Here is a 71,789-nt window from a genome sequence, read left to right on the forward strand (position 1 = left end):
TATAAAGAGGAAAATAATAATCTTTACAGTAAAGAAATCTGGTGAACACCACCACTCTAACCAATTAAAGTTAATGTCACATAGTCTACATCTAATCAGAGTATCAAACAAAAACTTATGAACCTTATGACCTTATAGAAAAACTTATGACCTTATAGAAAATGTCAAGATCATGAAAGCCTGAGATTAAAGAAGATTAAAGAGACATGCCAATTGAAGGCAACTTGTGATCCAGGATTTTCTTCTTCTTAAAGATACCCCCAAATATTATTGGCCAATTAGAAACATCTGAATAGGTTCTGTAGATTATCTGGTAGTACTGAATCAATATTAATTCCCTGATTTTTATAAGGGAACAATGGAAGAAAATAGCTTTATCTTCAGGAAATACACGACTATTTGGGGGATAAAAGAGCACATGTCTGCAACTTATTCCCAAATATTTCAGGAAAAGACAGTTAGATGAGATTTATTAAATATAAAGATAGATTATATATATATATGTATATATATATATATAGATGATAGATAAATATAAAGATAGATGATAGAATGATAACAAAATAAATGTTAGGGAATCTGGTTAAAAGGTATATGGGAATTCTTTGTACTGTTTTGGCAACTGTTCTATAACTCACACATTATTTAAAAATTAAAAAAAAAAATTGGGCACCTGGGTGGCTCAGTTGGTTGAGTGACTGCCTATGGCTCAGGTCATGGACCTGGAGTCTTGGGATCCATCCGGCATCAGGCTCCCTGCTTGGTGGGGAGTCTGTTTCTCCCTCTGACCCTCCCCCTTCTTATGCTCTCTCTCTCTCTCTCAAATAAATAAAATCTTAAAAATAAACAAATAAATAAATAAATAAAATTGATAATGGTGAAGAGAGCAGTACAGAGCAGATTGAGTAAAGGAGGAAGATATGATGGCTCTGGCTTAGGGGACCAGAAGGAGAAAGAGATGAAACTCCAGAGAACTGCATGGACATTTTAGACAAATCAGGCACCATCTCCTGGCAACAGACAAAGGCAGGAGACATCGGTTCTTTTTTAAATCAGGAACTGTGGCCAACCTGGAAAATAAATCCTGTTCTTTTTGCCAAAGAAAATAAAATATGGATATTCCCTGTTAGGATAAATACCAGTGTCTGGTTACATAAGGATATCTCATCAAGGCTTTGTTATTCATGAAGGATGAAAAACTCCTGGTAGTAATGTTTGGATTTTAGCACGTATCAGCTGAGCTGTTGTTCCTCTTTCTGGAACAAGGCAGATGGAGTCTGAAATATACAACCAGTGGAATGGAAGGCTGTAATTCTTTGTGTTTGTATCATTTAGTGCAGTCACCCAGATATGTTCCCAGTACACTGCCCTTTGTACAGACTTAAGACTGTAACCACAGATGTGCGCTAAAGCCATTCAGCAAAATCATACTCATTTGCTTGAACAAAACAGGGGATATTCAAACTGTACTTTTAAAAAAAAAGTGTATAGTCCTATTGCTGTAACTAAATGCAATTATCTCTTTTAACCCTTGCCATCTTCACACCGAATATTTCAGAAAGGACAAAACTGAGACATAAAGAAGGCTAAGCATTGGCCCCAAGTTCACAAAACTACCCAGTAGCAGAGCCTAGAGTTGAAGCCAGGTCTTTCTGGCCTCAGACTTTCTATTCTTTCTAGTACTGCACCCTTTCTTACTTTTTTTTTTTTTTTAATGATTTACTTATGTAATTGAGGTGAGGGAAGGGGCAGAGGGAAAGGGAGAAAGAAACATAAGCAGACTCTGCCTTGAGCATGGGGCCGAGTAGGGCTCAGTCCCATGACACCGAGATCAGGACCTGAGTGGAAACCAAGAGTCAGATGCTTAACTGACTGTGCCACCCAGGTGGCAATTCCACTTTTTTACTTTTAACAGGAAGAAGCACCTGCTTCAGACGACGCTGACCTCACACTCCACTCGCTATAAAGAGGGGCCCAACTTCCCTAAGTCTAACCATTCTTCCCCTTTCAGGGAATTATTCATAACTGGGATTGCAACCAACTTAGGCTACTAAAATATAGAGAGGAGTTTTCTGGGGAAGTTCTTCTTTAGTCGTATAGGGGTGCCTATAGAAGCAAGGCCTTTTCTCCCGCCTGGGGTCTAACAAGAAATCATGGCACAGTCCTGCTGTCCCAGCCAACAAGCTAAGACTGCAATTGTGACCTGCCTGGGGATGGAGTGATGCTGTGGATGAAATTTGGAATAAGATATGGTTCAGGAACATGAGTTCTTCGACCCACATACGTTCTGGGTCCTCTCTTACTTTTCCAAAGAGTCTCCTCCTATAGTTATTCCTGGTTTTCTTTCACTTCACTATCAACCTCTCCCTTTTCCAAACATGTGTTGGATTCTTTCATATTAAAACAAAATAAATCTTTGATTCTGGAAATCTCCGCCTTTCTTCCAGCTATAGGCCCCTTTCCTCTTCCCCCTTTTCTAAAACCTCGGGTATACTTGCTCACCTCCCAGTCACACTTTAACCCCTTCTGGTCCTGCTCCTGTTAGGACTACTCTTTATGGTAAAAGCACCTGTTATGACAACTGTAGGATTTCAATGGGGTGGGCATGTCCTTCTTCTTTGGCTTCCATGACTCCATACTCCCCTGATCTTTCCCCTGTCTCGCTGGCTACTGCTTCTCTCTCTCCTACACTGATGCTCCTCTTGTACTGAATTTCTAAATGTTGCTTTGTTTCAAGGCTTGGTCCTAGATCCTCTATGCTTCTCTATTCTAGCTCTTTCTATGTTTGTTCAACACTCAATCAATTTCATTGAGAGTCTACCAGATGCCAGACTCTGCTCTAGGCGCTGGAAATAAAGCAATGAGTTAAAGCTCCTGCTTTATAAATCATACTTCTGGTGGAAAAGAAAGAAAGAAACAAACACCAAAAAATAAGGGTATAGGGGCGCCTGGGTGGCTCAGTGGGTTAAGCCTCTGCCTTCGGCTCAGGTCATGATCCTGGGGTCCTGGGATCGAGCCCCGCATCGGGATCTCTGCTCAGCAGGGAGCCTGCTTCCCTTCCTCTCTCTCTGCCTGCCTCTCTGCCTGCTTGTGATCTCTCTCTCTGTCAAATAAATAAATAAAAATCTTTAAAAAAAAAATAAGGGTATAATATAATATCGGGTAGTGATAAGTGCTATGAAGAATAAAAAAGCAATAGCAACATTGATGAAGAATGATGTTGCTATTTGTTGAAATAAGGAAGACTGGGGGTGAAGAGATTTGAGAGGGGAAAATCAAGAATTCTGTCTGGAGGGGCGTGTGAATGCCTCAGTGGGTTAATCCTCTGCCTTTGGCTCCGGTCAGGATCCCAGGGTCCTGGAATTGAGCCCTGCATCAGGCTCTCTGCTCAGCGGGGTGCCTGCTTCCCTTCCTCTCTCTGCCTGCCTCTCTTGTGATCTCTGCCTGTCAAATAAATAAAATCTTTAAAAAAAAAAAAAAAAGAATTCTGTCTGGATGTATTAAGGGGTCATTTGGACCCAGGAAGTAGTTATTTGAATAGATTAAATTTCTCTTATGTATGAATCCTTCCTCAAATCTTAGGAGACCTTCGCTGGCCACTCTATCTCTGAAAGCATTCCACCTGCCTCTTCTCTTTTGCCCTCCTTAGTTAACGGTCTTCGTGATAGTCCCCACAATCTGTAAAAACCAAACTTGGCTATTGTTTGGCTACTCCCACTAAAACTATGTCCTGTGAGAACAGGAATCTTGTCTGTCTTTTTCATAGCTGTGTCCCTGGGCTTGGTATTGTGCCTGTCAGAGAGAAAGGGCTCAACAAATCATTTTTACAGGAGGGAACAAAGGGGATGTCTGTCCTCTGGAAAAGTCAGCACAAGTTGGTTCTTATCTGAGCTTAGCCAATCTCTAGCTATTTGACTTCAGGCAAGTTACCTCTGTGGTATTTTCTCAATACCAGAAGTAATTTGATTAGATGATTTCTAAGGGATAGTTTTTCCACTTTGAAATGTATGATTTTTATTGACTTACTCTGACCAAATTTGTATCTCGAACCTCATTTCAGTGGCAGTGCTTATGGGCTTTCTGATGTAGACTGTTCAAACTCTTGCTTATGGGGATATTTACCACGGGAAATCTGAAGGCTTCTGTATTCACACTCCTAGCTCCCCTAAATCCTGTCTCAGCTATTCATTCATCCGTTCTGCTAGCCTCCACTCCAGGACCAGGGAGAAACAATTGGAAAGAAAGAAGAAGTGAAGGAGTTTATTTTCTGGAACATTATGGAACACCTACCTATTCCCCAGTACAGTTCAAGCCTTTGAAGGTAAAGTATGATACCTTTGAAGGTATCATATTTCATGTGTATTTAAGAGTTATTTGGATATCAAAGCATATTTCTACAAAACCCTATGAAGTAGGTATTAACACCCCCATTTCACTGATGTAGGAAATGAGGTTCAGGGACACGAACTGATCTGCCCTAGTTCAGACAAGGGGCAGAAAAAAGATTAGAAGCTAGGTCTCGCCCCACCTCCTCATTCTGCTTTCCCCCATACCACAGATGCCTATGGTCAAGGGCAAACCCTCTTGGATACAATCAGTTTCCAGTGGACTCAGGTCTATTTGTTGAGTCAACAAATGAAAATAAATTGGATTAAGAAACCCTCTCTTAAAATCCAGGGTTCAAAAAGTTGACAGTTTACTTTTCAATTCATTGCAGAGAAAATCCTATTGCAGAGGCATTGATTACTGTGTAACTTAAATACATAGCTAGGTGGAAATAATGCCACAAAAATATCAGTATGTTTACAGAGGCAAAAAGATGTGTCTTCTGAAACAGCAAGATTTCCCAGGGCTCCTTCTGGAGAAGGAAGAGGGGGATGCCAGGATTATCAATTCCCTACATGACCATCTTTGGAAAGATCCTCCTCGCCCTTTTACTTTTCTTTAGCATTTTTTAAAAACTTCACTTTCAGAAGAATCCTTTTTGCTTAATGGGAAAGAAATTCTTTTCCCACCAAGATATGCTTCTTGCAGAATGTCCGACTCTGATATCTGGGCATCAGTGAGGATATGAACCTATGCCACACCAAAATATGTAAAGCTGTATATGTGAATCTTAGCATTGGGCAGCGTTCTGAAATAATAACTTAAAAAATAACAAACCTTTAGCGTTATCATAAAGCAGGGAGGATAATCAAGGCAGATTGGGTGTAGTTACTTTTTCTCCCTTCCAGCCTCTTTCCCTTTGAACGTAAAAATGGTCTGGAAAAAAGGATTGGATGTCGTGAATAGAGAACTTCATTTTTTCCATCACTACCAACAATGGCAAAAACAGACATCTAAAAACTAAACTGTCAATAAAACAAGATCATAAATAGAAAAATGAATAAATAGCATTTATTTTGTCCGAAGGGGCTGTCCGGGTCCGAGGTCCCAGCGCGCGGAGAGCGCCCCAAGGGGAGGGCCCGAGGCCCGGGCGCCCTCAGGGGAGCAGCAGGGAGCCCAGCAGCAGCTCGCCCTGGCCCAGCCAGCGGCCCCGCTCGCGGCCACGGCCCCGCTTCTCCGCCTGGACGCGCACGGCCAGGCGGCGCACCTGCTCCTCCGACAGCCCGTCCAGGCACACGTCCTGGTCGAAGGCGGCCTTGCGGCTCGGCCGCACCACGGCGCTGCGCTGCGGGCGCGTCTTGCCTGGAGAGCGCAGGACGAAGCTGACGCGGCAGCCCACGGCGCGGGGCTCGGCGGTCCCTGCGGGCAGGCCCTCGGCGCCGAGCAGCCGCACGCGGAGCCGCCCGCTGGCCCGGCTGTACTCGGCGGCCAGGCGCAGGGCGCCCCTGTCATGGCCCAGGGCCACAATGCCCTCGGCCTCCAGGCGCTCGGGCCGCGGGTCCGGGCCAGGCGGTGGCGGCGGCGGCGGGGACGCGGAGGGGGCCCGGGCCGGGGGCCGGGAGCCGGCGCCGCGCTCGTCGTCGTCGTCGTCCCCGCTGGACACGGAGCGGGCGCGCGCCAGGCCACGGCCCCTCCGGGCCCGCAGCGCGCGGCTCAGCAGTCCTTCGGGGGCGCGCAGGAGGCGGTGGGCGCGGGGCGGCGGCGCGGGCACGTCCGGGGTCTGCCGGGGGCCGGCGGGGAGCGCGGGGTCGGGAACCGGGGCTGCGCCCGGGAGCAGGAGCGGGGCGGCGCCGGCGCCCCCGAGGAAGAGTGACTCCTTGCGGCGGGTGTGCGGGCTCTCGAGCAGCGCGCAGAAGCCGTAGGCAGTGCGTGCGCGCGGCAGGTGCGGCAGCGAGAGCGCGGCCTGCGAGCGCGGGTCCCAGTCCGTATGTCCCGCGGCACCGTAGGCTCCTCCGGGCCACAGGTCTGGCTCAGCAGCGCAGCGCCGGGGCAGAGCCGCGGCCGGAGGCGGAGACTCCGGTGCGCAGGGCGCGGGCAGCCGGGGCGGGATGCAGAACTCGGGGATGCGGGCCGGAGTGAGCACGTTGGAGAAAGCAGGCTCCGGAGCGGAGGCGCGCAGTTTCCCAAGGAGCCGCATCCTCAGAGGCTGAGGCTGGGAGTGGTGGCAAGAAGTGCTCCTGCGGAGGAGAGAAGTTGGTGAGCGTGGACGCCTGGAGCCCCTCGGGAAGTGGCTGGACCGCTCCCCGGGGCCCTCCGAGTGTACCAACGGCCTACGATCCCTGGCTAATCCAAGCCCAGCTCTCCCGCACCACAGGCCTGCCCGCCTTCCACTCATCGGTACTAAATAAACGAACAAATCGATATCAGACCTTTCCTTCCTTCTCCAGTCACTCAGGGTCAAGAGTTGCAAGTTCAGGGTTAGCTGCCTCCCGGTCCTGGCTGGGGCGCCAGCTTCAGCACTCTGGCTGGGACAGTGGCGCCCCTGCCTTATACTGGCAGCCCGAGTCCCGCCCAGCCGGCCGGGAGCCCAACCCCTGGAGGCCCTGGACAGCCCGCCTTCCAAGCCAGCCCCGCTCGCCCTGCTCGCCGCTGCCCGGGCCCGGCAGCGGATGCTTGGGCGTGACCGTGTGGTCAGTCCTGGGACCTGCATCCTCTCGGCGTGCACAGAGCCCCTTACACAGGCCTGGAAAAAGATTGCAGGTGAAAAGAGCATGCCCGTTTGCCGTGCCCAGGGAGAACTTGGCGGCGGAACATGCTGGCGGCCTCTTGGAGAAAGTGTAACAGGATGAGGAACCAGGAAGTTTTTTGCTAGGAGCTAAAGCCTGTCAGCCTGCGCGTGACGGACACGCCCGAGGTTCTTCTATTTTACTCCCTCCACGCACCCGCCACGTGTAGATGGAGTTTCCACGTACCCGTGTACTTACTACAGGGTTCCCTCTGCTGGATGGTGACCTCCTTAATAGCCTGCTCAGTCAATGCCGTAAATACTGATGAACTGGGTGGATTTTGCAAAGATATCTGAATGTCGGCAGCCTGTCATCTGTTGTCACAAGAGATGGGGCCTCTGGCTCACACTCTAGAAAAATAACACTTGATATTCCCAAAGCCATCCCTTTTCTGCTTCAGTAGGGAGTGACCAGTTAGAAAGCCCTTTACGGAAAATCTACGTTGCCTCTTTCCACGCCCCACCCCGTCCCCCAACACCTTCATTTTCTAATATGAGAAAACTGGAAGCCCAGAGGGACTTGAGGAAATTCCATAAAGGTTAAATAAAGCCAGTTAATGGCAGAACCTGGAACTAGCCACTTCCTGTTTACTTGGCTTTGCATGTGATGCTTCCTGCTATCTGAAATGCCCTTCCTCTGCTTTTTCTCTCTGTAGGAACTCGTTTATTTTCCATCATTCAGCCAGACAAGCATCCCCTTCAGGAACCTTTACCCAACTCCCTCTCTACAGTTCATCAGTCCCTCCTTATTCCTTCCACATTATCTTTTATGTACCAGCATTGCTGCATTTAGCATGCTGCTTTGGAATTTTGGTTTACAGGTTGTCTCCCCCAATAGACTAGGAGTTTCTTGAGGGCAAAGGCTGGAACGACTCTTTCAGGGTGTTTGGGGACCTCTTTTGAATGTAGGTATAATAAAATAAGAGTGCTAGGATTCAGAATCTGGGTTTGCCTCCCTCCTAGTTGCCCTATACAAGGGACAAATCTGCCTGTCTTATTAATCTTCTATCCAATTCCAGCACCTGGAATACAATGCCAGGCAAATAATAAGTGCTCAGTAAATATTTGAGTGAATTACATTGTGTGGAATTGAGCCTGATCTACAATCCAGGTCTTATGACTGTCAGGTGCTTTTAACCACCTACCCCTCTAAGGACATTATTCAATTTCTCATAGTAAACCGGTGAGGTGGACATTGCTCCTGTTTACCAGATGAGAAACTGAGGCTTAGGTTAAGAGATTTGTCTAGGGTCCTTCAAACTATGAATAATATGCTGTTTCCCAAGTCCCAACTTTTTACTAATTTCTTCCTTCCTTCCCTTTTTTAGTTCAATATAATTGGCTAAGTCTGTTGTGTGTCAGACTTTGTGTGTGTGTGGCTTGTATTACACTTTACACCCAGAACGTTAATACTTAGCTACTCAGTCTACTGTTAAGCATTTTCTACTATCCTTGCTTTGAAATAAGTAACCATTATTTCCAAATCCTTAGAAGTAAGGAGAGTGAATGTTTCCCCATGTTAGTAATAATATTTTCTTAACTGATCACTGTTCTCCTTTGGTATATGCTTTTTTGATGGGACAAGCATGAATCTTGCAACCAGGGAACAGTAACCATCCTGCCAAAGCCAAACTTGCAGGCAGAGGTGTCCCGGGGGTCTCTGAGTGCATCAGTCCCTCTGATTCTTCAGACCCTCTGCAGATTTGCAGGCAAATGGTCTTCTCAAAAGCAGAAAACACCAGCATTCGGTCCTGCCAATGTGCTGGCTCACTTCAAATTAGACCTCAATGAAAATGGCTCTCCCGAGGGCCTTTGTGGCAGGAACACACAAACATTTTGTCAGTGGGTAAATGCCACCAAAAGCAGGACGTGGGATTTGAGTCGTTATGCTGACAGCGCTTTCATGTTCATAGGACAACATAAGCAGGGCTGGAAACCCAGTCCTTATCTAGAGGGTTTTCTAAAACCATTAGTTTTCCATGAATCAATATTCTACAGAAAAGACAGTGAGATACAGGTAAATTAAATTACTTACCCCAGAATACACTCCAGTCATTCATTCATTTAAGCCCATAGCTGCAGGCTGTGTCCACAATTAGAGGCCTGATTTTCTTCCTGATTCTGAAATCACACTGGGAAAAAGTGAAAAACAATGCCTTTTTGTTGTGTTTCAGTGGAAACTCTGATCACTCCGATTGTTTCATTGTTTTGTGCCTTATGACCACATAAGGTCCACCACTGTCTTGCATTTAAAGCTTTGACATTGTTATTTCAAATAATCTATCCCAAGAATAATATTAACATTTACTGAACGCTCACTATATACAGGGTTTTATTTAATCCCTAAACAACCCACTAAAGTAGGTAAGGATGAAGAAACTGTGGCTCAGGGACGCCTGGGTGGCTCAGTTGGTTAAGCAGCTGCCTTCGGCTCAGGTCATGATCCCAGCGTCCTGGGATCAAGTCCCACATCGGGCTCCTTGCTCAGCGGGGCGCCTGCTTCTCCCTCTGCCTCTGCCTGCCTCTCTGTCTCCCCCTCTCTGTCTCTGATAAATAAATAAAATCTTTAAAAAAAAAAAAAAGAAACTGTGGCTCAAAGAAGAGAAACAACTTGTCTAGAGGCTTATAGCCATGCAAAGCAAGGTTGGGAGTCAAATCCAGATCCTTCTGGCTCATTATGCTGTATGCTTATAACCATTTCCCTAGAGTGTCTCCTTCAGAGCTATTTTTTCTGAACCCATGTCCTCTCTGGGTGGTTAGATAAAAGAAAAAGAGACCTTTGTTCCAAAGCCTTGGGTTGAAACTACACACCTATTGTTTATACCAGCACCTAATAGCTTACCACAGGCAATTGTCATAAGCAGGAAATCACTGGTTTTGCACAATAGTGCTGTTTTGTAAACAGAATCCTTATCCTCCCCGGAAGTGTGATCACTCTCTTTATTTATATCATACCTTTTTCCAAAACAGGGTTTAAGGGGATTTATGTAACAAAGACCCAGGGAACTTACGAATTAGAGCCTGACGATAAAAATGGAAAAGAAATGCAATGGATTGAGTAAGGAACCATGAATTAGGTCCCAAACTAACATGTACCAACACCCATAACCCTAAAATGGGATGGACAAAATATGAAGGCAGTGAAAGAGGCTGCAATGGGAAGACTTAGGGTTGTGAAAATCCCACAGGACCCTCACAGTCCACCAGCCTTGGAAAACCAGAAGAACCTTGGAAAACCAGAAGAACATGGGAATGGCCATGTCTCCTTTACAGAAAAAAAATACAGTCATGGAAAATCATCATCAAAAAGACTGTAGCAACACGGAAGCGGGTTTCCGTTGGAACAGTCCATGAAGTTAACAATATGTAAGGCTATATATCCCTTAACATCACAATTGGATAAAGATGCGGTCTCCTAAAGGCCAGAACTAGATGGGAATATACAACATAGACACTATTTCTTTTTTTGTGGGCATTGGAGTTTTTATCAATTTATGCCCTGGTTCATTGAAAGTTAGAGCAAGCTTACAAATACAGGTGCGACACGATGATAAAATAAAAGAAAAAGAAGAGGATGAAGTAACTGACCCAGAAAGAAAGAAGGGTAAGGACGATATGATAAAATCGGAAATGAAGTTATAATGGAAGCGATGTAGTGAAGTTTTTCTATTCTTTGTAGCTGCCACAGTACTAGAACATGAGCCAAAAATCTGGCATCACCAGAGCTGACTTTGAACTCTAGTGCTGCAATTCACTTTTTCATTGTCCTCAAACAAGTCATTGCACCTCCAATATGACTTGTTTTTATCTATTAGATGGGAAAGATGAACATTGTTTTCTAAAGACAGAGTGGGAACTTGCTTGTGAACATACTTTGTAAATCATAAAGTGCCTCAATCCTCTACTTGCTGTTTCCTGCAAGCTTCCCTGTTTCCTGTTCCTTTTATATCAAACCACCCCCCCCCCCTTCAAGATTCCTATCCACTTTTCTGGAACTCTGTTCAAACATTACGACCTCCTGAAAGCCCTCTAGGACTGACAAGTTTTGGTCATGGGCCTCTTTTCTCTGATTTTCCTTCAGAGCGAAGGGAAGGCATAGCAGTGAATTTTGGAGTCTCTGAAACCTGGGTTCACGATCCCACTCTGACATTTTCCATACGAGTGACCTTAGCCAAGTTAGTAAAATCCTCTGAGTCCAATCTTATTTATTAATATTATCTTACCTCCATCTTGTGAGGATTAGAGATAGGACATAGAAAGCACAAAGGACATAAAAGGGCTCCGGGAATTTTGGTTATTATTACTGAAATAATGTCCTTGGATTAAGTTTCCCATGTAAAACTTTCAAAATTGCTTAGTTTGCTAAAACATATTAAGTCCATGTTTACATTTGAATACTTTTAAAGCTGGTTAATGAAAAATACATGGAACAACTTAAAACTAATTCTTGGTCCACCAAGAAACAACTGCTGAATATTTAATATTATCCCGACTGAATGTTTATCAAGCTAACAAATAAAAATCAAGGTTATCAATTTCCTTTTTTTCTTTTTCCAGAGGAGGAGTGTCTAGATTCTTCCATTTGTTTGCTTCTCCCTCCAGATAACTGTCTAGACTAATTTATGGTTATCTTTTAAGAATCTTCAGCTCACTGGGCTTTCTCCTTTCCTGTCAGAGATTAGTCTCCTTTATGTACACATTAGGTACTCAATGTATGCAGTACTTCTAGTCAGTTTTACAAATATCGCCCTTGTTTATTCTTCATAACAATCATGTCAGTCTAATGCTCATTTTATAGAGGAGGACATTGAGACTCAGTGTTTCCTTCAAGATACAAACCTGGTCTTGACTCCATAGCTTATGTTCTTCTCCCAAAACAATGTTTACCATTGCTTGTGACCCAGGGGATTTAAAAAATACACTGGAAAGCAAAAGCAGCTTGGACACAAATTGTCATGAGGAAGTGAGAAGTAACTCAGACATTTAAGCACATTTGCATGTTTTCTCCTTCTGGCTACTTTCCTCTGCTTTTGCCCACGTTGAAATGCTGCTGTTCCCAAAGTTTCTTCTGCAGTCTCCCTCTGGTTGATCCCCAGGGATTCAGTTTAATCTCTTTGTGCATGCTTCTCCGGGCTGTCACGGTCCCCCACCTGCAAGCAGCCTGCCCTCCCACTCCTCCCTGGAGCTAAGAAGCAAACCTGATCATGTCACTCCCGGACTTCGAGCCTTCTGTGTTGCCTCACTGCCTCTAGGATAAAGCCCAAAGTGCTCTGCTTGGAGTATGAGTCTTCATGATCTGGCCGCTCCCAGCCACAATCTCCAGCTATTCCCACCACGCCTAGGACTGCAGTCCCTGTACTCGCTGTTCCCTGAAAGCGCATATTCACTCACCTCAGGTCTTTCTTTGTTCATGCTGTTCCCAGCGGCCATCTGCCTTTAACAGTCCTCTTCATTCCTTCGTCTTCTCCTAAAAGCCTTCCCTGACCTCCCAGGGTTGGGCCATGCAGTCCGCTATGAGAGTACTTCTATGGTATTCAAGACGTTTGCTTGCCTGTCTGTTTCTCCCGCAGGTCTCTTTGACCGAGACTTTCACCCCCATTCCGCAGGCCCAGCACAGGTCTGTCACACGGGTGTCAGATGGCTGCTGAAATCAGGCACAGTCTCGCGCTGCTACTTAACTGGGTGTTCCTCCAAGTGCGTTTGTATCTCATCTTTTCAAACAGAGGCTGAAGTTCATTTGAGGTTAAGAATCCCTTTTTATATATATCTTCCTCCCCTTTTTGAGAATTTACCTTAATTGTTTGTATTTTTGCCTAAAAAGGAACCAGGTAAGAAACTAGCATTAACTTTTCATTTCTACTCTAAGGAAGTTAGTACATTAATTCCTATGATGCTTGTCTTAAAAGAACTCTTATTGCTTAATTCAAGTTATCTACACCGTTGTTAGTGTTATTTGAATCTCCTTAGGTCAAATAAATAGTCTTTTAAAAATTCAACCATGTAGGTGCATTTACATTATGAAAGTGATTTATTATTGTACTCATGTTAAATCAAGTAGTTGATACGACTTACTAAATTGATGAACATGGCAGTTAACAGGTAACCACTTATACTTTTCTCATGAGCTATCAGAAAACGAACTTCCTGTCTTGATCCCCAACCGTTTCATTCTAGTTGATCACTGATTTCTTTTCTCTACAAGTAATAACCAAATTTTTAAGTATTCCATTCTCTTCTCATCACTAACAGGGTTGACTAAGAGCAACATCCCTGTTGAACACTTACTTTTCTTTTACTGTCCACAAGATCTAGACCCTGTTCACACGCTCAATTTTTCCTTTTTAAGCATTTTTTTAAAAAATTATATAACCTTTAATGAATGCAAAAATGGCCCTAAACACAATATAGTACACACTTGTTTATCCACCAACCAGCTTAAGAAATAAGTTTTCAAAACAGTTGAAACCCCCTATAATTCTTCTCGATCACCTTTTTGTCTCTTTGTTGTCCCAGAGTTAAATATTATCCTGAATTTGAGGCTTATTGTCTTTCTCTAAATATTGGTTTTATGCCCTAGTACATATCCCTACAAATTATTCTGTTTATTTTTTGGTTTTGAACTTTATAAAAATGGTTAAGACTACAAACATTCTTCTGCAGTTTTTCTTTATTCAACATTCTGTTTTTAAGACTCATTTACATATCTGTGTACAGGTCTAGTTCATTCGTTTTCACTGTTAGAGAGAATTCCACTGTAAAAATGTACTTCATTTCTTTTGCCGATGAACATTGCGATTGTCTCCAGTTTTCTAGTGCCGGTATGGTCATTTGTATACATGTCTTCTCAGCCACCTGTACACAGATTTTTTAGAGTACATTTCCGGAAATAGAAGAGCTGGTAATAGGGTATTTGCATCTTCAGTTTTAATGCAAACTCGCTTTTCTCATCAGCAGTGGATAACATTTCTTGCTGTTCCATATCTTCCTTCAACTACATTTGTATTATCAGCTTTTAAAAGACTGTTAATATGTTAATATGGTTTAAAAGACTGTGTTGTGGGCTAAACTGTGTCCTTCCTAACTAAGTTCATATGTGAAGTCCTTACCCTCAGTGCCTCCAAGTGGGACCACATTTGGAGTTAGGACTCAGGCATGCACGGAGGAGGACTGTGCAAAGGCATGGGGAGAAAACCATCATCTGAAAACCCAGAAGAAAGGCCCTCAGAAAAAATCAATGCTACCCACACCTGGATTTTGGACATTTTTTTTTTTTTAAGATTTATTTATTTATTTGACACAGAGAGAGAGAGAGATCACAAGTAGGCAGAGGGGCAGGCAAGGGGCAGGGGTGGGGTGGGGGGGAAGCAGGCGCCCTGTCGAGCAGAAAGCCCAATGTGGGGCTTCATCCCAGAACACTAAGATCATGACATGAGCCCAAGGCAGAGGCTTAACCCACTGAGCCATCCAGGCACTCCGGATTTTGGACTTCTAATCTCTAGTCTCTAGATCTCTAGTCTCCAATCTTCTTTATCTCCATGCAGAGAGATAAAGCTGTCACTACATTGTACACCTGAAACTAATATTACAGTGTATGTTAACTGAAATTTAAATAAAAACTTAAAAATAAGAATTCTCTGTTGTTTGAGCCAGCTAGTCCATGGTGTTTTGTTATTGCAGCCCTAGCAAACCAAGGCAATGAAGTTAAAAATCATAGTTTTAATTTGTATTTCTCTCATTTACAATTGAGGTTGAGCAATTTTCCATATGTTAATTAGCCATTCAGATTTCTTCTATAAAATTCTTTAAAATATTTTATTTATTTGGGAGAGAAAGTGAGCACAAGCCGAGTGGGGGCAGTACAGAAGGAAAGGGAGAAGCAGACTCCACGTTAATTAAGGAGCCCTAGGTGGGGCTCGATCCCAGGACCCCAAGATCATGACCGGAGCTGAAGGCAGATGCTTAACTGACTGAGCCACCCAGGTACCCCTATAAAATTCTTTTTAAGAAGTCTTTCACTTTGTATGTTTTTATAGTGCTATTTCCTTCTCTTATACATATATACACACATTGGACACTTCTTTTTTGGTCATATTTAAGTGCTGTAAATGTCATCACCCTGTGACTTGCTCTTCATACTTTTATGATGTCCTTTGAGAAATAGGAGTTTTAAAAGTTTAATGTAATCAGATATATCAATTTTTTCTTTCATGATTTTGCTTAAGAAAGAATTCCCTGCCCCTAGGTCATAAAGATATTTTTTCCATTTTCTTCTGATGTTTTAAAAGTTTTGCTTATTCATATTTAGACTGTTAAGCCAGCAATTGGCAGAATTTCCAGCCAATGCTCCCTAAATGTGAGTAGGGCTTTTTTAGGAGGTGATATGCTCCCCATCTTTGGGGGTATTCAAATAGTCTGGACAATCATGAGATAGAGATCTTATAAGGATTCCTGGATCATGTCAACTTATAAACCATTGAATGTCTGGTCATTGATCTGAGTACGACAGGCATTTTTGTCTGAATATTTCAAATATCATCTCAAAGGACTTATTTATCCTATCTTGGCTACACTTCACCTCCTCCTGACTTTTATTTTAAAGCCACAACTTATCTACCAAGTTCTTTAAGATTATGGACAATTCCCCAAATGCTGTGAATGGACACACTTTGGTAACTGTAAGGAATTAGATGTAAACAGCCTACAGTTTCCTCCCTTGTAACAGGATCGCTCTATTTTCCTGGTGGACACCCAGGACTGAATGTGGCTCATTTTGATTTTCCTTTCGTATTAGTGACAGACTGTCTGGGTCCATCTCCATCATGATCTGGCTGTGTGAGCCTGGGCAAGTTTCTTAATTTATGTAAACCTCAGTTTTGTCACCTATAAAAGCAAGTTAATAGTTCTAATTATATCCTAGGGTTATGCTGATTAGTAATCCATGTAAAGCCATTAGGATATAGTGTCTGGCATGTACTCAGTAAATCTTATCTATTTTATGGTAGTGATATTAATGGTAATGGCAACAGTGGTATTTTGTTACTATACTCTTTGTTCCTATATCAGGTTAAATTTTTCAGGCACAAATGGGATCTTAGAAAGAAACTAAAGGAGGAAAAACAACTCATTTTGGTAGGTAACAACTCTGGCCCAAGCTCTCTGCAAAGAATTTTTTATCTGACCTTTCACCAATCTTGCAAGTTTCCAATGTCCTAGCATTTAAACATAAATCCTGACTGAGAACGTTTAAATAACTTCTCCTAAAGTTACTTGGTCACCAACCACAGACCTAGAATCTAAAAGCTGTTATCTGATACAAAAGCCTAAGGTCTGTGATGTTAACACTGTCTTCAGAAATCACTTGAGGCTCAAAAAAGTTGATGGACCTGCCCCCAAAGCCCAGGCTGCTGACCTTAGTAGCTTTGAGAAGTCATGGCAGATCTGTGTTAGAGTTTCTTCAGGACTTTGTACAGTGTTTTGACAGGCCTAGAAGGGAGTCCAAAGCTGGGACAAGCAAACTGGCCTGTATCTCAAAGTGCTTGTGGGCTCCAGACCTGTCTCTACTGTTTACCAGTTGGCCTCTGGGTAGGTCACTTAACCTCCCCAGATCTCATTTTCTCCACGTGAAACATGACACTCAATGATACCAGGTAATCTTCAAATTCCTTTGTAGGGCTTCATTCTCAGAATCCAAAAATTCTACAAAGCAGCTACATAAGGTCCTACAAGGAAGCGCCTCCCGGGCCCCAGCCAAATCCGGAGAACAACTTTACAGTTCCCCAGCTGCTCTGTTAGCTTTTCTTTTGGTCTCACTAAGCTAGAAATGGACCTCTCAGCTCCTAAATCATGTCAATGGATCCCTGTAAGGGAGAACCCTTCCTTGACTCATCCTCATTGTGGTACTTGGGAGTTCCCAGTCTTGTGGCATTCCATTGTCTGCCTTGTCATCTTGTGGTGTTCTCTCCTATGTCTGTGTCTCCCAGTCTCTCCTCCTCTTATAACACCATCCTTTTGGATAAAGAGCCCACCCTACTCTGGTAGGACCTCATCTGAACTCATTACATCTGCAAAGATCTTATTTCCAAATGTATTCACCTTCTGAGGTTCCTGAGGTTAGGTCTTTAACATAGGTTTTTTTTTTGGGGGGGGGGCACAGCTGAACCTGTAATAGTGGCTAACTTGTACTTTGTCTGAGCCATCTGTCAGCAATGGCCCCCCAGCCCAATGTCATATAGGGAAGGAGGGGGGCAATTTCAGAACCTAAACCAGGAAAAAAGGTAGGAATCTTCATAAAAATTGAGTCACCCATTCCCTGCACAGGAATCAGAGGTCACCCCTCCACTTCTGTTTCTTGAGCAGAGAGATTTACAATTGTTTCCTCTCCTGGGAAATATGAAAGTTAGCCAGGCTGCCTAGGGCTCTGCCACTTTCCTGAGGCTGCTCCAGATTGGCAGATGGCCAGCAGTGGCTGCTGAAGGGATAAAATCCCCTCATCCTGAATAAGGAAACTCCTGAGTAAAGCCTTGAATTTCAAGAGAGGAAATAGATTGTAAAAGTATTTTTCCTCCTCCATAATGAGAAGGGCATGTGTGGCCACACAGGGGGCTGTACATATCAGTACCAAGAGGAGCCCAGAGGGCCCACAGCCAGCACATGGTGAAGGACACCACGAGGAGACTGGCCTGCCTGGGAGCGGCCTGCTAAGGCCTGGGCCAAGGACCCACCCACCTCCCCATCAACTGTGTCTCAGACCTAGGACGCCCAAATGGTGGGGTAAGAGTCATAGGAAATGACAAACATAGAACACAGCTTGTTGACTTCCTCAAGTGAGACCTCTGAGACAGATCTGATTCAGCTTGGAAAGGAAATGTTAGCTATTTAGCAACATAAATATTGTGGAGAAACCTGTAAGTATTACAATTACAACTCATATGATTTAACTTGTATTGTCTCTGTAAGACATACTAAGCACATAAACTTGATGTCAGGCCAAAAATGTAGACTTTTAGTGCCTGCCACAGATTGGGTTCCCAGGGAAGCAGACACTGAGCTAGTAATACACATGGAGGAAAGTTATTGGAAGGTCTCCATGGGAGATACATCTGTGGGGGTGAATAGAGTTGGGTAGGGGAAATAGAGCTGCTGTGTGGTCCTAATACAGGTCTCAGCATGGACCATGCAGAGCTCTGGAACCAAAAGAGCCCTGAAGAGTTGTCCCAAACTGGGGGTCAGGGGACAGGCAATTATAGCCTCCCCATCAACCAGTCTTTGGGTGGAAACTCCCCCAGGGAAAGGGCCGTGGGCTTAATCATGGTGGATCCCTTTAGTTACGGCAGTTTCTGGAGAGGAATTTATCTGTGACTTGTGGGCAGCGAGGGGAATGAGTGTCGAAGAACTGAAGAGGGGTGGCGGTAGTCAGGACAGCACTCCACAGCGTGACAGTGCTCTCACTCCAGAGTGACATGGGGTGATGCTCCAAGCAGGGTCTGGCCACTCAGCACCAGCTGGCATCCTCTGCTCCATTAGCAGAAACATCTAATCCCAAAGAGTCCCCTGTTTGACATACGCCACCAATCCCTCATAAATCACAAGGGCACTCATGCCCCACCCAGGAGAAGACAAGTGAACATCACACTGTTGGGGCTGTTAGGGTGCATCCAGGTGACAGCCAGGCCCCTCTAGGGGCAGCTTCTTGGGTCTGGTAACCTGTGAGCAACAGCACATTGATTAAATAAACCAAGGGCCGTCCACAGGGAGATCATGAAAATGGAAGTTGTAGAAGACTATAAGAGAATAAAACAGCGGGCACTGGATGATCCCATTTCTGGGAAAAGATAAACATATGGGAAGAGTTTAGAAGAATGGCCATAAAATTCAAGTAGTAGTAAGATTATAGATTATTCTAATCTTTCTCCTTTTACTTAAATATTTCTTCTGGATCAACCCAATATGTTACCTTTGTCATAGGGAAAAAATTAGTTTTTCTCTAAAGATTATAAGAGGAAATTATTTTTTTTTTTCATTAAGATAAACCTTGTAAGAAGTAGGCCTGTGGCTACATTAGCCAAATAGTGATTTGCTTAACCACCAGAGGCAGAAATCAGAAAAGGGACTTTAAATGAAGTTTGTATGTTAACAATGGCCACTTCAGAGCCTGGGAGATTTAAGAAAGAACAAGATTAGGTAGGTAAAACGATGTTTGAAATACCTCTCCAAAGTAAAAGTCATATCACAAAGTAATTGCCATGCAGGATACCTGCTAGACTTAAGAGTTTTGCTTGGTGCTTTCATAGGACAACCACTGAAAAGTACAATTGGTTAACAGATGAGCACACTAGGTGAACTGTGGGCTCTGCAAAATGCACCCCACACTACTTATTCACATATCAATCTATATCATTGAAATCTATCAGCTCAGGGCAAGTTAAACACTGCTGCTGTAGAAAGCCATTAACATCTTCCTCTGGGAGAAGCCCTCAGGCCTGTTATGGGAATGCCCAGGAGCTGCACCATTGCACCTACATGCTGGCTCAACTGAGCATTTGTCAGGATTCTGACTCATTCCCAAAGAAGAAAATCAGTGACTTGGGAAAGCTCCTATAAGACAGAATGGTTTACTCTTAATGACATACAGAGTTTTTTCTTTGGTTAATTTGTTTCTTAGTTTTTAATGCTGGTCAGTGTCCAAAATTAAGCTGTAGTCAATGCTTGCTCCACCCTGAAATGTTTGTACGGAAAAGCACAAACTGGCTTACAGTTCACACAAATCAATCTAAATCTAAGTACATCCCCAACACACACACTTTTTAAAATATTAGGTGACTTACACAGAGCTTCAGAGAACACTAAATACATCTCAGTGACCATTTTGTCTTCTCAGCAAGCTGGGAGGTGTTTTGTTTTGTTTTGTTTTCTATCAGCAATTAACAACTTGAGTTTAAATTATGTCTAAAGTTCCTGTTGGTAACAACTTCTTGTTAGGCAGATTGCTACCTGGACCCCACCTCCCCACACCCTCTCATTTCCAGGCTTCAGAAATTCCTCCTCTGGGGCACTATCTGCTGTGCTCTCAGTGAGCTGTAAGTAGCACCATGCTTCTCAAACTACCTTCTCTGGAACTGGGAAGTTATGTACATTTTCCAGACATTTTACGAGAAAGTTTTTCACATGCAGTAGGACATATAAAACATAAAATGTAAATGGCTTTTTGAGAGGGAGTATGAAGCTCCAAGAAATTTCAAGCTCCCCCAAATCTCCAGATCTTTAGTAGTACGAGCTAGGAAACCTTTGGTACTCCTGATGTCTCCACAGAAAGTCCAAGAAGCCCTGACCACGAATAAAGAATCTAGGAGCAGATTGGTCACCAGCATTTGGGGGAACAGAGCATAAGGTAAAGGGCAGTCCTGGGGGAACTGGGGTGAAAACCTCCCACAGACAGATGTTGTTTATCTCATCACCTTCCCTGGTATTAGACGGATTTCAAAAATTTAGTTCATAACCTGCCACTAGGTCCTGTAATGCCAGAAGGGAGTCTTAGTTTCTGCTCAGTTTAGGAGCTAATAAATCAAGGCATGAAGGTATGTGACGAGTGTTTTTGGAAAGTCCAAAAAATGTTCCTTTTTTCTGGGGAAAACAAGAAGCACTAGAGAACATAGTGGTATTCAATCTGGGATCAAATCAAAGATTTAGCAATCAAAGAATTAGCCAGGTTAAGCTGTGTGGTAGGCAGAGATGGGACGTGATTCTCATGGCTCTTACTACCATCAGTAAAGTGCACTCACGGAGATGGAACTTCAGTGCTGGGCCACAGACAGAAATCCCCATGGGAACGAAATCAACTGTCCACACCATCACAACAAGTGGGTCATCTTTCCACCTCTGCTTCTGAACTAGAGGATTCTTCAAATCTGTTTCTTTCCCTGGGTCAATGTGAAAGCTCACCAATAGGGCCAAGACCCTGCTTCATCCCTGATTTGCAAAGAAAAACAGTTGCTGCTTAAGGAAACTGTAAAGGCTCTGAAAAAAAATTTTCTGCTGCATAACATATTATGAATGACACAACTTGGTTCAGCTTAGAGAAATTCTTTCTTAAAGTGCTAGATGGTCTCTGTAATTAGTGTTTCCCTTAAATACAATTTCTTCAAAGACTGTTAGCAAACACAATTGGCCATGTCCCTGTACCTTGTATTCTTAAAAGTTCCATGGGCTGTAAAGGGGCTCTTTGAGAGAACAATGGGCAAGGGAATAGGCTTCCCAGAGAGCAGTGGCCAAAGTTAGTTCACCAAGAAGGGAAAGCCAATATTATAAAACCTGTTCCTTGCAGGAGGAAGGGGGAAGCCATCTTTCCCATGTTTTGCAAAACTTCTACGTCACTTCTAAGTTCTAGAACTAACATTTTGAAATTACCCTGAGCTTGAATTTTCTGGCCTACCCCAATCTTAAAAAGATAACAGATAAACAGCAAAACTTTAATTCATGAAGATTATAACAGAAGTACTATATTTTATATTTTCCCAAACACTTCTAATTTTAATTATATTCCTTTCATTAAACAAAATAGAAGTTTGAGAGCCATGTGTTCTTGGGCAAAGAATATAACCAATGTACCTCACTTTCAACATTTGTAATAACTGGGGTAAGAATACCTAGTTCCACAGCTGTTTGAAGGCTAAAAGCATATACATTATTTAGAATATTATTGCCTGAGACATGGAAAGGGCAAAGTGGGAGCTAGTGTTAGGTGAAAGAGAAACATTAACGTAGTATGTATGTGATGGAGTAAATTGTTTCTTTTCACTGGTAACTTCTGCTTTAGCAAAAGTAGAAGCCTTTCTTTCTTTATAGAAGTGCAGCTACTTGTCTTAAGTCAAATTTTTCCTGCTCACAGTTGAAAGCTGATGCCATTTGTATCTTTCAAGCCAGATGGGAGACAAGCCAGCTTGAAGAATCCCCTTTTCCACTATGTTTGATTAGATGACAGAAACCTAACAAGGTTTTAAGGATAAACTGTCCAAGTTGAAGAAAAGATGGATTCTGGATCTATTGGGGTAGCTGGTATTTCCATTTCTATTCATATTTGGCATCCCTGAGACAGAAGCATGTTGGAAAGGAGAAAGCATCATGTTTCCATGGGGAGGCTATGCATCGAGCACATAATTACTGAGGGCATCAGTGAAGTTCATTGTAGCCAGGTCTGCCTAGGCCAAGTGAAGCCACTGGGGCAGTTGCCTGAACTTGACACTGTTGGGCCTAAAAAGAGGCATCTTTAGAGCAAACCAATGGACCAAAGAACAAAACTACCCACATTCCCATGACCCTTTTCTCAGAGTTCAGACTTGGGGTTCTGGTACAGTCTAAACAATGAAAGAATTCCAGTAAGAACATTCCTTACTGCCTTTTACAAGTGAGGGCTCCAAATGACACTTTCACACTCTAGCTAATATGTTGTCTATTACATATAGAACTAAATATTATTCCAATTTTGATGTATCTGAGTTTCATACTGAAGGGTCTGTGGACAAAAGGACGAGACCGATACAAAGCTAAAGTTAAGCAGGGCTTTATTTCGCACCAGCACCGAGAACCAAAACCGACCGGTCGGGGTCACCTTTCACAAAGGGAAAGCGATGACCTCCTATTCTCATCAGCCAGGTTTTATAGAGTAAAGGCCATATAGTTGAGCCTGGCCAATGAGAATGTAGCCCACAGAGAACATCATACAATCATGCTAGGTTATACACAGATGGCCAATTGGATTGCACCCTACCTCATGGTAATCATTTGATTCAGCCTATCACCTTGGCTAGAATTGGCGCCTTAGTTTGGCACCTGAAAGGCTGGGCTCACATTCCTTAGCGGGTAGGGAGGTAATACATGCGCTTTTACTGGTTGGATGACTCCACCTGGCCAAACACGTCCTCGTATCTGGGCTCCGTTATCTCGCCCAGGCTGACATGTCCTGGCACTTGTGCTCTGTTATCGGGGGCTATTCGGCCGTATTTTAGCAGCCGGCCATATTTCACCGGTTCTGTTTCTAAGCGCGTTCCTCTTGGGGGAAGGGGCAGAGTCAATCTAAGTTCACACCTAAATATCAGGATGGCTATTCTATGGGGATGAGACCAGTACTTATCAAGTAGGCCCTTACATTCCCCCCCTTTTCTTTGGAAAAGATCTTTGACGGTTCTATGTCCCCCTGTTGTAAGGGGTTATATTGACTTTGTAAGATTAGCATCTTTATCGCCCCAATTCTTTTTTGTACAAATGACAGCAGGGCGTTTATAGCGCAGGGGCCAAAGAGTAACATCAGTAATAGTAAGACCAGGGGGCCTGTAATCGCTGATATTAGGGAAGTCATCCACGGAGACCAGTTGAACAAACTCTCATACCACCCCGGGAGTCCCTGCATTGTTGTTCGCGCTCATCTAGCCTCCTTTTGACAGGGCCAGGCTGTCTTTAATGATTCCAGTGTGATTTATCCAAAAGCAGCATTCTTCCCCTAAGGTTACACAAAGTCCCCCTTTCTCTAAGAATAGTATGTCAAGCCCTCTTCTATTTTGCAGTACCATTTCAGCTAGAGAGTTCAGGGAATCAGTTTATCCATATTTTCATGCATGTGGTGTAGGTCAGCATCTACTTGGGATCCAAGAGCCTCAAAATCTACTTTCTCTTTTATTAAGGCTGCGGTTCCTATTGGCGGTGGACCCTGCTATCCCTGCAGCCACTAACGCTGGAATTAGGATGGGGACCGCACGTTTTGTTCATCCTGTCCCTGCAGTGAGATGCTGGAATCCCTCGACTGCCCCATAATAACCTACTTGGGGAAGGATGTGGGCCGTTATACAGAGTTCATTCCAGGAAGAGTTTTGGAACAAGGCAAGATTAAGGCATGGCATGAGTCCTGAATTGCAAGCAAACCAGGCCCCGGCAGGGGCCTTAAGGAAATTAGTGAAGATGGTAGGGACCATTATAATTTCACATAAGTCTTTGTACTGGGAAGATTGCTTCCCTTTTCGTGTCGCAAAGCAAAGTCCCTTACCTTCTATATCCCCTAGGGTTAGTCTAGGTACTTTTCCCCATTCACAAGAGTCATGAGAGCTTTCATTTTTAATCTTCCCCTTTCGGTTCCCTATGGTAAGATTGGCCCCCACACCATTATAGTATGGGGTCTGAGGATTTAAGCATAGCCAGCAGTCTCGGGTGATATTAGGAACTGAAGTATTTAAAAAATTAAACATTGTATCTATCAGTGGGAGTAAAACTTTTGCGGCACTATTGCCATTGTCAACCTCTTTTTTATCCTTCACAATAGTCTCCTTCGGGGTAGGCGTGGCAGGTAGCCTGGTTGGTTTTAATGGCTTGGGAGAATTTAAAACTGGGTTCGGCCCTGTAGGCCAGGGCGCTTCTCGAATCTTTATCTTCTGGATGGAGAATTGCCCTCCTCTATCTGCACCAGGTTCATAATATCTAAGGCCCCAAGATCGGCCATATTCCCAAAGACAATCTTTGGGGTTGATGATCATAATAGATATATTTGTACAATATCTCCCATATTGGTGGGATGCGGTTGAAGGGAAGATCCCTGGGGCTAAATTTTTAACAAATTCCTTTTGTTACACAGTTGTCTGTTCTGGTGGGTACTACCATTATGTGGGGGTCACGGTTAATTCCCCAATCAGAGGCTATTGTCTCACAGCCCCACCCTGCACAGTAATAGTCTGAAGCCCCCCAACATCCTGTATAAGTCCCTGTGTTAGGATACATGTAATAGTGATGAGGGAGTAGGAGGCTGGCTGAGAATGGAGCAGGGGCTGGCACCTTGCACCCCCTCTCCACCCACTCCCCTTGGTAATATGTGTGACATTTCACAGGCACCCCTGACTGCCCTACAAGAAGAGCAAATGATTATCTTGCAGAGATCACAGTCCTGCAAGGCAGGAGTCTCTCTTGGTTTACAAATGTCCTTGAGATTTACAACAAAGAAGTTACCTTATCAATAGCCCAATTTCCAAAGACACATAACTCAGTTCCTCAAGCCCTAACGTCACCCTCCCCTCCATAAAAAACCGAAGGAGACGGAGGTAGAAGGAAAAGTAAATAAAGTTAAATTTCTTTTAAAACCTAAATCTCACTAACAAGGACGTTTGATAGCAGGAATGTAACATTCCACCAGGAGACTCCCAATTGTCTTTATGTTAGTGCCTCATTAGAGGGAAAGTGGCCTTGGCTTGATAGTAACCAGGCCTTCAATATCCTGACAGTCTTCTTTATCCCAATAGCCCTTCTGAACAACCCTTTGTCCTCACCTACCCAATTCCTGTGTATATAACCAGCCACTCCTCACATGCCCGGCGCAGCAGCATCTCCGTCTGCCCACGGGTCCTGTCCCCATGCTCTAATAAACCACCGTTTTGCACCAAAGACGTCTAAAGAATTCTTTCTTAGCCATCTGCTCCGAACCTCACCCTATTGAACCTCACCTAGGTTCAAGAACTTCATCATTTGGCGACCACGAAGGGACTGTGAGTCTTTACATTTGGACTCTGAGCTTCGGTGCAAAATTGGTGAGTTCTTTCTCTTTTCTTCCTTTACTCTCATTTCAGGGCTTTTCAAGGAGTATGGTCTTATTGGAACACTTGCATGTCAATTGCTCAGGCTGTAATCCTCTAGCCCGGGGCTACTCTATGGGGAGGAGAGCGTCTGTCTCTTGGCTGTAAGTTAGTACCCTGGCCAGAATGGCAATAGACTCAGAAACTTGATGGCCTCTCTTTATCCCTGTTCTTATAGAAAGTTGTCTCTCTTGGGCACAGGACAGCCACCGAAGTCACCAGGACAGCTGCCAATCTTAAGACTCCCATGTGAGGTTTCCTCCTGATTGATCTAATGTGATCCCCTCCACATCCCTGGCCTAGCCACTTCTGGCCACGGGACCTCCACTGGGAGCCGGCCGAAACCAGTACCCTATTGAATTAAAACGCAACCGGGGACCGTTTCCTAGGGAAGTTGGCTGTAAGGGCCACATGTGTTGGAATGTCGCATAGACCATTATGGATTTCAGTCTTTATACTGTTTCTTGTCAGTGTCTTATACAGATTACTTAAAGCTATGAAATTGGGTAATTTCCCCTTGCCAAACTTTTCTAGTATTTCCATGGGTTAAAATGGCAAAACAGTATGCAGTCCTCAGGACAGACGATGGCATAGTATGGCACAGTGTTTTGGTCCATTCACCAGGCAGCCATCAGCAGCCTAGGATGCGATGGGGAAATGGAGGGACGCCGGCACCCCTCCAGGGCCTTTAGGGCAGAAATGCCTTCCCAGGGAAGGCAGGATGGTGATCAATAGCGATATCTTGAGGGACGCCTCTGGTCGCTTTTGACACACAGGAACCTCTAACATATCCTGCGTGGGATGCTACCCAGGAGTCAGGGGAGATTTGGTAATGGACCTTCTTTACTTTTCTGGAAGCATGGCCTCAGTAGGCTTCTTCAGTTCCCAAGGACTCTACCTTGGGGTGCCTTTTAACCCACTGGAAATAATTTGGATTGCAAAACTTAGGAAAGGACTGAGCTCCTGTAACACTGCATGGCCTCAGTGGGATCTATCAGTTAGATCCTCTGCAGGAAACAGGGCAAATGGACCTAGGATACCTTCAGGGCTCATACCTAGGCCTTCATTGCTCTGCACCAGGACCCCAGACTAAGGGGCTTTTGCGGAATGTGTTTGCCCAAATGAGTCAGCTAGTAAACTTTCTCCTGACATATTTGATAATTACGTAAATAAGCCTTCTTCTAGTAAACCCAGGTTGTTGGGCCATCCCTAGCAAAGGGGACTCTAACTTTATTTCCCTGTTTCTCCTAATAGATGTGGGAGCTTCTCTCACACTCACTTCCCATGTTAATGGCTCTAACTGGAGCCAATTGGGGTTAGTCTAACTCAAGACAGAGACCGTAAGGAATATTCCCAAGCAGCTGCCGAAACTCCCTTTGTTTCGGGGAAGTTTCCCTGTGTTCTCTGGCCTGACTTGGACTGCTTAACCCCTCCTCTCCCTTGCTGGTGGGAAAGGATGGCGTCTGCTCCTCTGTTGGGGCTTAGGAGCTCCAAAACTGGGAATCCTTTCTCTGCCTCCTGGCAGCACTTTGTTTCTTCTGTTTCCCCCTTCTCCTGTTTCTGTGCACCAACGTGCGTGCAGCCTGCATGACTAGCTTCTAGATCATGCACCACGGCTCCTCTCTTCACTGTCAAGGAGCAAGAAGAGCACCCCCTGGACCTAAAACCCCCACTCCAGATCTTCCCACGCATGACTCAGGTAAACATTCAAAGTGGAGTGGGCCCAGGTGGAAAGTAAATCAGTATTGGAATTAAGTTAAGTTTGTTGGTTTAATTAAGATAGACATGTCTTTTAAGTTATTAGCAGTAAATGTGAAACTTCAAAATTTACTGAAGGTCACTCATGTTATTTGTTAAAATTTATTAGCAAAGAAATGACTAAACTGATGGTTAATTGTCTGTCTCAAAGTTCTAATGGGTAATTGCTGAAGTAACTTTCAAAGTCTTTGGTAACCTGAAAGTTTTAAAGTTTTGCTTGGATGACAAATGGAATTGAATTGTGGACATCTATATCTTAACCAAACAGGATAAAAAGCTAAGTCGTTAATTACTGGATGTAGGTTTGCGCTTTTGACTTCTTAACTGCAAAGAAACTAAGAGTATTTAAATCTGTTGGTAAACGTGTTCTGCGCTTAACTGATTCATAAATTTGCCATCTGAAGAATTCTGTTGTAACAGTTCACAATTGGTTAATACTTAGTCTTCACTAGAGATTAAGGGGTTTCTAAGAGTATCAAATTCTGCTTAGTGTAACTAAAACTGATGGAAATAAGGGAAACTCTGTAGGAAAGTAGATTATATGTAAGAAAGATTTAAAGAAGGGAAATGCATTTTATTAAAGATAAAAGGTAATTTTGTCCTAAATGAGATGGTTGTTTGGAAGGAAATGACTCAGGACAAAACCTAAATGCAAAGGAAAGTTGTAGAAGATTTGTGAACGGAAATCTTCACAAAAAAAATTTTAGATATGGTCAGGACAGACTAAAAAAGAAAGAAAAACAGCCTCCAAGGTAATTTAGCACTCTCCTGACCTGCCTCCACACAGATTATACTTCCTAGTATAAGGGCCATTTGGCCTTGAGAGATTAAGGAAACAGCCCAACCTTGAGGGACTTCGAAAACACCCTGTTACCATCATCCATTGCCTGTAACCATAGAAACTCACTCTAATCTGTAAAGAGTGAAAGGGGAGACTGATCACCTCCCATTAGCCAGAGATGCCCAGAAGGGGAGGGTATCCAACCTGTTTGAATCTGAAGAGTGCCTGACTGTGTGAATGTGTCTGTATGGCTCCACCACTTCGGCTACGGCTACGGAGTCTGAATGGGCTGCACCTTGAGTCTCGCGGGGCGTCATATGGCATAACGGTCATCTACTCCACGGAGTAGCCTGGTCTGGGGTTTATACGGACAGGCCTTAGCTAAGACGCTCCTAAATTCTCGTGAGGGATGCGAACAGGATAGCAAGGGAAAGATCCCCCTCCCTTGTCTGCGATATCATTCATGATAGGAGGGAAACCCAGAAAAGTCCTATCTTAAGACTGCACACTTAGAAATAAAAAAAAGAAAGACACTGGTATAAAAAGCTGGTTTTCTTTCTGTTTAAAAGGGGCAAAGTTTTCTTAGCTAATTGATCTGTTAAAAAGTGTAAATGGTTTTCTCTTTGCCTGCCTGGAAAATTCAGTTCCTATGTTTTGTTTTATCAGGTGTTTAACATCCCTAATTATATTTAGGCATGTGTTTTTAAACTTTCTAAGGTTTTAGCAATTGTTGACAAGATTTAAACCAATGATAAACCTTGGGTTACATTTGGGAAAATGCTATAATTATTCTAGAGATTTATGCATTTCCTAAAGTTTTAATGTTTTGAGAGATCATCACTTGATATTGTAATTATGGAAATGTTATGTGTCACAGAAATAACCTGATTTCCATGCCAGCTAAATTGTAAACTCTTGTCTCATCAGCTCTAACCATATCCATTCCTAGTTTTGTCATTTGTAATTGTTTTAATTCCCTTGCAAAATGAGTTTTATCTTAAAGGAGATTCATATAAAGGACTTTCAGGACAAATAGATATTTGATATACTTGAAAATCCTAAAACTGAAATGGGTAAGAATTTCCAGAACTAACTAAAGCTGCATTCACCAGATTTAGTAACATGGGACTAAATGAACTACAAGATTATAGTGTTGTGTCTCTTAATGTTTTGTCTTGTTTTAGACATTGCTGGTTCTCTAATGTTTGCTCTTCCAGACTAGGGATACTTTTTCTTAAGTTATCTGTAACTTACAGAGATGTAAAAGTGCTCAAGGCATTCAAATTTTCTATCTGAACCCTCTGAAACCAAAAGGTCTCCGTAAGTATTCTTTCTTCCATGGCAATCAGTCATTTGCATAAGTTCAATAAGAATCTGTTCTCCTTGTAACAGGACATCATTGGAAACATGGGTTATTTTACCAAGGCTTTGACTGGAATGTCATATTTGAGAAAGACATGCATAGACTCAGATATGACCAGACAGCTTTAAGGAACTAAAGTTGACTTTATGTAACCTGGAGCCATAAAGCCTCTTGGGACTGTTGGCCTGTTACCTTGCTTACAGAGTTCCCAGCAGCCTCACCAGGTGAGTAAAAAATGTCACTCCTTGGTAGGTGCAGAGTCTCATGAAGAGGCATTCGCCCAAATCGACAGGTATTGCAGGCATGCCTGATGGCAAGTACGTGGCTTGGCTTCTGGCCCGGAGAGGCTACTAAACGTTCAACCTAGAGATTCCTTATAAAAAGTTCCAGCAAAGCAGATTCTAAAAGATCTATATGATCATGCACTGTTCTTGCTGAGCTTATGTAAATAATTAGGCCAAGTTTGTTAAAACTGGACTTGTTTTTCAAATGAATTAGTCCTGATTTGGCTATCTCTAGAAATTAGGGTTATTATAGAGAGAAAAATTATGTTCAGTAACACACCATTACGGATATTAAATTCTAGATTTGATTGTCTTTAAATGTTTACCTAAGCTAAACAATTTGAGGTAAACTTCAGAGAAGTTACACAATAGCTTCTTTAGTCGATATTATTTTGTGGGGATATTAGCAGAACCCCGTGGCACATGATTAAACAACTGGAAAAATAGGATTGATTCCATTATAATTGTATAACTTAACAAAAACCTTGTTTGTGGCTGGGATAATGAAATTGCCTAAAAGCCAGCCTATCGCACTCCATAGGATTAACTATGGACTTGTGGAGATAATGGACGACCCCACTTTCTTTATGATTGGATTGGATGATGCATGGGGAACTCCCCTTATCTCTTGACAAGTTTTCTCCCACTTGCCAGTGATCCTCTGTAATCAGTATATTCTTAAGGCTGGACCACTCAAAGGGCTACTTAATGGTTCCATCCCTTAGTCATATTTATCTTAGAAGCCACCTCTGTTGAGATGCAATTGCAAACAGATGCTTTAGCTAAGCATAGAACAGCCCTCCTCATAAAAGGAGCCTCAAAGCTCACTATGGGACAGCCCCTAACTAATGAGTTCACATCAGGTCCAGATTTGTCTTAGAATTCAAAGGCCATCAGTGGATAATGGAGGCCAACTAATTAAATATTGGGCTATACTTACAGAAATGCCAGAAATAATACTTAAAAACTTGTCAGACTTTAAACCTAGTTACCTGTATGCCTGAACCTGACCACTGTACTTCTTTATAGAGCAAAACTGTTCAGAGGTTATTGATCTTGCTTACTCTATTTGGCCAGATTTAAGATGCCTCTGTTAAAAATGTGAATGACAGTTTACTGATGACAGTAGTTTTCATAGAGAAAAGAAAAGAAAAGAAAAGCTAGGTATACACTAGCACTTGGTAGTTGCCAAAGCCTAAAAATAAACATTAACACTGACTCCAAATGTGCTTTCCTGGGACTACATGCCCATGGAGCTATTTGGAAGGAAAGGGGATTGCTGTCAAGCCATAACTCCCCAATCAAATATGAGCCTAAGTTCCAAAACCCTCCTTATTGCTATACTAAGGATGGTGTGTGGGGGGGCAGCTAAGTACATAGCAGACAACATGAGGAGACAACATGTACATAGCTAAACAGAGGACCTGTGCACCACCTGAAAGATGATTGGCTATGCCCAGAACAGGTAGCCCGAGGACACTGTGCGCTTTTTATCATGCTATCAGGCTTCCTTTCACATGTACAGTCTGCTGATGGGAGGAGAGGGGATACAAATAGGGGTAAAGATCCCGATAAGGAGAGAACAATAAAGATTCGCAAGCTTGTCACTCCGTGTCTCCGGGTCGTTCTTGCTGGCGAGAGCGACAGATGGTATAGATCAAATCTGGGATACGTATTTGTGAATCACACCCATGACTGGACAGCTCAGTCAAAAGGCAGTTTTATGCCGGGAACAAAGAAATCATATGTATGATACTTGGGCAAATAACACACGACATCTAGGATGGCTGTCATTAGAAATGTGTTCCCAAATAATAGTACTCCAGGCTACTGACAGGTTTGCTACTGACTGGGCAAGGCGACCTGGCATTAGATGGCCAGCTCCAAATGGAACCCACTGGATATGTGGAACTAACCTGTGGCCCTGGCTTCCTCCAGGGTGGATAAGGATTTCCTTTTAGGATTTGCCTGGATTCATGGGCGCATTACTAAAAATTACCACTCCAGCTAATCTCCCTACTTAATACTGAAGTCTCACAGATACCAAGGCACTCCAGAAAATAGGATGGCCTTAGATGTCCTGATAGCAGCACAGGGTGGAACATGCGCAATTATCAAAGCAGAATGTGTGTACATCCCAGACTACCAGAAAACTCACAGAACTAAGATATGAATACCCAGATTAAGGCCCTACAAGATCCTTCTCTCTCTCTTAGTGAATGGTTAAGTTCCTGGTTTGAAGGAGGACTATGGCCAACAATTAGGAATCTCCTTTTCCGGCTTCTCATTCTTATTGCCTTATTAATCTTAATATGTTGCTTTGTTCAGTGTTTCTCTACTTGGTGCTGAGACTCCATTGCTGCAATGACTTCACCACAGCAGATGATCCTTACCACGCGCAAAGACACTTCTTCATTGTCAGCACTGGATTCAGCTGCCTCCGCCTTTCTTAACTCCCCTATACATTCCTCCACTGATCAATGTTGACCTGAGTAGGTAGGGACAACTCTACGCCCCTATTCAGCAGGAAGAAGTTACAGAAGATGAGACCTTCCACCTTCAACCACCTTAAAGATTTAAGGGTCAAAATTGTTCAGTGGGGAATGATGAGGGAGTAGGAGGCTGGCTGAGAATGGAGCAGGGGCTGGCACCTTGCACCCCCTCTCCACCCACTCCCCTTGGTAATATGTGTGACATTTCACAGGCACCCCTGACTGCCCTACAAGAAGAGCAAATGATTATCTTGCAGAGATCACAGTCCTGCAAGGCAGGAGTCTCTCTTGGTTTACAAATGTCCTTGAGATTTACAACAAAGAAGTTACCTTATCAATAGCCCAATTTCCAAAGACACATAACTCAGTTCCTCAAGCCCTAACGTCACCCTCCCCTCCATAAAAAACCGAAGGAGACGGAGGTAGAAGGAAAAGTAAATAAAGTTAAATTTCTTTTAAAACCTAAATCTCACTAACAAGGACGTTTGATAGCAGGAATGTAACATTCCACCAGGAGACTCCCAATTGTCTTTATGTTAGTGCCTCATTAGAGGGAAAGTGGCCTTGGCTTGATAGTAACCAGGCCTTCAATATCCTGACAGTCTTCTTTATCCCAATAGCCCTTCTGAACAACCCTTTGTCCTCACCTACCCAACTCCTGTGTATATAACCAGCCACTCCTCACATGCAGCATCTCCGTCTGCCCACGGGTCCTGTCCCCGTGCTCTAATAAACCACTGTTTTGCACCAAAGACGTCTAAAGAATTCTTTCTAAAGCCATTGGCTCCGAACCTCACCCTATTGAACCTCACCTAGGTTCAAGAACTTCATCAATAGGGGGCATGTGTGACACAGGGAGTTACAGATGCCAATTGACATATAGTCACATTAAATTGCATAGTTGGCTGATGGGTCAGCCACTCATTGCTTTGTATAACCTTTTCTACTTTTGTTAATTTCACCTGTCTAATTTCCTATTTATACTTCTCCATCTCATGGGGCGACTCAGAAGTTTTTACATAAACCAGTAACAATAGGAGTAACAATGAACTTAATGAACTCATTGTTTGAGTTTTTTTAGCTTTAGTCCATGGTCAGCGGAGTCCATCGGCAATGGTACCCATCTCTGGGGGGCGTCCCTGTCCTCGGCTTGTTTGACATGACCCGCATGAATCCAGGCCCTGATGCCCTCTACTTTTATTGCTGTGGGGGTGGTCAAAATGACAGTAAACGGTCCCTTCCAATGAGGTTCCAAGTTTCCCACTTGGTGGCGACGTATCCACACCAAGTCCCCAGGCTGGTAAGGATGTGGATCCATCTCTGGCTCCATTTCACTGTTGGCAGTTCGGATCCCTGCGTGGGCCCTTTTCAAGACAGATTGTAGTGCCTGCAGTGACTGGAGTACAGACTGATCAGACATTTCTGCTATGGTAACCTCCTGTAACAGGGGACAAAGTGGGGGGGGGGGGGCTCCCAAATATTATTTCAAATGGAGTAACCTTTCTTAAAATGGGTGTACACCATACCCTGAGAAGGGCAAAGGGAAGGAGATCTACTCATCTACCGCCAGTCTCCAGAATTAGCTTTGTCAGGGTTTCTTTAAGAGTCTGGTTCATTCATTCTACCTGCCCAGAACTCTGGGGCCGGTAGGTACAGTGCAGTTTCCAATTAGTGCCCACGGCCTGAGCCAGTGTATGCGAGACTGAACTCACAAATGCAGGCCCGCTGTCTGACCCAATCACAAGAGGCAGTCCAAATCTAGGAACTATTTCCTCTAATAGTTTCTTTGCTACCACTCCTGCTGTCTTGTGTTTGGCAGGGAAGGCCTCTACCCAGCCTGAAAAGGTATCCACAAAGACTAACACATAACATACCTGTGTCCGTATTTTCCCGGTTTCATCTCCGTAAAATCCACTTCCCAATACATTCCTGGTTCCTTACCTCTTTCTCTCCTTCCTCTCCCCATTCTATCCAACCCCCCCCCCCCCGTGTTTACTGCCTGACACTGAACGCATCTATCAACCACATCTTGAACCCTACGCCCTAGTTTAGAAACCTGGAACTGCTTGCCTATAAGCTCCTTAAGTTTGTGTATTCCCAGATGAGTACCCTGGTGTATCTGGCTTACTAATTTTTTCCCTAGTCTTTGAGGAAGAATTATTTTTCCTGTTTTAGTCTTGGCCCAGTCCCCTCCATTGTCCAACTGAGTCCATTTTTGCAAATATTTTAAATCTTCCTCTGAATAGTCCAGCTTCTCTGGTAGAACTGGAGCTGGAAGTGTAACTAGCTCCAGTACTATCTCTCAGGCTGCTGTTTCGTGGCCTGATCTGCTAACTGGTTTCCTTTTGAGTTTAGATCAGTCCCTTTCTGGTGCCCCGGCAATGCATAACGACCATCTTCTTCGGATTCCAAATAGCCTGGAGGAGAGCCAATATTTCCTCTTTGTTTTTAATTCCTTTTCCTTCAGCTGTTAACAGGCCTCTCTCTTTATAAATAGCCCCATGTATGTGAACAGTAGCAAAAGCACACCTGCTGTCTGTGTAGATGTTAACAGTCCTACCCTTGGCCATCTACAGTGCCTTGGTGAGTGCAATCAGCTCTGCTTTTTGTGGCGAGGTTCCGTGTGACAGGGCCTCTGCCCAAAGTTCCTGTTCAGGAGAGACTACCGCAGCCCCCGCATACCTCTTTCCATCGACCATATAGCTACTTCCATCTGTGAGTAGGGTCATCTCCGCATCCCGGAGGGGAGTGTCTCTGAGATCCGGTCTTATTCCTGTGACCTGGGTCAGGACTTCCCCACAGTCATGCGGGTGGTCAGCTAGCTCCTCTGGCAGTAGCGTGGCTGGATTTAGCACTGCTGGGGGCCAGAACATCACCTTCGGCTTGTTGAGGAGGAGGGCTTGGTACCCCGTCACTCAGGCATTTGTCATCCACCGGTCTGGCAGAGCCCGGAGAAGGCCCTCAATAGCGTGAGTAGTGGTCAAGATGAGATCTTGGCCCAAGGTTAATTTACTGGCATCGTTAACCAGGAGGGCTGTAGCAGCAATTATGCGGAGGTAAGGGGGGAACCCAGCCACTACTGGGTCTAATTTCTTGGTAAGGTAGGCTACTGGCCTTTGCCAAGGCCCCAGAGTCTTATTTGGCCACTCCTGCCTTTTCGTCCACATGTAAGTAGAAGGGCTTGGTAACATCTGGGATGGCCAATGCTTACTTAGTAAGGCTGTTTGTAATTTCTGAAATGCTCCTTCTGCCTCAGCTGTCCATTCTATCATAGTGAGTCCTCTCTTGGTAAGTTTATAGAGGGGCCAAGCAATTTCTGCGAACCCCGGAATCCATAATCTACAGTAGCCCACTGTCCAGAGAAACTCTCACTTGTCGGGGTGTGGTGGGGCGGGGGTATCAGGTAATCACCTGTTTCCTGGCTTCAGACAGTGAACACACTCCTTCGTGGAGATCAAAGCCTAAGTAAGTGGCATGGCTCTGACAAAGCTGTGCTTTCTTAGTCGACACCCGATACCCTTTTCCCTGCAGAGTCTGTAAGAGAGCTCTTGTCAGTCTGGATTGGAGGTTCTGTACTCACATAGATCCTCATCCAGGGCCTCGTCAAAAATGGTAGGTGAATTCTTGAACCCTTGGGGAAGTCTCATCCAGGTAAGCTGGCCTTGGAATCCTTCCTGTGGGTCAGACCACTCAAACGCAAAAAGAGACTGAGACTCTTGCTAAACGTATACAGAAAAACGCATCCTGTATATAAGACGGTATATACAGTTCTTTTGGGGCCCAGGAGGGAAAGTAGGGTATAAGGGTTGGGCACCTTTGGGTGGATATCTTCAACCCATTTATTAACTTCCTGTATGTCTTGAACTTCGACCTTTCTGATGGGGAGCAAAGGTGTGTTCCATGGAGACTTACAAGCAACCAGGATCCCAGCTCCTTGAAGACAGTTAATGTGTTTTCTGATCCCTTTCTTTGCTTCCCAGGGGAGGGGGGTACTGTCGGATGCGAACAGTCGTAGCTGTCACTTTTAACTGTACCACCATTGGAGGCTGTCCTTTGGCTAGGCCAGGGGGCTTCCCTTCTGCCCAGACTTCAGGAAACTCGGCCTGCAGGGTTTGGAGTAGGTTCCCCTCTTTTCTTTCCTCTGGCTTGGAGGTTGGCTCAGAAAGGAGGTATTCATCTACTGCTGCCATAAACGTCTGCACAGTGGGCTCTCCTAAAGTTACAGTCACATCTCCTTCCAAGAACTGAATGCCAGCTGGTAATTTATGGAGGAGGTCTCGTCCCATCAAGTTATATGGGGCATTAGGGAGTACCAAAAATCCATGTTTGACAAGTCCAGAAGCCAAATTTAGAGTCATTTCCATTGTCCATTTATGCCTCTCTTTGCCATTTGCTCCCTGTACCTAGGCTTCCTCTTCAGACAATTCTCCAATAGGTTTAAGTAGTGATGAAAATTGGGCTCCCATGTCCACTAGAAAATCAATTGATTTCCCCTCCACTTTAATCTTGACCCGAGGTTCGGGGAAGGGCTCTGAACCATGGCACCTTCAGTCTCTGGTGGCCAGCATCACTGCCTTCTTTTTGGGGCACTCCTTGGCCCAATGGCCTTTTTCCATACAGTAAGCACACTGGTCTGAATCCAAGGCTTCCTGCCTATTTTCTCTGTGCTTGGGCCTTTCTCTCCATTGGTCATTCCCCACTGGCCTCTTCCCTTTTTCATGTAATGCCAAAACCTTAACTATTTTCTCCCATCCAAGTACTAACCAGGCCCGACCCTGCACCTTAACTATTTTCTTAGTCTGGTTTCTATCTTCGTGTGCATCCCTATTGTTAAACACCTTTTTCTGGTATTCTCACCAACTCAGTCAAATTCTTCCCTTCAAATCCTTCAATTTTCTGAAGCTTCTTTCTTATATCCGGGGATGACTGACTGGCAAAAGCAAGATTTATTGCCCTTTGATTCTCGGGCATCTCAGGGTCAATCGGGCTATACATTTTATGGGCTTCAATAAGCCTTTCTAGGAAGGCCCCCAGGGACTCATCCTTACCTTGAGTCACTGCACTAATTTTATTTTATTTTATTTTATTTTTATTTGTCAGAGAGAGAGCAAGCGAGAGCGAGCACAGGCAGACAGAGTGGAAGGTAGAGTCAGAGGGAGAAGCAGGCTCCCCGGGGAGCAAGGAGCCCGATGCGGGACTCGATCCCAGGACGCTGGGATCATGACCTGAGCCGAAGGCAGCTGCTTAACCAACTGAGCCACCCAGGTGTCCCACTGCACTAATTTTAGACAAATTTATGGGCCTCCTTGCAGCCACACAGAGGCCCCCCAAGTAGAGTCTGGCGGTAGAAACGTAGGCTCTCCCTACCTTCATCAGAGTTTGGGTCCCAGTTGGGGGGTTCCTTTGGGCAGTAGTCCTCCATTCGCCGGGGATCGAGGTCCCAGCCGAGCCTCTCTTTTATCACCTTACAGGTTTCTCGCGTAATGTGATCCCTCTCCTCTGCATTGAAAAGGGTCATAAGAAGTTGCTAAATATCCACCCAGGTAGGCTGATGGGTAAGAAACACAGTTTCTAGGAGACTAATCAAATCCTGGGGGTAGACAGAGAAGGACTTAGGTTGGGCCTTCCAGTTATAAATATCAGAAGAGAAAGGGATATAGGTTGGGGGGGGGTGCCCTCTCCCATCCAGTGGATGAACCTCACGAAAAGGCAATACCAGGACCGCTGGGACCGGAGGGCTAGAGGCGGGTAGAGGGGGGTAAAGGGAAGGAGGGGATAAAGGGAAGGAGGGGGGTCGGGAGAAAGATCAGAGTGGTCCTTCTTCTTAATAGTTCCATAGGTGGACACAAACTGCGTATGAGATGGGCTTGGGATGTAGTCTTGGGACCGAGAGTCAGGTCTGGGGGACAGATAAGGAGGGGGAAGTTCAATGTCCTCTGTGTCCGACGGGGGCAGAGCGGTCCTTTTTCCTGGATCTTTCTCATCTTTCTGTTCTGATTTTGGTGGACTGACCTGCCTTAGAGGTAGAGAAATAGTTTTGTTAGCAAGGGGAAGATGAGACTTGAGCCATGATGGCGGCTCTTCCACCAAGTATTGCCAGGCCACGATGTATGGTATCTGGTCTCAATGGAGATCAAAGACTTAATTCTGGGTAAGATAAATTTGAACCAAGGCAAACATTCCCTCCGGCAGCCACTCTGTGGAGAGAGTAAGCCTCTCTAACTGGCAGAGTGTTTTTAGTTTTCCTGGATAAACCTTGTCACCCACCTGGGTGGCTTTACCTTGAAAATCCTTGAAATGTTGGAGAACAAGGCTTAGGGGCATCACAGGTTCCTTACTCTCCATTTGCCCCATTTCTTCAAACACAACAAACAACAAGAAGACAAAACAAAGACAACCACAGGCCCAGTGGCCCTTCTTCGACCAGATGTTAAGCCCAAAGATATGCAAGATATAACCCCAACTCAAAAACACAACCTGTCGCTGTAGGGAATTTTCTCGGTTCCCCACAAGCATCCATAAATGTCGGGGACTGCCTCCGGCCGGGAAAGTCCCCGCCATTACAAGAAGGTGCTTGGCTCACTGCTAGCAAAATACGCTGCAAGTATACAATGAACTTTCTGGTGAAGCCCGCCTAAAGGAGGACATAGTTATTGGCTGTATCAAATTTAATCAGCATAGTAACAGGACTCTCATTGGCTCTCCCCATTGCTTGACCCCTTATTGGTCACCCTGCTGTATATAAGCTAAGGAAGTTGATTAAATAAACGGAAATGAAGCATTAACACCATACCAGGCTCGTTGTCGTCCTTGCCGGCCGAGTGCAACACATAAACCCAGCGGTTGCTGGGGATTTTCTCAGTCCCCTAGACACCCTCACTGGTGGGGATTTTCTTGGTCCCCTGATCGCCTGGGAGGGCTCGTACCCCCTGGCAATCCTCCCCCTCCCCAGAGTGATGGGGTGTCCCCGCATCCACTCCAGCCCTGGGGAGCAGTGCTGTGTCAAGCTTCTCCCTGGCGGGCTTTACCCTGGAGCTCCGCACTCAGACAGACAGACAGACAGAAAGGATCTCAAGAACAAAATCTCAAGATCTTACCTCCAGAGGCTTTTCCCAAAAATTCTGATGCTGGCTCAGTCCTCGCCATTTTATCCCGGACGAGCCCCCACTGAAGGGTAGTGGACAAAAGGACGAGACAGATACAAAGCGAAAGTTAAGCAGGGCTTTATTTGGCGCCAGCACTGAGCACCAAAACTGATCGGTCGGGGTCACCTTTCACAAAGGGAAAGTGACAACCTCCTATTCTCATAGGCCAGTTTTTATAAAGGCCATATAGTTGAACCTGGCCAATGAAAATGTAGCGCACAGAGAACGTCATACAATCATGCTATGTTACACACAGGTGGCCAATCGGATTACACCCTACCTCATGATAGTCATTTGACTCAGCCTATCAGCTTGGCGCCTTAGTTTGGCGCCTGAAAGGTGGGGCTCACATTCCTTAGTGGGTAGGGAGGTAATACGTTCACTTTTACTGATTGGATGTCTCCACCTGGCCAAACATGTCCTGGTATCTGGGCTCTGTTATCTCCGCCCAGGCTCACATGTCCTGGTACCTGTGCTCTGTTATCAGGGGCTATTCAGCATATTTTAGCAGCTGGCCGGATTTCACCAGCCAGCTGTATTTCACCGATTCTGTTTCTAAGCACATTCCTCTTGGGGGAAGGGGCAGGGTCAATCTAAGTTCACTACCTAAATATCGGGATGGCTATTCTATGGGGATGAGGCCAGTATTGATCAAGTAGGCCCTTACACATACAAAAAAAAAAAAAAAAATGCTTTGTCAGATCGTATGTCATCAAAAGGTACACTTTATTATAATGCCCTACTATCACTTTTAAGTATATAACACTGTGATACAGCAAATGCCTCAAGGTTTTTGTGCATTTATGTTTGGTGCTAGGCATATAGTGACACCATTTCTTCCATGAGGGGCAATAAGCAATTTCAAAGAAACCTCCATATGACCAAACCCATTTATCCCATATTTGGCCACAAAAACCATCTTGTCCTCCCCAATATAGCCAAATGCTGTATCATGAGGCCCTTGTTCTTAGTGTCTTTAGGTTATGTCCATTCATTTTTTACATAAAAAATCCTTCTAGAATGGGACCTGTGGACAAGAGCAGACTTCTAGTGAATTGAAGCACAACTATGGGATAGATCCTTAAAATTAACGTTGTAGAAGAGTGTGAGCTCAGAAAATTTTAAAAAGTCTGTATCACTGAATTGTACTAAACAATCCTATTTCTAGGGGGAAAAAATTGTGCACCTGGGTAAACGTTGTAAAAAAATCCACTAAAATCACACCAGCAAGTTGACTCTGGATGGTTGGATTACAGATGATTCTGATCTTTCTCTATTTGCTCATCCATATTTTCTGGATTTGCCAAAATGAAGATGTATTACCTCTACAGGAGGACTCCTCCCCCCTCAAGAAATAGATAATTTTGCCAGGAGACAAACCTAAAGCAACTTTAAGTAGACAACAAACTTGAGTAATCAATAGTTAAAGACATCAGATGGCAATTTAAAGGGATTTAGTATATTTAAAATTGCCACTTCAGAGCTTGGATACTTGGGGAAGGATAAATAAAGGTAAAAGAAAAAGGCTTTCAATACCTGGGAGGATAGGAGTTCCCTGAAAGCTCAAGAAAAAATAAAAAGGCTGTAGTCTGTTCACAGCGTAGCTCTCCCTGGCTCCCTTACATGTCAAATGCTGGGCCCTTTGCCAGGCAGAAAGAGCCCTACACTACTTAACTGGGATAATATATATAAGAAAGTAATGCATTTATGTAGAAAGGGGAAAACCAAAAACCATGACTACAATAGGCCCAACCCAAGGCTGCAAATGAGCACTAGCTGCAAGAGGACCCCAGCTGCATGAATCTGTGTGGGACTGAGCACTGGACAGATGCACCGCTGCCCACTCCCAGGGAAGAAAAGCAGTGTCCCTGGGAATGTGCACACTAGCAGGAATGAATTTGAGAGCTAATTTATAATGAACGACATGTGGGTTGCACTTCTTGACCTTTAAAAGTAGTCAGTGTTTGGGGATCTGGGTGGCTCAGGTGGTTAAGCATCTGCTTTCAGCTCAGGTCATGATTCCAGGGTCCTGGGATGGAGCCCCACGTTGGGCTCCCTGCTCAAAGGGGAGTTTGCTGTTCCCTCTGCCTCTGCCTCCCACCCCAGCCTCTGTGCCCCTGCTCTCTCAAATAAATAAAACATTAAAAGAAAAAAGTAGTCATTATCATTATTAACATGCAGTCACTGGTTACCTCAGAGGAGTTCATTAGGAACCACCACAAACTGGTTAAAATTGATCTAAATGAAGCAAAACTGGGAAAAGTTCTTTGACTATCTCCAAAATTTGAATCTGTTTTCATGTCAGACAGAAAGAAAAGGATGGAGGCTTTCCTAGTTCTTAGTTTCTTTAATTGCTTCTTGTCTCTCTCCCTCTCTCTAAAATATTCTGGACTCCTTCACTTCTTGAAAAGTGCTATAAATCTCCTAGTTCACTCAGAAAGGGTGTTAAGTTGGACTTTTCAGTCTTTTCTCACTTCTATCAGTCTTTATGGCAACTGGGGAAGAAGATCAGATGGTAGAGACTGAGAATGGACAAATCCTTGTACTAGAGAAACAGCATGGGAGAGTGTTAAGAGCCCAATTCTGGCCCCAACACTGTAAGAGTGTCTTAGATAAGTTAACTAAACCCCATATAATCCTTTCAGCAACCTGCTGTGAGCAAGAAATTGTTGGCATCATTAGGCAAGGAGAGAATCCCAGAGGATAAAACCCTTAGAACAATGCCTGGAACAGAATGACTGCTACATTAGTTTCAGTTAAATGCACTGATGGGGGCAGGGGGTTACTTAACACCCAGACAAGACCATACCTGTCTGTTTCCAAAGAACCATGTCTCAGCCAATGCTGCTTCTATACCAAGGAGCCAAGTCTTCCAAATTCTGAGAAATCAAGCACAGTTGCCATCAATTAATTTCCAGATTAAGATCCTCAGTTACTTCTTCATATGATGCATTTTAATAATCACACTCTTATTTAAAAAATTCCCAGTTTAGGGACTAGCAGTGCAGATGGAAAGAAGCTGCTACCCATGGCTTAATTTAATCTGAGTCATATACCATATATGAAAATGTACTTTTCCCTTCAAAATATTTTATGACAATATTCTAGAATAGGGAGTTGGCAAAATGTTTTGGAAAAGAGCCGATCATAGATTTTTAGGGTTTTGCTGGCTACATGTATTTCTGTCCCTGCCGCCGCTGCTGCTGCTTTTTTCAACTACACAGCCAACTCTGTAATTATGGAATAAAATATTTTTTAGCTCAGGTGACCAGACAAAATATTTTAAAGGAAACTAAGAATAGTTTATTTTTTAAAGAAATGTTTTTAAAACAAAAAGGAAGACTATGTGGCAGTCGCTTTGGCCTACAAAGCTTAAGAGATTAACTGAAATATTACCATAGAAAAAGTTTGCTGACCCCCAGTCTAGAGAACAAGGTCAGAGTATTATTCTAAAAAATGTAACCCTCCATTCCCATTTTTACTAGTTCACAGAGCTGGTTAGTTTTTTCAAAACAACACAACAGTACATAATCATCTCAGAAGATGCAGAAAAGGCATTTGACAAAATCCATTCCTGATTGAAAACGTCCAGCAAACTAATTATGAGAACTTCCTTAATATGATAAAAGACATCTAAATAATCTATACATCATACCATATTTAATTATTAAAGGCTGACTGCATTTCTCCTAAGTTCAAAAGGAAGAAAAACATGGTCCCTCTCACAATTTCTATACAGTACAACACTAGAAGTTCTAACAAGTCCAGTAAGGCAAGAAAAAGAAAAAGCATCCATATTGGAAGGGAATGAAGCTATCTATTTACAGGTGACAAGGTTGCCTATGTAGAAAACCAGGTGCAGTCTCTCAAAAAAACTAATAAGTGAGTTTAGCAAATTTGCAAGATACAAGATCAATATGCAAAACACAACTGTATTTGTAAATACCAGTAACAGACAATCAGAAATGGAAATTTTAAAGAACATTATATCAACATTAAAAAAATATGAAATACTTGGGATAAATCTGACAAAAGTTGTGCAAAACCCATAACCAAAACTGCAAAATGTTGCTGAAAGAAATTAAAGAATATCTAACTGAGAGCTATTCCATGTTTTATAATTCAGAAGACTCAGGATTAGAACAGCAATTCTCCTAAAATTGAGGCATAGATTCAACATAATCCTAATAAAAATCTCAGCAAGGATTTTTTGACAAGTTAATTCTAAAATTGACAGGTTTATTCTAATATTCACATGGAAATAAAAAGGACCTAGAATAGCCAAAACAACTTTGAAAAAGAAGTCAGAAAACAAATGCTATATGATTTCAAGACTTATTATAAAGGTACAGTAACCAAAGCAGTATGGTATTGACATAAAAATCAACAATCAGGGGCTCCTGGGTGGCTCAGTGGGTTAAAGGCTCTGCCTTCACCTCAGGTCATGATCCCAGGACCCTGGGACTGAGCCCCACATCAGGCTCTCTGCTCAGCGGGGAGCCTGCTTCCTCCTCTCTCTCTGCCTGCCTCTTTGCCTACTTGTGATCTCTATCAAATAAATAAATAAATAAATAAATAAATAAATAAAATAAAAATCAGGGCTCCTGGGTGGCTTAGTGGGTTAAGCCTCTGCCTTCAACTCGGGTCATGATCCCAGGGTCCTGGGATCGAGCCCCACATTGGGCTCTCTGCTCAGTGCGGATCCTACTTCCCCCTTTCTCTCTGCCTGCCTCTCTGCCTACTTGTAATCTCTCCCTCTCTCTGTCAAATAATAAATATTTTTTTAAAAATCAACAATCAGTGGAAGACAATAGAAAGTCTATAAATAGAATCATACATATACAGAAAAATTATCTTTGACAATAGTCTTCTCAACAAATGATGTTGCGACAACTGGATATCATGTGCAAAACAAGCTCTGAGGCATACTTTTAAGTACCATATAAAAATTCTTGTGGCATATACAAACACTACCACAAAGTAGATCACAAGCCTGTATATAAAATCTTAAACTATAAAAAATTCTAGATGAAAACAGAAGAAAACTTTGTGACCCTGAGTTAGATAACTTTTTTAGATACTACACTAAAACACAATCCATAAAAGAACCAATAAAATGTACAAAATTATACACTTCTGCTCTTTCAAGAGACACTTCAATAAAAAAAAACAAGTCTCTTACTGGGAGAGCAAATTTCTATATGATGTGTCTAATTTTGTCTAAAATACAAAAACTCTTAAATACAGTAATAAAAGATGAAGAGCAGGAGAACCGACTCGACCCGTAAGCATAAGAAAAGAAGCTCAATGCCACTAATCTTAGGGAATTTCAAATTTAAAGCACAATGAGGGATCTTTAAACCTATTACAATGCGTAAAATTTAAAAGACTTTGTCATGGGTTTGTGAAGTTAAATGCTCATACACTGGTGGTGGGAATGTAAGACAGTACCACCACTTTGGAGAAGAGTCTGACAGCTTCTCTGGCAGTTAAATATAAGCCCAGCATGTGAACAGCCAACCACTTACCACAAAAATAGCCTTAACCCAGTTTTAACCCCCCACACACACACATACACACAGAGTGAACCTAATATAAACTATGGACTTTATTATTGTTATTATTATAGATCTATCAATGTAGTAGAAAAAAATGAGAATCTTTCCCTTAAAATTCCTCTTGCGGGGTGTAGGGACTCCAATAACCCTTACAGTACAGATAGCGGTTCTGTTAATCCTTCAAACAGCCTCTCCATTTGTGTCACTTACTTGTGACTTGAGGCATTTGTAGGGCAGCATTCTCCTGAAGTAGCCAGATCACCTGATGTTGGAAGAGGGAAAACTCCAGACATTTGCCCCTAAGAACTGGAAGATCTGTGAGTGCAGAGAAGATGGGGTGTTCACTCACTGAGCGAGAACTTTGTTCTGGCAAGTCAGACCCAGGGTGAAAGTTGGGAGGTTGAGTCTCTCATCTACCAGAGTCTTTGATCTTCACGAGTAGCCCACAAATTCTCTTTCTGCCCTGATGACCCCAACTCTTCAGCTCAGCAGGCTCTCGTTTCTCATGTTTGTCAAGAATTGGGGTTTCCTGGATGCACTGCCCCTCCTCCTCTCCCTGACACTCTCTCTTTCTCCTCTTAGACAAAACCTGATTCATTTCTGCCCCAAAAGGGCTTCATCCGAGTCCAGCTTTGACCTCACTTCCCAAGAGAATTCAAACTAAGAACTTTGGAAATCTTCAAGGTCAAATCCTTCACTTTACAAATGAGGTAACAGACTCCATGAGGTAAGGTGATTTTCTTAGAGCCACATGACTAATTATTTGTTCTATCTCCATCTTCACACTGTAAGCAGTTGGATAACATGACCATGTAGCCAAGAATTTTCTGTCCCAGTTTCAAACATCCTGTACAGCCAGTCATTAGGACACATGAAGAATTTCACTATGGAAAAAACATTGCAACTACTATTGCAGACATGTTAAGAGGGATCTTTTGGAAGCAATACATTTATTCCCATTACTGAAACCTACTCTTCAATCTAAAGCACTGGGCTTTACATTTTTAGGATAATAGACACCCCCCTTTAGAAAACCAATGAAAGCTATGGACCTTCTTCACACACACAAAAAGTATTTATGTAATGACATAATTTTGCTCCAGCGATTTAAATATGTAACACACGGCCATGAAAGTCCTTGATCAGATAGTACAAATGTTAGCATGTCTGCTATATGGCCAGGGAATACTTTTAAATGGCTCTTAAATCATAACAAAAATTCACAAATATTTATATAGTACAACAGATTACAGAGCACATTTAATCCTCACAACAACCCTGTGAGGTAGGCATTCACATCCCAATTTTACCCATGAGGAAACCACAACCCAAAGAAATTTGGAGACTTGCCAGAGTTCACATGGATAATAATGGTAGTGCCAGGACTAGAACACAGGCTTCTTGTTCTTTCTTCAAAACATCTTCACATCTCGTATTTTCAGTTTTTTTGAAATTGGGATCCTTGCTAGCTACCCAGGGGAAACTCAACGGCTTGCCCTTTCAACAAGTAGTTCTTCTAAAAATTAAACAAGTGTGAAGGGACCATGAGAGACTACAGATTGGAGCCCATCATGGATTATTCCCAGGCAAGGATACCAGAAAATAGGTCATTAGAATTGCAGACCTTTGGGTACAGAAATGACCACCAATTAAAGGAAAACAAAACAAAGTAAAACAAAACAAAACCAGATGTCAGAAGTGGGAAGACCCACAGATTTTGGGGGGTTTGCTCTGTTTTGTTTTTTTCACTGTGGTTTTACATTTTCTGGCCTTTTCCCAAAGAACAGCTGAGAGTCAGTTGAAAGAACAGCCAACATCCTCTGAGAAAAGGCAGTACATACACCAAAAGGGAAATATGAGAACCAGAAAACAAACTTCCAAACCTTATAAAAGATGCTGTAAAATCTGCTAAATAGCCATAGAGAAACACCTCCTCCAGGGGAAAGCGGAGTGGGAACCCCTAATCAATCCCTAAGCCAGAGATTTCAGAATCTCCACAAAGTGGCCATGTTCTTGATGATGCAGAACTAGTTCCTTGGCCATCTACTCAAAGAAGCAAAGATGAGGAAGCTATCGACTTCATGCCCTTGTTGCTGAGGCTGTAGAGCTGAGCTAGATCACTGGAAATTAAATACTGTCCAAGGCAATTTTTTGAAAGCATCCAAAGGCCTATGGCTATTAAGAAAAATATGGTGCTGTTGTTTAGTAAAGATATCTATCCAACTGAAAGCCCTGACTGCCATTACAGACCTCGGTATACCAAACACTCTTGAAAACATTTGGCAAAATGACAGTAGTAAGAGTCAATGTTTTTCACCTGGCCTTGTTATCTATGCCTTAGGGTATCTACCCAGCCAGTGCCTTAATTCCAGGGTCTTTCCCGCTGCGGCCAGGCAACCTTAAGTGCCTCCTCCGATTAGCTTCGGCAGCAGCAAATACTTTCAAAATAAACCATTTAGGAAAATCTCCCAGGTCCAGTTAGGACCTAGCAATCTGGTTACCCCCAAACTCTAGAAACTTAAAACTACTTTTTAATGCCCGCTTTACAGATCAAACCTAGAGTCATAACAAATGTGACTTCCTCACAAGGTCTATCTTCTGGGAATTCTCTGTATCCTGCACCTCTAAGAAGTTTTTAAATACTTGCACAAAAACACCTCCCACAAAGAAGTTCTCTCATCAAGATGTGAAAACCTAGGAGCTTTTGGTTTTCCAGGCCTCAGCAAAGACGCTTAACCAACCTTAAATGCTAATAGAATATTCTCTGATAAGAGCATTATTTTTTCTCTGGTCCTGGGGCTGGTCCTTGAACTTCCTGGACTTCAGGGACCCATAAACTGGATACAAAAATGTTTTTCTTCAGTTTTGCTGCTGTTGTTGTATTTGGGGATAAAGAAGTTTCTTCTTTGTTTCCTATTTTCCAAATCTCTCACAACTTCCTTATTCTCCCTTTTGCACATAATGACCAAGAGAGAACTCAAGGTAGTTGTTGTCGGTAGTTGTAGCCAGACAACCCACAGCAACACAAAGATACTTCAGGGAGAGGAGAAGTGATAACATTACCCCTTCCACTGTGCCTGACTGTGGCACAGGGTACATAGGAAGTATTTTAGCCCTGATTCACTTCAGACCTCTGTCTAGTACCTGTATCACCACCCAAAGAGAAGCCACAAAGATGGCATGAATCCTTAGCCTACATGTGTCAGCTGGTCCTCTACCCTCAGCTCTGTGACAATTACAAAGGTAACTTCAGAACCCATTCTGAGGGGCTTTATTTTCTTAGCCTCCTCCTTACTGACACACAGAAAAAGCAGTCCTTGGGAACCCATTTCTCATCCCATGCCCTACAGTTAGCCATGATATTAGCTCCCCACTACTTATGAGCTCTTCTGGAGCAGGAAGTCAGTCTTGTTCATGTTTTATTCTCAGCACCTAGCTTGAACTTGGCATGTAGTAGACACTCAAATGTTTATAGGAAGGAAGAGAGGGAAGAAAGAAGGAATACAGAGAGGGAAGGAGATTTAGTCATTCTGGTTTTGTCTCTAGTTTCCTTATAAGTTTCTGCCATGGACTTCTCTTCCTTCTAAGCTTTTACCCTTTCCTCAGTGTTAACTTAAGTTTCATACGGTTTCTGCCCAAGCAGAAATATAAGAAGTGTTATCATCTGACTACCCACGGAGGCAAGGTCCACAGATCCTGTAAATAGAAGTAATTAATTCCATTTCCCTCTTAACTTATCCTAAAAGACAAGCAACTTCTATTCTATGATTTCTAACCTATTCTCTAGTTTCTTCAAAGTCACTCCAAAAGCTCTTCCAGTTACCATCAACCTAGGAACTGACTCTTTCAAGGGTGTGTATCCTCACCCAGCAGAGGAACAACTGGCCTTTTGCCTTTAAGCAGTCTGTCCCAAAGCAGACCTAGGACCTCTTTTCAGAGAGCAAAAGCCCTTACCAGCACCCAGAGATTGGGCAAGAATTTTTGCTTCACACCACTGCTAGTTCAAGTCCCTGCCCCATTTCCTGATCATAATCCAGTCTCCCATAGGGCTGATACCCCTGCAAGTTCCCTCTTGCCAGCTCTAATGTGGGTTCCAGAGGCTTTGGGCCCCATCAGATAATCTCACAATTGGAGGAAGGGACAAAACTTTGGATACTCGAGGATTCAATCCCAGGTTCCCATCAGAATCCAGCACCGCTTACCACCTAGTCTAGCAGCACAGAGGGCAGGCTTTCAGTTTGGAACAAAGAGCTCATCCTAATTTTAGGCACTTTGGCGATGCTAACATGGAGGGGAGAGCTGAGAGGTAAAAGAAGCAAATCACCAAAAAAGAATTTTCCATTTTTAGAACATGGATGCATAACTGACATTAAACACCTACTATCCTTCCTATGAGGAAGAGCATCTAAAGCAGACCACGGTGATGCCATTTACAGTGACTACCTGCCTAACAATGAAGATGTGTATCATCCCCCACCAAAGACTTCTGCTACTCTGATACCACTGCCAGACCTTGAATACTGAAGGGTATTCAGCCTCAAGATTGGATCCCAAATTCTTAACAGCCCTCAAAATTAAATTTGGACTGCTTTTTAGTGATTTCTGCAATATTGTTTCTATTTTCCAGGCCCTTTACAAACATAGGGTGCTAATTCATGAGAAAGGAAGAGGTAATTTTCTTCTTAATTCCATGTGTGTCCCTTAGGTCAGGAGTGACTATCTGGTGATGTCCCACCCTCTTCATCTGGGCCCCCAACAACTGTGATAAGTCTTCTCCAATTACTACCATGGATGTGAACATTCATACACAGGTTTAAACTCTTTTAAAATAGGGTTTAAGAGTGCCCCCACCACAGAACCATAAAAGGAGCCTTTCTTACCACCCCAGTTGGTTATGTATTTCATTCCTGAGATTCTGAATTCAGGAAAAACACCCACCCAATCCCAAAATACCCAGAAACTCTGGTGAGCCCACATCCAGATTCAGCCTAATATTTTAGCATTCCAACTTAGGACCACCACAAAGGTTTGCCTCGTTAACAGACAACTTTGGAGCCATGTGAGGCTCATGCACCCTACTTAACCTTATAAACCAGAATGTCTGCACTAGGGAGGGAACTGAGGGCAATAATCTTTCGTTTAATCCCGTGAACCTAACAGCACACCTGTTAAGTGACTTCTCTAATGACATAAAAATGATTTAAAAGTAATTTGGGGAATTTTCCCCACATCTAGTAAGAAGTGGAGGGGAGGGAATACACGTTTTATCATAGAGTTGAATGAGAGGGGTTTGATGGAAAAAAGAAAGGAACAGAAGGAAAATAGGTATGTCCTGTTTGTAGTAACTCCTATGCTTGTCTGGTGGTGACAGCAGTCTGAGCTGGGTGCACAGGGTGAGCCGGTGAATTAGTTGCAGGCTCTACTAAATCAATGGCTAGGGTCTCACAGAGACCAAAGGACAAGAAATATGTCTGCTCCTATCTTATAGAGAAGCTGGCTACAAATCCTCACTCTCAGCTGGAGAAGTTATCAGCTCACTTGGCAGTTCAAACTTCGTATTTGTGGGTGTAACTACAAATTTCACTGAATTTAATATCTACTCTATACCCCCCTACCTTCCCCTGACAGGATTTGAAATTTCCCCCACCGTCCCTCCAAAGGCCACTACATAGGTTGGTTGCATTTTTTAAGAAGACTTGCGCAACTCTGACCTAGTCACCCAGAGACAGAATATTTTTCCTAAGGCCACTGTCACCACAAGAATATATTCAAAGCCTCGGCAACAGTTTAAGGTTTCAAGGTGTACCATGCCACCAAGCCTCCCCTTGGGCCTGCATCAGTGACAACAACCCCCCTAGTAGGGAAGCCCAACGGCAGGAAGCCGAGTGGGGAGTGACCAACGCCTTCCAACAGCGGCCTGGTGGCGTGGCCTTGGGGCAGTAGGGGCAGGGGTAGACCCGTGAGGACAGGGTTTCCAGGGCTTCCTGGCAGGGGCCTGGCCAATGGCAGGGCTGGTGGCGAGTGGCCACGCCCCTTGACAGCCCCACCCGCGTGCGTTAGTGCGTCAGGTGTTCTGTACGTTGAGCCCACTTACCTGCCTCATGCTAGCTCTGTGGCAAACGTTGGCCATGTCCGGTGGAAGCTCACTGGTTGCAGCCTGGGGCTCTGATCCCTCTGCTGCTGTGGCCTTCAGTGGCAGCTTGCTCCTCGTCTCTCTGCACTGTCACACGGGCTGGCTACCCCACTTACACCCTGTGGGTGCCTGGATGTTAGCTCCACGTTGGATCTAACGAGGCCCACTGCTACAGCCCTCTCCTCCCTCACTGGCCCTTCTAGTTCTCTTGCCTCCATCTGAATTGGTCAGACACAGACCTTTCTGGATCTTGAGGGTGGGGCAGGCATGCATTTCCTACTGCTCATTTCTCCTTGGAAATGGAGTGATCTCTCCATTCCTGTCTCCACTCTCCGCTTGGTTTGAAGGCCCTTCTACCCTGCCTCTTGTTTCCAAAAACCCCCTGCCCCATGGCCCCCTTTTTCAGAAGCATTGGAGGCACCTGTTCTCCCATGTTTCTGGCCCCTCTAAGTCTTTCTGGTACTTTCTGCGCTCTCTTTTTATCACCCTTTCCTGGGCCTCTCTCGTTTACAACATATCCTTTCTTTGCTCTTCCTTAATGTCCAAAGGGCTTATGCTCACAGATAGCAGTACTCACCACCTTATTATAATCTTTTGTAGTTGGTTTATTAAACTTCTAAGTTTGAAGGAAAAAAACCAGTAGGTTTCACACATACCATTTTTAAAACCTATTACTTGAACATTTACTCACTGATGACAGCTTTAAACTATGATAACAAAGTTAAGATAGTTGAGTCTGTTGAATACTTTCCAATGGTTTAAATAGCAGACACAAATTTTTATTTCCAAAAACTGTAATCACTTCATAACCACCCCTGCTCCCCAAACAATTAAGCTTTGTTTCTTACACTTATTCTTTGCTGGGGTGGAGGGAGAGAGAGAGATGTCAAAATGAGACCAGTGGTTATTTGCAAGTGAGGAGATGTTCTCCATTGTCCTTTTAATTAACTATTTTCTACCATCCACATATATTTTAATAGACATTTTCAGTTTCATGAGGATCAGAGACATGAAGAAACTGGGAACCAGGAAGAAGAGACCAACCCCATTAACAATCTCATCAAGGGACTGTCTACTCTTTGGGGGAACCTCCTCTAATACTTCTAGGCTTTTCCTACATTATGGTTGTAAGAGAAAGAAAAGGAAAGGGCAGCTTAACTTAGTGCAGGGTGCAGGAAGATCGTGTGCAATAGATTAGTGGGTATTCTGACCATGGTTTGAGGGCAGAGGAAGATGAATGATTTTATCTTCCCACAGGAGGGACTAGCCAACCCATCTTGCACATTTGTGTGTGTGTGCAAGAAAAACAAATACAGAAGTGAACTGAAAACATATATATATGTTACCATATTTTATTTGTTCAATCTTTGGGCTGCTTCCCCATTCATTGTTAAGTGTAAGGTTGGATCCCAAATTAAGGCTACCAAAGTATTCAGAATAATTTGGGAGAGCCTAAGAGGTTGTTAAGCTTTGAAATCAGACAGGACTGGTTTTCATCTAAGCTTGCCCACTTGCTAGGTATGTAACTTTGGGCAAGCTATCTAAACACAACCTCTGATTTTTCATCTCTAAAGGAATGATAACTTGCAAGGATTTCCATACACCATGGTGCCTGTCAAATAGTCAATACTATGCAAATGAGAGTTGGTGGCCCTCTTTCTGCTTTCCCACCATTACCTAACCCAGGAGCCCAAGGCTTCCTTTAGCATATGCCTTATTCTCTTCTGTATCCCCATCTCTTTGTGTATACTGTGTATGAGGGAGTGGAGCAAAGATGTTTTCCTGAAAGAACCCTTTTGCAGACCCTGAGAAAGGGTGCCTTCTTACCTCCACAGTCTCTTCAGGGGTGCTAAAGTCTAGGTGTGCCTGGGTTTCTGGAGGAATCTGACCACAGCTGGGGGCTCCACCTTCCCCCAGGGGCCATTGAGAGTCTCAGGCTCTGATCCTACCTCCCAGTGCAGCCCTCAGCTGAGGGCCAAAGGTAAAAGGCCCTGCCTATCCCTGCCCAAGGCTGACCCTGACTGTCCCCAGTCTATGCTCCAAGAGGAGATGCTTCAGTTGCTAGACCCTGGGATACTGCCCTCTTCTCACCATTCAAAACTCAACCTCTTCCATAGCAGGAAATTCCCTGCTGTGGACCCAGTCTGTCCAACTACTTAAAGTCCTGCCTCCACATCAGAGCCCCTTCCTCTACCATAGACTCCATGGTCACTGCATCTTCCACCATCTTTCCCCTTTCCCTGCCAGATCCCAAGCCATGCTCTTCCTCCTCCTGCCTTTACCCTTCTCCCTGTGAGAGCCTAGGTCCAGAGTGCCCATCCTTTCCAACACACACACAGGCTTCAGTTCTGGGTAGCTTCTGTACTTGCCAAGAGAGATTAACTTGCCAGGCAGAGCAGCCTCAAGTTCAAGTGACATCCCCTCAACTTCCCTTCAGCACACTTACCCTCTTCCTTCATCTTACTCTCCAGTGTCCCAATCAGCCTCATCTGGCCTATTTTAAGGGGTCTAATGACTGGTCCCATGAGGCCTAAATAGGGACCTCCAGCTCTAAAAGTAGGGTTTTCAGTATCAGTCACTGGGAATGGTCAGATCTAGTTTGTCTGTGGAGACATGGACTTGATGGGGCCCCTGGAGTCCTACTCTCAGGTCCAAGCCCACTCTGCTTGCTTGTCCCCCCCAACCCCAAACAGGTAGGCCTGAGTAGCTGGGTGTAGTCATTTCTCCATAACATGTATGGAATTGAGGGGAAGGGGGAGAGTGGAAGAATATTTAGTGGTTTTTTTTTTTTAATTATTCAGAAGTAAAGAAACATGCATTTGATCCTGCATGTCAAGTACTGGTAGGTAATGATAGCAGAATGGAAAAATAGAGAACTTCTGAATTAACAAGGGAAAGGGAAGACTACATGAAGAAAAAAGTAAACATGCATAAAAGAGATACAATTAAATAAATGATAAACATAAAGTAGAATAAGCGGGAGTGTAATAGTATGACAATTATTGTGTGATATTAATGGGCTGAATTTTCCTATTAAAAGAGACTAGGTGGGCGCCTGGGTGGCTCAGTGGATTAAGCCGCTGCCTTCGGCTCAGGTCATGATCTCAGGATCCTGGGATCGAGTCCCGCATCGGGCTCTCTGCTCGGCAGGGAGCCTGCTTCCCTCTCTCTCTCTCTCTCTGGCTGCCTCTCTGTCTACTTGTGATTTCTCTCTGTCAAATAAATAAATCTTTAAAAAAAAAAAAAAAAAAAAAAGAGACTAGGTTATTGGGGTTAAAAAAAACCAACCCTGTTATATGCCATTAAGCAAGAAATACACTTGAAACAAGATGCTTCCAAAACCTTGACAATAAAGAAACAGACAAATGCGGGGTGCCTCAGTGTGTTAAGCCGCTGCCTTCGGCTCAGGTCATGATCTCAGGGTCCTGGGATTGAAACTTGATGCTTCCAAAACCTTGACAATAAAGAAACAGATAAATGCGGGGCGCCTCAGTGTGTTAAGCCGCTGCCTTCGGCTCAGGTCATGATCTCAGGGTCCTGGGATTGAGTCCCGCATTGGGCTCTCTGCTCAGCAGGGAACCTGCTTCCCTTCCTCTCTCTCTGCCTGCCTCTCTGCCTACTTGTGATCTCTCTCTGTCAAATAAATAAATCTTTAAAAAAAAAAAAAAAGAAAGAAAGAAATGCAAATATTTATATAAGAGAACAGAAATAGCAGTATGATTATGAGCTAGGTTGAATCAATTGTCAAAAATATGTATACATTTAACAATACAGCAGCTAAGTGTATCGAGCAAAAACTATTTGGTAGGCAAGGAGAACTTGATTTTTAAAATACAATTAGAGGGGCACCTAAGTAGCTCAGTCGGGTAAGCGTCTGCCTTTGGCTCAGGTCATGATCCTGGGGTCTTGGGATCGAACCCCAAGTTGGGCACAATGCTTGGTAGGGAGTCTGCTTCTCCCTCTGCCCCATACTCTACTTGTGCTCTCTCTCTCTGAAATAATGAATGAAATCTTTAAAAAAATACAATACAGTGGGAGATTTAAAAATAATGTCCCTATGAATCTTTGTTTTTCCAAAATTGGATGTGATGATCCTAGAATTCTTGTGGAAGAGGAAATGTTTAAAATAGTTATGAAAAGTGCCCACTTTGACAGCACATAAACTAAAATTGGAACCATACCAAGAAGATGAGTGTGGACCCTGAGTGCAGATGACATGCAAGTTTGTGAAGCGTTTCCTATTTTTTGAAAAACAAACAAACAAACAAAAAGTAAATAAAATAGGTAAGAAAAATCATATAAAGGAAGATGACTGAGGAATTTACCATATGAGAGGTGACATAAGTTCCCCAAGAAAGCTACTGAAACTAAAGGCTTGGAGCACAGGAGGGTCCATGGGACGGCTCAGCCAGGGGACTACTATGCCAGAACAGAGACAATTCTGAGCTCTCAGCTGCTGGAGAAGGGATATAGGGTCAGTGGCTAGAATGTTATCTCTGCCTCTACTGGGAGGGAGTCCAGAGCAGAACGGGCCCCGCCAGAGGCTCTGGTTGGTGCTGAAGCCAGCAACAGAAATTTCAGCACAACATGGCTCACACTCTCTCTCAAGTGTTGGGGAGCATGCAGAGAAAGGAGAGGATGCAAACTAACTGGACAATGTTCAGATACTCATTTAATAAACAGAATCCTGCAGGCAAAGCATTAGGGGGGTCACTTCTGCTAAGCAATGATATAGTTTTTCTCTGGCAACAGCTGCTACAGAAGCTATTTTCCTTTAGGAGACTATGTAAATGTTCACGGCTCAGATTTAAAGGGGTTTGGAACTGACTGTGTCCTCTCAGAACCCAACGCATGGCCCAAACACATTTCTCAGATGCATCCAGAAAAACCGGAGGGAGTACTACCTGTCATCTAGGACCTATATCCCATCCCTATCCTGTACTCCTAAACCATGTGTGTGTATGTGAATGAAATCTGTGTAAATGAACTACTACCTATACATACATGTAGATAGTGTGTATATGTGTACATACACGCACATACACATATACATATGAATAAAGATTTTCAACAATTGTTTCCTCAGGGCACTGGGTAAGCGTGGAAAAGAATGCAATTGTGGTGCTGGCCTTGGAGGAGAGCACACTGTTGTTAGAGACAGTGGATTTGGGAACGGACATGTGAGTGGTTTCCTCTAGGTTCCTACCCCTAAGTGGAGCAACCAAACACAGTTGTTGGAAGGACTCCACAAAATCTCTACCTAATCTCACTTTCTTCTATGATTAATAAGAGGAGAAGTTGACACCAGAAGCCCCAGAAAAAAACACCCCCAGGGGATTGAAGTCTCCTTAGACTTGGTGGAAAAACACAGATAGTATTTGGGCCTGTAGAATCTCCAAATCTGGCAAAAATGAGCCAGTGTTTTAGAGGATGGTGTGGGGAGAGAAGAACCAGGAGGGAAGGCTACAAGAAAGGCTTTTTACTGTACTGTGTGTCTCGAAGTAAATCTGCCTTCAAAGATCTGATTCTAAGAGAGAAAGGTATAAGCAAATAGTTCATGTGACTGTTGCTCTAGCAGTAGAAACACAGGGTGAAAACACTCATAAGAAAGATGCCTCAGCCAGGAATGGTTCCTGGAGGAAGCAGTGTCTGAGTCTTAACAAGGATGGAAGAGAGTTAGTTGAGCACTGGGTTCGGGGTGGTAAAGTCTCTCCAGCAGCAGGAAGGGCAACCTGTGCAGGGCAGAGCATATTTAGGGGGAAAAGGAAGTTCATTATGGCTGTAGCACCATGTTGGAGCACAAGTGGCCAAAGTTGATGCTGAAGACAGATGCAAAGGCCTCTAAACTATGTTAAAAGAGAACAGATTTTATCGTGGGGTAGAGAACTCCTGTTCTCCTCTTATGGCTGGCCTGAAAGAAAAAAAAGGGAAATAAAAACAGACACAGATATAACTTCAACAAGATATAGAACAAGTAAACTGAGAAAAAGAATATTCCAGAGATTGACCTGTAGAAGAAGGAAAGCAAGGCCGAGAAAAATAGATACAGCAGCACACAATGTGGGGAAGGACGGTGGGTGGGGTGGGAGGAGCAACAACATGAACAAAGAGTGAGAGAGGAGAGGTAGGGGACAGCAGGGAGCCCCAAGAAGCTGGCAACATGCGCACATTCACACCCTGCTCTGACCTTGTGGGTTGGCTTTCTTGCCACTGCACACTCTGTCTCAGCTCCCAGCTCCAAGGAAGGGGAGAGAGAGGTCTGGTCCCCAAGGCTTCTGATTTGGAAAAGGGGTAGTAGAGCAAAGGCCAAGTTATAAAGGATTGACAAAATTGGCCAGAGATGGAAAAGTGAGAGAAAATTTTGTCCCAGGAGGAGGAGGGGACCAAGCAAGAGTGGTCTTCAGCAGCTGAACTCATACAATAGGAGAAAAAAATGAAAGGAAGAAAAAGTCATGGGAAATAAGTCTTGTCAGAGAAATGCCCAGTGACCATGGCGAGGTGTGGGTTTTAGAGTTGAGTCAGGGGAGGGACCTCCAGGAATCGAGTCTTGCTATTAGACCAGCTGTGTGACACTGGACAAGTTACTTAAAATCTGTTCCTCAGTTTCCTCAACAGTAAAATGAGAATGAAATCATAGATAGTACCTACCTCATAGGGATACTGGGTGGTTAAAGTGAGTTCAATCCGTGGAATGCTTAGTGAGGTGTTACACTGCTGTGGAGGTTAGCTGTTATTCTTCCTCTACTTGAGTCTACCTAGTCCCTTTCAGTGATAGCACCTGCAGGTACACTATGTGATGTCCTCCACTTTCAAAGACCAACCCCCCTCAGGCTTTTCTTATCTATTGTATAGAAGAGGTGTGGAAATGTACAACGAGCAGAGAAGGGTATCACTATGGGTTTAAGGGGTCCTTGTACTGGGTATTTGAGAGGAAGAGACCACCTACTACCTGCTTGGAAGGCTGCCCTGCAGGTTGAGCCCTGCAGGAGAGCCCAATACTCTCAGAGAGTATGTCCCCTGGCTGTAGGCATCACATCACTTCTAGCACTCACTTGGATCTTGTTTTCAGGGTTGATCTGATGGCCAGCTATTAATAGAAAAATGTATTTGGAGTCTTTTCGTACCCCGTCAAGCTGCCTCTTTCTTCCTCTCAGGTATCCAGGGAAGCTTGTTTATTTCTCTCCCTTTCAAACAGCAAAACCTGCTCTCGTTTATCTTTCCTGAAGGGATCTGATCACTCACAGTAGGAGTGTAAAAAAGTCTGATGGAAGCTGGACATCTTCTGGGGATTTTCATTTTAATAGGAGTCAGTCCCTGCAATAGAGGGGTGAAGCTGGCTGAAATCTCAAGCTGTATGGAAGGTCCTGGCTGAGCAAAACTCTTAAAGATAAGAGGGGCTTAACCTCAATCCCCAAATGTTTCCTTAGAGAACATATTCTTTAGGTGTGGCTTGTAGAATAAATTCAAAAGTGTGGCAAAAAGAGTTGCTACCAGGCCACCAAAGTACAAATGAGTAGGGCTAGTCCTAAATGACTTAAATTCTTGCTCTTTAAAGAGCCCTACCATTGTCTCATCCAAGAAATGCCAGAGGGCCCTAGGATTGTAGTTGGTGGGCTGATTTAGATTTGCTCTCCTTGTATCATTCCATAGGAGGTTTTAGGAAACTATCTGAAAGAGCTTGGAACAAAACTGCTGCTGGAGAGCGTATCTCCTCCCCGGGTAAAAGACTAATGCTCCTGAGCTGTTCAGCTTGGAAAGAAACCAAAGCTCTAAACACCAGGGATCCTGTGGGAGCTGAAGGCAGGGTGAGATGGTGGCTGCCCCCACCAGCAGGAGAGCCTTAAGAGCAGCTCTGTGAGCTCCCTGACATTGATTTTATGTGTCATAAATCTGACCCAGCTCAGTGCCTAGGACATGGTAGATTACTCTCTAAATGTTTGCTGAATGAATGAATGAAAGGAGGTGGCTGAGGAAAGCATACACTGATAGGACCCTCTAGAAGCCTCCCTGTCTAAAAATAATCAGCTGCTCCTGCTTCTTTGAAAACAATGCTATGAGCTTCTGCCTACAACTTTTGAATAACCCAGAGAAGAAGTTTATGGCCTTTTCCAAGGAGACCTGTAACCCCTTTGGAGAAACTTTGGAAACTTTGACAAGTCTTATAGTTTCTACAAAGAATGTCCTGAAATCTTAACATAAAACCCTAAAACTTCCAAAAGGAAGTCTGGAAGCCCCCATTTGAAATTTTTGGAAAACCTGCCAGAAAGCCTTGAGGCCCTATCTGGAAGCCTAGGAAACATGCCAGGAGTGACAGAAAACCTTTTGGGGTTGAGACAGCAGAATGCATGTTGTTCTATTATCTCTGCCTTTGCAACAATAATTTTTACTGGAGTAGGGGAGGGGAAGGAAGGTTATTATTGTTTTGTTCTAAAATAAAACAGTGGCTGTGTCTTAAGTCACCTGGACCCAGAAGGGCCAGCCAAAAAGGATTGGGTATGGATCTCCAAGTCTTTAATCAAGATGGTGGGACTTTGGGAAGATTGGCCCTTGCTGCTGACCAAGTGTAGGACTTGAAATCACTTCCTGATGTTTTGGGTTAAAGGATGGAGATCCTGGCCTGTATGTAGCTGTGTATTAGGTAAAGATGTAGATCCCCTATATAAATATCCACTTCATTGCTGAATGTGGGTGAGCCTGCAGGCAGCCAGGCTGGAGCACAGATTTTAATAGGAACAGGTACTATCCACACAATTATTTCTCACTCAGTGGGGCCCAGCAGAGAAAAATATCATTTTTTGTTCACAGAGAGATGATTCAAGTAGTAGTACTCATGTACTCAGAAACTCAGATGGTGTCTTTCTCTAGGCCTCCCAGGAAAAAATTTGTTGAAACATATTTAGCTGTGTGAGAGGAAGACACACAAACATTCCAGTATTGAGCTTATGTCAGAGAGACAGACAGATTGAGGGACAGCTCCAGAACAGGCCAAAAATGTAGATGGATACTATAGCGAGGGAAAAGCAAATTTAAAAGAGGGAGATTAAAGTAAAAGAGGGAGATTAAATTAAAAGAGGGAGATTTAAAAGAGGCAGTAAAGACTGAGAAATCAAGGCTCGCGGTATCAGAAACTCACATACAGGAAGTACGCTGCTGTCAACTGGAAGACAGATCCTAGAACGAACAATACCTCAGGCATTTCTGCCATGGTTGGCAAGCTTCTTTAAAAGAATTTTTCTGTAATTCTGAGAGAAGAAAATGTGAGAAAACATAAGTAGCTTAAGGAGTATGTCTGAATGGAGTAGAAATGGAAAGGGACAAGGAGGAATATCTTGGGATTGAAGGACAGAATTCTCCTTCCACCCCCTCTTCCCACCCTCTCCTCCAAGTGTTTCTAGGTATAAGAACTAACAGAATAAAGGAAAAAAAGAACTGGATGGTGTACTGAGGGTCCCCAAGACCAACTTCAGTTTCAATGAATCTCTAGGATTTCCAGGAGTCAGCATATAGTTGTATTCATGGCTGTGATTTATTACAGCAAAGGGCTACAAAGCAAAATCAGCAAAAGGAGAAGTTTCATAGAGCACAAAGTCTGGAGTCTTCTCCCACTGGAATCACACAGGATATGCTTAATTCCCCCAGCCATGAGTTATGACAGCACATGTGAAATACTGTCCACCAGAGAAGCTCATTAGAGACACAGGGCCCAGGGTTTTTATTGAGAGTTACATGTATAGACACTCTCTGCTTACTGTGTACCCAAATCTCAGACTCAGAGAAGCAGGTGTTCAGCACATATCACATTATTTGTGCAAACAGTTTAGGCATAGTGGGCCAATTTTTTTTTTTTTTTATCAGTTAGGGTGGTGAGAACCCTAAATCCCAATTCCCAAAACATACATCCCTTGATGCCTGCCAAGGGCCAACCTTGCACATAGGTCTTTCTAGAGAACAGTCTCAGGCCTGCTTTGTTAACTCTTTTCTGTGCAAGTTGCTTTGGGTGAGTATGAGTTGGTGTGCTCGCCACAAAGCTTCTCCTCTAGTCAATCTAAAGAGTTGAAATCTAACCCTCAATTTGGGCATCATTTAAATGACCTGAAACAATGCAGGTGCTGCTAAGTGGCTCTGCTGTGGAGAAAATGAGGGTTGGTGTTTGTAAAGAATGTTCTCAATTAGGATTAAAATGGAGAAAAGTCCTGATGTCACTTCTGTATCCTGACATCCTTCCCTATCAGCATGGTGGGGTTGAAAAGGTCTTGGTCTTAGCTACCTCAGAGAGGGCTTCCTCTGGTTGTTAGTGGTACCTGCTCCACAAGACTGAAGGCCTCCTCTTGGTGTCATCAGTAGATGGTGTGGGAGAAATGAGGGCCTTGTTCTGTCAGTGCCCTCCTTCTGGTTCCTTCAACACCCTCTTTCCACTTCTTAGGTACCCATGATGGCCATCCCTTTCTTCTAGATCTCCATTCTCAATCATCTGAAAGGATCTAAAATAACACTGATGTAGACAAGTTTGAGGGCTATGTGAATAAAGTACGTTTTTTAAACACTGAATTAAATTCATACATAAGTACTTTAGAGAAAGATTCCCAAATAATGAGCTCCGGAGGTGGCTTACCTTCAAAACACAGGGATTCAGCCATTCTAGTTTTCTACCTAAAGATCACACATGGAGATAGGATCACTTTGGTTTTTCCATTTCTCCCCGTGGGGATGAATGTTCATTTCCTTGGTTGACTGCGGCTTGACAAAGATGGAGACACCATGGCATTTATCACTGAAGTCATCCTTGGGACAGATCCAGTTGTCAGCAGAAAAACAGCTCAATAACTTAAAATCAGACAAGAAATGACTGCAAGTTAGAAGCTAAAGGCAACTTCAAATGGGAAAACTTAACTGAAATATTATCTTTCTGATATTTTTTTTTACAGCTGATGTATTTAGTTTAGAGATTAGTATTTCTCCACACAGGACAATTTTATAAGAATTTGAAAGGTTTTGATGAGAACCAAGATCAGGTTTTAGGGGTAAAGAAATATGAGACAGGAATTTCCCATAGTAGTCAGATCTGTGGGGGGAGGGAGTAAAGTGGCACGTAGGATGGGAACCAGAAATGGAATGAAAGGCTGAAAGCTGGTAGCATTATGATAGGTAAGAATTTAGACTTTTGAAAAGACTTTAAACTTCTTTCCTTGTTAATAGAAACTGAGAAAGCCTTAGAGTAACTTAGCTGGAACCTGGAAACTGAATTATTACTCATTCAGAAGAGAAATTTTTCGTGTCCATTCTGAAACCTGTGTCTCATGACTTGTCCTGGACAAATCTGGGCATTTACCTTCCTTAAGGGCATTCTGATTACAGAACATAACTTCTGTCTTTTGGATCCTTTTCTCAGAATTCACCCTGGGCCCATTTGTACAATAGGGAAGTACGTTTACAGATTTCCCAACCTATTCTTTTGTGCACTCTCCTCCATTTTCCTAGAATCTCTTCCCAAGTACATCTGACATTCTTGCTCTCTCCCCTTCTTTGAACTTGTTCATGTACATTTAAAAATATCTGAGTTGTCTGCCAGAGCATTAAATTTCTAAGAAAGGCCAGTTCCTTCACTAAGGAAATGAAGCTCCAATGGTATACTTTAATGCATTATAGCAGGAGTTGGTCTAGTTCTTTCAGGGAGTGAGGCTTTCCTGATGCTTCTAAACTTCCCCAAATGTTGTTATGTAGATATCCTCTCATTGGTCAAGGAGACTATCAGTAGTACATAACAATACCCTAAATATGGTAGCTCCTCCCTCCCCCCATTCTTCTAGGGTAAAATCTTAAAAGATTCCAGTTGGATCAATATTCTTGATCCATAAGAATTGGGTATAGGAAAGATGGACATTGTAACCTCATCCTGACTTAGGGTAGTGGGATCTGACCATGAAATTTGTCAGTAGTGTCATCTTCCTTAGGTCCTTCTGCCCTCTATTCCTAACTTGGTTCTTAACTGTCTGTGACAGTGGAATATAAGGCAATTATTTGAGATGATGATAGTAAAACATACAAGTAATAAAAGAGAAACAATAATAACTGAGAGAGTGACAAATGTGGAGAAAGATGAATGCAGAAATATACAAATATACAGCTGGAAATAAATAAGAGAAAACGAAATGAGAAATGAACAGTTCAGAATATTAAAAGTATATAGAGACTTATCCCAGTAATGCAAACATTTGTCAACACACAAAACTCAATGTAATACACCACATTAATAGAATAAAAGGGAAAAACACATAATCATTGCAATTGATGCGGAAAAAGTATTTGACAAAATCTAACACCCTTAAGAGATTTAAAAAAATCAGAAACTAGAAATAATAGAAGGGAATTTCCTCAACATAATAAAAGACATTTATGGAAAAACCTACAGTTAACATCATATTCAATTATAAAAGACTGGAATCTTTTCCATAAAGATCAGAAATAAAACAAGGATACTCACTTTTATAATTGCTAGCCAACATTGTACTGGAAGTTCTAGCCAGAGCAATTATTCAAAGAAAAAAATGCATCCAAATTGAAAAAGGGGAACAAAAACTCTCTTTTCACAGATTACATGATCCTACATGCAGAAAATCCTAAAGAATTTATAAATTTACAAAAAAAAAAACACCCCCAAATCCCCCAAATTAGAAGAGATCATAAATTCAGCAAAGTTTCAGGGTACAAAACCAAAAATCAGTTGTATTTATATACACTAGCAATGAACAATCCAAACAGGAATTAAGAACACAATTTCAGGGGCACCTGGGTGCCTCAGTGGGTTAAGCCTCTACTTTCAGCTCAGGTCATGATCCCAGGGTCCTCATTGGGGTGGTGGGGGGGGTGTCTCTGCTCAGCAGGGAGCCTGCTTCCCCGCCTCTCACTCTCTCTGCCTACCTCTCTGTCTACTTGTGATCTCTCTCTGTCAAAAAAACAAAATCTTTAAAAAAAATTTTTTTTTCATTTACATGGTATCAAGAAAAATAAATATTGGGAAATAAAATTAACCAACGTGGTAGAAGACTTGCAACCAGAAAACAACAAAACATTGCTAAAAGAAATTAAAGAAGACATCAATAAGTGGAAAGACATCCCATGTGCATGGATTGGAAGACTTAATATTGTTAAGATGACAATAACACCCAAAGCAGTTCACAGTTTGAATATAATTTTTATCCAGAAAATCAAGAAAGTTTTTTACAAAAATGGAAAAATTCATTCTAAAATTCATATGGAATTGTAAGGGGCTCCAAATAGCCAAAAAATCTTGAACTAGAAGAACACTTCTGGGAACTAATGCTTCCTTCCTGATTTCAAAATTTACTGCAAAGCTTACTTCAAAACAATACAGTACTGGGACACCTGGGTGACTTATTTAGCTAAGTGTCTGACTCTTGATCTCAGCTCAGGCCTTGATTCCAGAGTCATGAGTTCAAGTCCTGCATTGAGTACCAAACTGGGTGTGGAGTCTACTTTAAAAAAAATGTAGTACTGGAATAACACTGATACATAGGTCAATGAACTAGAATTGAGGTTCAAGAAATATGGCCATAAATCTAAAGTCAGTTGATTTTGACAAGCATGCCAAGACTATTCAATGGTAAAAGAACAGTCTTTCAACAAATAGTCAGTCCTGGGACAACTGGATAACCACAGGCAAAAGGATGTAGGACCCTTACCTCACACTATATACAAAAATTAACTCAAAAGGGATCAATCCTCTAAATATATGAGGTAAAACCATAAAACTTTAGAAGAAAATATAGAGGTAAATCTCAATGATCCTAGATTTGGCAATGGTTTCATAGATATGACACCAAAATCACAAGTAATAAAAGAAATAAATAGGTAAATAAATTGCATCAAAAAAATTAAAACTTCTGTGCATCAAAGGACACTAAAAAGAAAGTAAAAAGACAACCTACAGAATAAGAGAAAATGTTCTTAAAAATATATCTGACAAGAATCTATTATCCAAAATATATAAAAACTCTTCCAACTCAATAACAAAAAGACTAAAAACAATTTTTAAATGGGCAAACACCAGGGCGGGGGAGGATATATATTTCTCCACAGGATACATACAAATGGTCATATGTGCATGAAACAATGCTCAACATCATCAGTTGTTAGGGAAATGTACCCACAATGGGGTACAACTTCACACCCTTTAGGGTGGCTATAATTTAAAAATGGATAATAACAAGTATTGTTAAGAATGTGGAGAAATTGGAACCCTCACATATTGCTGGTTGGATTGTAAAATAGCATAGACTGTGTGAAAAAAAGGTTGGGGGGGGGTTGCCTGCATGGCTCAGTGAGCTGAGTATCTGACTCTTGGTTTCAGTTCAGGTTCATCTCAGGGCCCTGGGATAGAGACCTGCACATGGCTTGTGCTCAGCAGGAAGCCTGCTTGAGATTCTCCTCTCCCTTTTCCTCTGCCTCTCCCCCCATTCAAAACAAATAAATGTTTTAAAAAGTTTGGAAGTCTCTCAATAAAGAGAATTACCATATAATTCAGCAATCCCACTCATAGACTTCTACTTAGAAGAAATGAAAACGGGTTCAAACAAAAACTTGTAAACCAATATTCAAAGCAGCACTATCCATAATAATCAAAAGTTAGAAACACCTTGGAGTCCAAGATCCATCAATTGAATGGATAAACAAAATATGGTATACCCATACAATAGAACACTATCTGCAATTAAAAGGAAATGAAGAAATGGTGACAAATGCTTTAACATGGATGAACCTTGAAAACATTATGCTAAGTGAAAGAAACCAGACTCAAAAGGTCCTATTGCATGATTCAATTTTTAAGAATATATAGAACAAGCAAATTCAAAGAGACAGAAAGCAGAATAGTGTTCGTTGGGGGGGGGGGTGGAGGAAGCAGACAAAAGGAGGAGGGAGGAGGAGAGAGAGTATGAAAGCAGGAGATGACAGGGAGCAACAGTTATTAATGAGTACAGAAGTTTCTTTGATAGTGATAGTTGCCACTATCACTGTGCTATATGGGGAATGTGCTATGTGTCACTGATGGTAAGTAACTTTTATACTATGTGCATTTTACCCTAGTTTTAAAAAAGGATCTAGGAACACAGTGGAGGAAGAAGTTAGGCAAGATAGGAACTTAGGATTGTTTGAAGAGGCAAGAAACACTGTAGACACTGTGAACTGAAGAAAGAAGAGTCTCTGGAAACCACTTCCGGCAGGAGAAAGCCCTGGGTGCTGTTGCTAGTGACTACCATTAGCTCTTCCATTTTGTCCTCTGGTATGTCCACTGCCAAGCTCAGGGAGAGGCATGTTGTAGGTACTCCCATACACAACAAGCTTTACAAATGACAGAGGAACTGTTACAGGGGCCGGCCTATCCTTGCTGAAAGAACCACCATGCCCAGAACTCCAGTCAAGAAGCCCTGAGACCCTGGCAGGAAAATTTGGCAATACCCCTAGGATAACTGATGGCCCTTGCCAAGAAACCTGTCAAGAGATAACGTAAACTCTGGACCCTGACCTTGTTAGTCCTGAAGGAGTGGTATCCTCCAGAAATGTGTATGTTGCTTTCGTTATTCTTGGTTCAAAGGGGATGGTAAAGATGACTACCTTTTTAAAGGAGCCCTATTGTAAAGAATATCCCCTAGAAAATAGCAAGTTGGAAACCAAAAACCTTGGCAGCTGAAACCTTGAACTGTAACTGGGCCCACACTTTGCTGTGTAGGATGTGGTCTGCAGGAGATTCTGACCTTGGGGTGAGAGTGGGTCTAAGCTGCTTGAGTCTGTGAAGCCTATTAGTGGAGTCAGTGTGTGGTGGCCTCAAATTTAACCTCCAAACTCAAACTTTATCATAGAAAAAGTACATATGATAGAAATTTAATAGATGCTGAATATAGGCCACAAGAAAGGACAAATGATTTCTTTAATTCCATATCAAGATCATTTTCTCCCTTAATATGTAGCTCTCTGGAATATAAGAGAGTGACTGGAGAAAACTTACTGCTTATTTTTTAAGGGATCTCCAGAGCACAGATTTCTTTATTCCCAGTTGCTCAGAGGTCATCAAAAAGGAACATCTGTGCCCCACTCACATTCTGCAGCAACCATGAGTATCTTCTGTGTGGGGTTCCCTGTTTCCCTTCTTTCCTCTCTCTAACCAAATCCCGCTCATTCTATGGATCGTGTAGACACAGCATATGCCTGCCCTCTTATTTCTTACCAAACCCAGCTAAAATACTGTAGAAAATGAAATTTGATTTTTTCTTACGCATTTAGAGAAATCAATCAATTACAGAAATTTTACTGGGATCATTGCAAGGCATGAGGGATGAAACAATGGTTTTTGGCCTCAGAATTCCCTGTCCAGTGGAGCAACTAACCTTCTTCTCTAATAGGTTAAGGGATTTGGGCATTAAAGTTCATCTGCTACAGGAGCAGCATAAAGCTCTGAAGACTGTGTATTTTTAGAGCTAATATCTGATAGGGCCTTCAAATTGGCCCTGAAGTATTTCATAGCATGTGATCTTTTTGCTGTGGGGTAGTGTGTGAGAATCCACAGAGAAGGCCAGTCTGCTAACTGGGGTTTGGGATTGGGCAAGAACTAGGAAAGATTGACACCAATCTTAGAGAAAGGAAAAAGGTATGTGTGAAGAAACCAGTCTTTAAGTAGTCAGATCTTGTGGTACCACCTAGAACAGACTTGAACACTTTTTGAAGGGTAGAGAAAAAGGTGACAGTTTCTGAAGCTAGTGGAGCTCCCATGATGGAATTTAAACGGGACAGAAATCAACTTGGGGTAAGCCCAAAGGAAATGGAGCCCAAAAGTTCCAAGGGGCAGCTCAAAAATTAGAAATTACTTCCTTCCTCTTGCTGTCCTTTGTTCTTACAGGTGGGGATCAGGGCACAATTTGAGAGAGCATGAGACAGCCTCAGGGTGTGTGAAGAAACCGAGAAGGGAGGGAGTGTCAGCAATGAAGAGAGGCACCTCAGTGAGCAAGGAAAGGGATGAGACCAGATCAGGTGTGAGGTATGAAGGGAATAAAGACAGAAGGACTGGAATAGGTCCAGAAGTAACTGACCAGGCCCTCTGTCCTCATTGGGCTATTCCTGGGAGCCAGCCTCTGCCTGCATTGTGACAGCTTTCACAAGGGACTGGAGCAGGGACAAGGGCCATGGAGTATCATCTATGCCCTCACCCCCTGGGCACTACTCCTCTCTGTACCTACTATTCTTCACTCCTTTCTTTCCCTTTTAGCCTGTAAGCTGGCTCTTAGCTGCCTTTCTTACCCTTTTATTTGCTTCAATCTAAAGGGCAATAAATTTCTCTTGGGAAATTAGGTAATGACGACATTTCAGTGAGTCATAGGCCATTGCATTTGGACCCTTATTTGTGGGAAGGAGGGAAAATTATTTGTCCTTCTAAGAGCTGGCCATCAAAGCACATTCCCACCCTATCCAGTGCCAAAACTGAAGAGACCCCAAGGATCTAAAAAGTCAGGAAATGTTTTTAGACTCAGTGACTTGAAAGGAGCTTCTACTTACTGATTAGAAAACAAACCTATGTGGTTAGCCTTAGCATTCCCCCATGTTTGGGGTTCAAGGCCAAAGAGCATAATGACTGAAGACTGTCAGGGTCTCTTCAGAATAGAAGCAAATATGAAGAGGATGAAAGTGCAGAGGTCACTGAGATTTCAATAACAAATAACAAGAGCTAAGTCATAAGGGTCTGGGAGTGGAAACCAATGAAATGATTATGCCATTCCTCCCTGTTTATAAGACACTGCGGGACACCCCTGCAAATCAGTAGAACCAATCTAAACAGTGCAAGAAGGAAACCCACAAACATCCTTTCAAGAAATTCTGGAAACAAAGCTATTCAGATGTTTCCTTAAGAGCTGGGAGAATGTTGGATTGTTAATTCCTTTCAAGGGTTTGGTGTCTGAGCAGCAGGCTAAGGGAAATAACATCAGACAGGTGGTGACTCTGTGGCATTTTTCATACCTGCTAAGATCTTCTAACCAGCTACAGATCCAGGGTTCTGAAAGGGGGAAGACCCCTTTTGTGCACCTTCCTCCACATCACTGGAGCCCAGATGCGTAGGCATCACCAGCGGTCATTGATCGCAGTTGGAAAACCCACCACTGGAACCTCCAGATAAAACCATGCCTTGACCTCCATCTGGGACTAGTAGCCACAGTTTCTGCCATCTCCCACCTCATTCTATATTATAATGCTTTAAAAATGAACTTTAAGTGTTAATGCCTTTAGGAAATCATGTGATTCTTCAGAGAGATCTTAGTGTGGTGAGGTACTCCCCACTGAGGCTGGGATTCAGAGCTGAACAAGACATAGCCACTATTCTGTCAGGGTTCTTTGGAGTCAGATGTTGCTATCTCAGGGAAAAGCTGCACTTGGAAGCTGGAACTTGGAGTCACCCCTTCATGAGAGGTAGCCTCTGGCCATGTCTGACAAAGTTGCCTAGAAACTTCTGAACCGAGCCTAGATGTAGGGATGTGAAGTTCTCAGATGTAAGCTTCTGGGGAAGCAGACTGGAAAAAACAGGGAGCTCTCTTGGCTTTTGTGGAATATGGGTCTTCGTACTGCTCAGAGGCAAGGCATGGGGCTGCCTCACCAAGGTGGTGCAGTAGAAGACAGAAGGCCAGGTCATGACTGGAAGGGTTAGCTCCCCTGTTGATCGTAACTGGTAGATCTGAAGGGCACATGAATAGAGCCCAGAGGGAGACAGAGGGTGAGGTAGGACAAACCTTGAATGGTCATTTCTGATTCAATGGAATGAGGCAAGGGGAGAACGATGACCTGGCCCTTTGCCCTTGGGAAACTATCAGATGATCCCCTTCTCTTAGCCATTCTTTTATCCCCTTCACTCTCCTGGGGCCCTGTCACTGCTATTTAAAAGGAGGGGAAAAAAGAGTCATCCGATGACAGAACAAGAGCTCAAGGAGAAAAAATAATCAGAGAAAAGACAGATAGGCAGAGAATAAAAAAGAGGAAAGTAGAAGTATCTAAAAAGCAAACAGGAGTAGAAATAAAGCAAACACAGGAAGAGATTAGGTGACATTCAAAGTTAAAAGAAAATTTGGAAGAAGGATAAGGGCAAGAAGGAAAGAAAAAGGCATGGGATCAAAAAGAGCCCTTCAAAAGGGGAAGGGAGTGCTTAAGAGAACTCTCCTTCCCTTCTGTTATTTTAGACCCAAGTCTCTGTCTGCTCCACAACCCTCCCTCCTCATCCTTCTCCCTTTATTCCTTAATAAATCTCAGACTATGCCATGCTCTAAGCTAGAAACAAGGGAGGAAAAGCTGAATGAAACCATCTCCTTGCTCTTAAATTCCCTGCTAGCAAATTACATGGTACCCTACAAAGTGCATGGGTTAATGGTACTGTACTGGGGGTTGGGCTGGGGGGGCTGAGTGGGGGCAGGGCATTCCTTCTACATATTAGGAAGAGATTGAGTTTGATCACCCCAAACTTGGGTCCCCAGCTGCCTTGCTTCTTGAGACTATGCCAGGGACTAGGTACCCAATGATGTGGGTGGTAGCTAAAGATTCAGACTCTTCAAAGTTTCCAGCTCCCCTGAAAGTGTTCTATTAATTGTGTACTTTAGGACCACAGGGCAGGAGGCTGCTGCACCCTCACACACATGTGTTATAGGAGAAATTACGAGATTTCCTCCACTTTTTCTGAATCAGTATCTATTGAGGGGATTAAGCAATACACACACACACACACACACACACACACACACACACACCCTGTGTACTGTCCTTGTCATCTGATAAAGGATATTTTGACACCAAATTAGGGTCTGCATCTCGTGTTCTTTGGAGCTTGCCCACTCTGCTCTTAATGGCATCCCTAGGACCTACATCTGAAGCTTTCCCCCTAGATGGGCCCTGGAGTCTGAGGTTTGGGCACTGCATTCCAACCCCTGCTCTCCCTCTGCTATGCTGTTAGCATTCTCCTGGCAGGCTCTTCTGGGGAGCCCAGTTCTTTGATTTTGATCCAATGCCTCCTGCCCACTAGGCTCTCCTTCGTCCTTGGCAAAAGGCCAGGTAACTCATAGTATGTGAGATTTTTAAAAAAACCCTTCCCCGTTGCTGCCTTTCCAAACTGCTGCCCCAGGAGGACACAGGGACAAAGATGGAGGTCTAGGCCTCACAAGGACATGGCTTTTCCCTTCTCAGAAGAAGGGCAGCTGATGTCACTTTGAACCACTGGCTTATGGAGCTTTTTCTCATTCCACCTGTGTTTAGATGTGCTGCCGCTTCCTGCTATTGGCATCTTTGAGCCACTTATATACAGTAGGGTCCTTTTTGTCTTGAGCTTCTGCAAAGTGTGGCTGTTTACTTCCTAATTTTCCTGGGTCCCCTTTCAAGGCTGGAACATTCTTCAAGTCTTCCTTTTAGTCAACAAGTGCCTTCATGGTCTGTCTCCTCCTCCCCTAGCAAAGCCGAAGTTCAGGTATCCTTTGCAAGGGGCCAGGCACACCATCACACCAAGGGGAAGAAGACCCACAGTCTCTC

General features: G+C 43.3%; 1 protein-coding gene and 1 non-coding gene across 4 annotated transcripts; one reads left to right on the plus strand and one right to left on the minus strand.

Annotated features, from left to right (window-relative positions):
• Positions 1 to 5,375: 5,375 nt before the first annotated feature.
• On the minus strand, positions 5,376 to 45,798 carry LOC131835889 (C2 calcium-dependent domain-containing protein 4A-like). 3 transcript variants are annotated; one of them, XM_059180685.1, is made up of 8 exons: positions 45,305 to 45,798; positions 42,346 to 42,415; positions 39,489 to 39,558; positions 37,759 to 37,890; positions 12,503 to 12,924; positions 9,147 to 9,243; positions 7,311 to 7,462; positions 5,376 to 6,563 (listed from the first exon to the last, which is right to left on the minus strand). In XM_059180685.1, the coding sequence occupies exon 8, from the start codon at positions 6,521 to 6,523 to the stop codon at positions 5,483 to 5,485; it is 1,041 nt and encodes a 346-aa protein (XP_059036668.1). In that variant the 5' UTR covers positions 6,524 to 6,563; positions 7,311 to 7,462; positions 9,147 to 9,243; positions 12,503 to 12,924; positions 37,759 to 37,890; positions 39,489 to 39,558; positions 42,346 to 42,415; positions 45,305 to 45,798; the 3' UTR covers positions 5,376 to 5,482. The 3 variants fall into 3 exon arrangements, with proteins under 3 accessions (XP_059036668.1, XP_059036669.1, XP_059036667.1); XM_059180686.1 differs by lacking the exons at positions 9,147 to 9,243; positions 12,503 to 12,924; positions 37,759 to 37,890; ... (1 more) ...; positions 42,346 to 42,415; positions 45,305 to 45,798 and having other exon boundaries at positions 7,311 to 7,536; XM_059180684.1 differs by lacking the exons at positions 7,311 to 7,462; positions 9,147 to 9,243; positions 12,503 to 12,924; ... (2 more) ...; positions 42,346 to 42,415; positions 45,305 to 45,798 and adding an exon at positions 6,756 to 7,213.
• Positions 45,799 to 55,366: 9,568 nt separating this feature from the next.
• LOC131837438 (U6 spliceosomal RNA) lies at positions 55,367 to 55,473 on the plus strand. The gene has a single exon (XR_009356047.1). It is a non-coding gene; the product is annotated as a U6 spliceosomal RNA (small nuclear RNA).
• Positions 55,474 to 71,789: the final 16,316 nt, after the last annotated feature.

This window comes from Mustela lutreola, chromosome 7 (assembly GCF_030435805.1).
Source record: "Mustela lutreola isolate mMusLut2 chromosome 7, mMusLut2.pri, whole genome shotgun sequence".
Taxonomy (NCBI): Eukaryota; Metazoa; Chordata; class Mammalia; order Carnivora; family Mustelidae; genus Mustela; species Mustela lutreola.

What these genes read in the sequence shown, in the direction of transcription:
- LOC131835889 (XM_059180684.1), bottom strand. Translation starts at nt 7,099, where the DNA reads ATGCTCTTTTCACCTGCAATCTTTTTCCAGGCCTGTGTAAGGGGCTCT. An exon ending in GACTGGAGAAGGAAGGAAAG is followed by an intron (nt 6,564 to 6,755) that starts GTCTGATATCGA and finishes TCTCCTCCGCAG; the next exon opens with GAGCACTTCTTGCCACCACT.